General features: G+C 39.8%; 1 protein-coding gene across 1 annotated transcript; it reads right to left on the reverse strand.

The window, feature by feature from the left end:
* Positions 1 to 2982: 2982 nt before the first annotated feature.
* On the reverse strand, positions 2983 to 47615 carry LOC137276726 (opsin-5-like). Its single transcript, XM_067808361.1, has 5 exons — positions 47480 to 47615; positions 7620 to 7802; positions 6565 to 6672; positions 4153 to 4478; positions 2983 to 3276 (listed from the first exon to the last, which is right to left on the reverse strand). Exons 1-5 carry the CDS (start codon positions 47613 to 47615, stop codon positions 2983 to 2985), a joined length of 1047 nt encoding a protein of 348 aa, XP_067664462.1.
* Positions 47616 to 72089: the final 24474 nt, after the last annotated feature.

Raw genomic sequence — 72089 nt, forward strand, 5'->3', positions numbered from 1 at the left:
TAATTTTATCTGTTGATACTATTCTGCTCTTTCTCCAACGTGCCAGTGGTTTACTGCTATTTATAAGCCTTTTACTCGTATTGAATACCCACTGTCTTTCCAGTGTGTGTTAATTTTGACCACACATTATTCAAATACTTCTCAGTGACTTCAATACATATGTGTTGGCCTGTTTATTTTTATATGTACTTGACTACTTTATTTCATTGTACCGTTGTCCTTCCACCTTGCTAATTTACACGTTGTCCATCGACTCAGCCATCCGGCAGTAGTGGATCTCTTTGTATAAGACATTTATTTTTTCATCAACCGCGGGAAAACTGATGAGTTTTTCATTTTTCATATTTTGGCAACACTAATACTTTGGTCACACTGTATTCATTTTCTGACATTACAAAGTAAAGTAAACCGTCCATGGATATTTGGATAAAAAGGGATATGAAAACACAAACTGGATTCATTGTCATAACTCATTTGATAATTCACTGAAGGTATACCGGTTTTGTAAAAAAGTAAAAACAATACACAGTAGGACAAAAAAGTTCGTATCTACAAAACTATAGATCAAGTCAAAAACTCACAAACAACAGATTATGAAGATTTGGGGAGATAAGATATGATGTACGTTTCTTCATGTCAGGATGTAAACTTGTCAAGCAATAAATTGACGATCCCAAGCGATGTTTATGTATATAATTAGCAAAAGTTACAATTTTTTTTAAAAATCACAAAAGAAGATCAGTACGATAGTGCAAGTTGTGAAAACGTGTATACATCAGTCAGTCTGCATATTTACTGATCAAGTTCTTTTCATTTTAAGTCATTTTAATCATATTATTGTAATCAACCTTTTCATCGATCTCATTTTTTGTCAAGGTTTTTATCTGTTTTTTTGAAAAGGCAACATCATACATCAAAAGAAACTTCTTTTCTTTGTTGCTATGATTCCAGATGTTTATAATAACCTTTGAAATTTAACAAACACCATATTTCACTGTATTTGTTGTATTTAATTTCTTACAACATGCGGTGCTTGTGATCTGGTCCTATTTTCATAGCTCAGAGCTGCGATCATAGAGTCTCAACTCAGAAATAGTAATAACGTTCGCCTTAGCCCTCAGATTGCTTTGGAAAAGTGGACCCTGATCATTAGATGTGTAAGGACACGTGTATCGGCGAATACACACACCTTTCGTCTTAAGTAAGTGTTAATATTAAAATAAATAATGTCCTAAACAGGACAATTACGTTTTTCAAGCAAGTGACCCCGAACGTTTTCCACCATTAACAAGTCGTGAATAACAAATTAATACACACTCGAGTTCCCAAAGAAAGTAGCTGAAGGATTTTTTCAATACCTCAGTATATTTGGATTCCTGAAATGGATTCCTAAAAATGCGTACTAAAAGATTTTTACAAGACATTGTTACATTCCTGTTTAGCATCTTGTCAGAACCAGTGTTCGTGGGGGGGTTTTTTCACTAGAAACACTCAAATCATCCATATCTTTATTACTAAATATCCGCTGAAAGCAGAATAGATTGCAGGACTCTGACTATATCATGAGCAACTTTCAACCACATGCAAATTCCATGTAGAACGTATCCCAAGTCACCAACGTTTATCGTTCGAACCGGTGTTACCTACTGTGTCTCTTTTTTAACCATCTGTGTGTCTTTTTTTTATCTTGTCACGAATTAACCAATTATTCAATAGGGTACATAACCAACTATACCCCTATTGATTTTTTCCACCGGGGAATATATATACCTGAACGGCCTTAACGTTGCATGTTAAGAACTCATCCGGAACGGTCAGGGTAAGAGTTGGTCTACAGCAACCGATGCTTGGCGTAAGATTCGACAAGGTGACTGACTTCAAACATCGCATGACGTATAGGATCTGGATATTGACTTTACCTTCAGAAAATTATGTGATAATGTAACGACTCGCTTTTGTTTTGTTTCTGTTTTGTCTGGTGTAAAATTTGCAAGAATATACTTGACATATGCCTGATTTAAACATTCCACTTATGACCTTATATACTCTGGTAAATTATCTAAAGTGCGACATAATTTAATTCGATGAATAGTTAAACAGTAGTCATATATTTAACTGTATATATCACAATAGTTAAATATTCTGAGAAATGTTTGAAGGACACGTGATTCTCTAAAGAAATAATTGTCATAAAGTGAAGGGCAAACATCATCTGCATATCGGCACCGTCCTTTCTTTATGCCATTAAAAGATCGGTATGCATATATGTGATGTATAATTCATCTCGAAGAAATCCTTCCATTATCAAATGGGATTAATAAACAGATTACAACTCCATTCGGCGATAAAGATCCATGATTCAATGAAAGTCCCATGCATTTCAGCGAAGGATCCCATGAAGAATGTTATAAAGAATTAACGAAGGTTCCTTAAAAGATTAAACGAAGAATCAAATGTTGGATTCCATGAAGGATTCCCATGAACATCTCATTAAGCAGACACTGAGGAGTGTAATAATTGAACACACGATCTGAATATAATGCTCATGTCAGCAGCACGATTGTTAGAATAAAAATTAACCACACCCATTGAAGCAGTAAACAAATAGTTTACAACAACGATAAATACATTGCGTTTAAACACATATTCCGAAATCGCTTTACTCCACGTTTCCCTGAATTATATTTCCACATAAAACACTCAAGGTTATTCACATCCAGCTGAGATTTCGATAGTTTCACGTAAAGGTATGAACAATGGATCGCACGGTTGATTACAGAAGCATTAGTAGGTGTTCATGGTACTAGTTATCATCACATAATGGTAATGCTGCATGCATCCCTGCACATGGATGTCTATATATGAGAAAATTCACAACTTCAACTTCTTCTGTTCACGTTATCACACATAGAACATGCTCTCCTGAAAGGCATTCGTTGTACTGCATAACCACTGAGCACGAGTGATGAGCACACACAGACATTACATTGAAAACAACATCTTCCTTGGCGTTGCTGATTGCCCACCGCTGCTGGGAGTGCGCTCACCGTCTTGGAGCGTGGAAAGGTTGAACAGCGATGGCATCAAACGCTTGAACTTTTTATTCATTCCGAAATATATAAGTGGATCGAGGATGTGAGATGCTTTGGCACAGAGGGCTGGCACGAGTGAAACATACATGGGAATTGTGACGTTGGAAGCAAAGGCTTCAACCATACTGACGACAGCGTAGGGCGTCCAGGCGAGAACGAACACAGACAGCATTAGAATCGTTACCTGGAAAGAAAGCATTTTGCTACATTACCTAAAATGTACATGATTATCGCATAATGTTTAAAATGAAAAAAAAACATATTGCTTTCTTGGTGTAAAAATCAAGATGAATAATATCAACATCAAGCGAATTGTTATTACACATTTTGATTTTCCTTTGACTTCATTGTTCCACGAACAGATACACAATAATCACTGATACACATTTTAAGGACGAATAGACAGGATTGCAATGTGCGATGTAGTTTGCTGATGGGGCAAAGCTTTAGTTAGATATTCGGAATGACCATTGTCTTTGTAATCCTGTTTATGTTTAGGAGCAGAGAGACAACATCCTCTTCATATGATTAACAATCAAAGTGTCATATGTGATTTTTGAAATAAAACGTTTCAATGACATTTTACAAAATAATCTTCAGCAAAGACAGGATGACGGGAATATTGCATAGCGCATGTATAATATTGAGCTGGAGCTTGAATGGCATTGATACGTATTATCCTTAACAGAGAATTTGTGGATGGCATTTTCTTTAGTTATGTAATTTATGTTAGCATACTCATCAATCTACCCAACTGGGATAGGATGGCATGTGTCAGCCAGGTCAGCGAACCTGGGAGCCAGTTAGTCACCCCTCACAATAAGCATGGGTTTCTGAAGACCACTTCCAACCCCGAACTTCACGGGTCCCTATATACATACAATCTAGGAGTAATACAACGTTTCGGGGTATATACCTACTCCTTCATAAGGTTTAGCCACGAAGGGGTAAGAACTCCGAAAAGTTGAGTTCCTTATAACGAGGAAGTAGGCATCCAGAATTTCTCACTTATCACGTAGGGCTAGCAGTCAAGAAAGAAGACAATGCAAGAAGACCGTACTTTCAGTAGACGAAGCTCCTGCAATGACCAGTGTTTCCAACGTGTGTTTTGCTTCCATCGTAGCATTTTCTGGCGGGTTGCCGTGCTTATGTTTGTTATGGAGATGTAACTGAATGCCATGGCCGAAATGGGCAGCGCCAGGCAAAACACGAAACTGCTTAAAAGGTACGACTTGTTTGGGTGACTCCACAGAAGAGTACAAGAGAGGCCATATCTTTCTACATCGTACATGCCCCAACCGGCCAGCGGAGTGATTGCCCAAAACAACGCATAGGAATGAATTACTAGGAGGCTGGTGAGGACTTTCCATCGGTTGTGCACTTGAACTGGAAAAAAAAGAAAATAAATAATTACTTAGATACTAACTAAAATGAATTTCGTTCAAAATCAATATTCGTAGTCCGGGTAGATTATTATGCATTACCAATGACCGTTTCAAGAAAATTATTCGACATCATTTTTGTTGGTACGAGTTTAGAAACTATGCTGGTCAGTTGTTCCGCACAAGCATCATGAAGGAGAAATACGTGACATATGCCATTGTGACGATAAGTATTCAATTCACTGTTCTGTAAATTATTGTTATTATTATTTTTATTATGCATTGAAAAGATTATATCAGCCATCATCATCATGTGTCAATGTCATGCTATGCTTTTCCTGGGTCTGTAAATGATTATTATGTATTGGAAAGATTTATTTGTCAATGTGATGTTAAACGTTTCCTGGTTCTGTAAATGATTATTATTATTGAAAAGATTCATGTGTCAATGTCATGTTACACTTTTCCTGGTTCTTTAAATGATTATTGTTATGCATTGAAAAGATTCATGTGTCAATGTCATGTTACACTTTTCCTGGTTCTGTAAATGATTATTGTTATGCATTGAAAAGATTCATGTGTCAATGTCATGGTAAACCTTTCCTTGTTCTGGAATTCTTCACAGTAATGTTATTCTGTTGGTTACGTTTCCCGAAGACTGAAATAACTCTCTGTAAACACCCATTGAACCATTGAGTGTTACGTTTCCCGTTGCCCTGATGCAGATCATGTGTCCTTTGAAAGCGTTAAATAAGCGTAAGAAACAGTTGAATGTAAACACAATATACCATCTTAACTGAGGTCAGTCTATTGTCTGCGTGCCCATATCGATTTACAACGTAGACATGAAGACGATAGGCAGTCCTCTGTAGACATGAATCGTAGGAGAACACAATTAATCACACGAAAATAATTCCATTAATTCCCTTGTAAGTGAGTGAGTGTGGTTTTACACAGATTTTAGCAATAGTCCATCAGGGGCCACCAGACCTGGGCTTCACTTTACACCCATGTTGAGCATTGAATCCCGGTCTTTGGCGTGACGTTATTGCCGTGGTTTGGCTTTAACCATTAGGCTACACTGCGCCAAGCATACATTGAGTACACACTGTTTGTTTGTGATGGTCATTCCCGAGGTCGGTCGTAGAATGAGCTAAACATGGAACTAATTCGAGTTAGATATGTACGTTTGGAATTTTGTTTGTTGTTTAAGGCCACACTAAGCAATACACCAACGTTACGACGGCGTGCTGTAAACAGTCAAGTCTGGACCAGACAATCCTGTGAACAACAGCATGACATCGTCGGTATACAGTTGGGAAACATGTGTCAATCAGGCCACTGACCACCTGATCCCATTAAGAGCTTCTGACGACAAGCATGGGTTGCTGAAGAAATCTGACCCGGGTCCTCACGGGTACAAATATCAAGCGACAAGAAGCGTTCACACAATCATACGATTTCCCAACTTTAATAACAACAGTGTCCATTGTATTTAAATATTACAATTTTGTACGAATCAGTGAGTGAGTTTAGTTTTTCGCCGCATTCAGCAATATTCCAGCTCTTTTGCGGAGGTATGTGACTAATCGAGTCTGGACCAGACAATCCGGTGATCAAGAACATAAGCATTGATCTGCGCAGTTGGGAACCGATGACATGTGTCAAGCAAGTCAGCGAGCCTGACCACCCGATCACATTAGTCACCTCTTACGACAAGCACAGTCGCCTTTTATGGAAAGCATGGGTTGCTGAAGGTCATTTCTACCCGGTACCTTCAAGGGTTCAATTCTGTACGAACTGACGATGTCAAGCACATGGTATCCCACCCAGAGGTGGTTGTTATCACAAATGTACGCAAGTCAAATCAAATTCCGAACCTTTACACAAGTTTACAGTACCACAGTGGTCTGTTCACATGCATGTGGGACAGGCAAGCAAATATTTCATTACAACAGTTGTACGAAGACGCCCTTAACAAGACACCAGGCCAGACACATCGATCTAATTATCTAGCCAATAACAGCAAGCATCGGGGCGATAGGACTAAACCTAGTTGTCTACATCCCACAGGGACATGGCCTACTGACCTAATGCTGGCCTCTTCACTGAGATGTAACGGACGATGCTCATCACCCCGAGGGTTGTCATGCTGTTCACCCCGAAGTAGAAGCCAAGAAACCCATTAATATCACATCCTGCAGCAGAATTATACATACTAAAACATATGCCACACATAAAGTCTTTAAGAGAAATATTGCTGAAAAGTTCAAGGTCAGTGCCATTATAGTATGTATATTATGATAATACAAAAGATTAGGCAAGTTTTTTCTGTAATGATTTTGAAAATGTAGAATGTACAACGATGTGGAAAATTCTGTTTGCTGTATAACATTGCATTTAGCAATATTCCACTATTTGGCGGCTGTCGATAAATAATCGAGTCTGAACCAGATTATCCGGTGATCAACAGCAACTAGGGAAGAGTTTACTGTCATGATTTTGAAAATGTAGAATGTACAACGATGTGGACAATTCTGTTTGTTTGCTGTTTAACAACATTGCATTTAGCATTATTCCAGCTATTTGGCGGCTGTAGCTAAATAATCGAGTCTGGACCAGATTATCCAACGATGTGGACAATTCTGTTTGTTTGCTGTTTAACAACATTGCATTTAGCATTATTCCAGCTATTTGGCGACTGTAGCTAAATAATCGAGTCTGGACCAGATTATCCAGTGATCAACAGCATTCTGATCATCGATCTGCGCAAATGGGATACGATCCATGCCTGTTGTAAGAGGATAGCTACCGGATAGTAGCTCAGACTCACCGATTTGGATCACCCGTGTCATTGTATTCCAGTTGAGTAGATCGATAGTCATGTCGTTGATCACTGGACTGTCTGACCCAGACTTCATTATTTACACACCGCCGCCATGTAGCTGGAATATTGCCGTGCGCTACGTTAAATATCAAAACCCTGATTCGAAACTGAACCCGGTTCCTAGTCCTCTAGAGAACACCTTGTCCTTCATACCTACACATTGCCTCTGTTACAGTGTGAACGCGTTCAGGTTGTCCATTCTATGACGTGAGGTCCAATTCACCATGGACTGAAATATTTTTGTGGGTGCGGTCTTACCTATTTTCCCAAATGTCCACCTATGTGAAAAGGTGGCAGCGATGGTCATCGGGTAGCCCATGAGCGGATGTCCGAGGTCCGAGATGGCTAGATTGACTATATAATAATCACAGGCAGTAAAAGACCTCCGCAGACGGTATGCAAGGCATATGACGAGTGTGTTGAGAGGAATAGCAATGAGGTCTGAAACAAAGGAAGAAGTAAATATAAATGTAAATTATAAATGGTATAAATCGTATATAATTTCAACCTTGGATCGTCATTTTTTCAAACTTTATTTAAAATTCGCATTGTTTCCATTTGGCGAAATCTTACATTGGTTCAAACGCCTTGGGGACATTCATGTTTGTTTTGCAGTGCTTGTCAGTGAATCTGGGTCCGTATTCCCGAAGCGTTCGTAGTACTAAGAAGTATTAACTTTAATCGTAACCAGTACTAGTGTGTTAAAAATGGGGCTCCGTAGGGCTACGAGCGTTTCGAGAATAGCAAGTCTGGACCTAGATTTTCGAAACTCGGTTAGCGCTAAGATATTCGTAAATACCATGCATTACCATTACCTTACGACTTTCTAAAGGCACTTCTAAAATCTAGGACCTGGTTCTTAACTTCATTATTCGTAATATTTTCATTAAATCATTACATAGATTGATGCGGGATTGAAACCAGTCATGAGGCGCTGATGACAAACCTAGAAACATAATCAACCGGGATTGGAACCCACGGTCCTAGGATCCCGGTTTGCCACAGGGACGCAACTCTGTAACGACTGGACCAACCCAGATTCAGCACTGGGAAAGAGGTGAAACTCCTCCATACTGAAAGAAAGCGACAGAATCAATAACCTCAGTCGACAACACAGTCATCTGATGATGACATCGGGTGTTCCCGAGAGAGATTCTGATATCGCCAAACCATTTTTGACTTCCGGGTATAAGTAGGCATACGAAAAGTAACAGTTGTTCTGTGAGGTCACTGGACCACATGGTGTGGTCAGCCCCAGTGCTATTTGGGTATCACACTACTCTCATGCTATTAACCACTCGCCGAACTCACTAAGCAGGACACATAGCTCAACTATTATGGCGTCAAACAACAATTCACATATCCGGAAGCAGTGACAAACTGCGCCATGAAGAGGCTCTCGTGGATCTTTGTATTCTTTATTTTGAAAAAAAATCACGTAATCAGCGATACAGTTAATAGGCCCTGATACCATCCACAATTTATTTTTTTTAAAATGCAAGCATTTTTTTTAAAAAAATACTGAATGTACACCATTTCTTGTACTGACATTTTGTTGTACAATGGACACCTGGCCTCAAACAACCCATACCTGGCACGAGAGGCAGGTGTACTGGCCGTAAGAAGACCCAAGCTGATGAATTGGTCGATTCATGTCATCGTATCAAAAATTAAGAAGAACTGTTTGGATTCAATCACTGGATTGTCTGGAACAGACTAGATTGTTGGCAACACCTCGTCAGCTGGATTACCCTTCTGTGCAGCGTCAAGAAAACGTCAAAGTGTTATCGTGTCGCTATTCATACCAGATATGTGCCCAGAATAGACACACAATATGAACTCACAGGTTCTGTATTCATGTATTCTGGAAAATATTTGTTGTCATTCTACTGACAATGAAAAATAATCATTAACCTATTGGAATGCATTGATCATGACAGTGACACGGAAGACCTCTGTGACTGATACAGCAATGGACACATGTAGCAAATTGCCGAGCAATGTGGCGTTCGTCACATTAACCGCGTTCCGATAGGACCAATGTCAAGGTCGATAATAACTGGCCGTTAGCGGAACCATGGAAATGATAGTATCGCTTCCTTTCCGGGATGAAGGTTGATGAAGTAGAAACCACCTCCGGTGGTATTTGTGTTGCAGATTAAGTTCATCCAATTATTCGATAGGCTTCTGGGACCTGTCGTTCATTGAGACATTTCCTGCAACATGTATTCAGCTGACTTTTTTTCAACCTACAGATGACACGACAACCTGTAAATAATTTAGTATCTCAAAACCAGTGGCTGATATTGTGAGCACCTCTTTAGAGTAGCATAACACGCAATCCCTTGAAAAATGTAACTTTACTTTGTTCGCAGGAATGTTTTACTTTGAACCGCGTTTACTTCAGCATGGTGAACCGAGATTCGAACTCACAATCATATTAGTCTAGTGTATCTACTTTAAACGACAGGGGCGTCCATGTCTCATAATAGTGAGTGAGTAAGTTGGGTTTTACGCCATTTTTAGCAATATTCTAGCAATATCACGGCGGTTGACATCAGAAATACCCTTCACACTATCTACCCATGAGGACAATAGAACCCGGGCTTTCGGGGTGACGAGCGAATGCTTTAACCACTGGGCTACCCCGTCGCATGAAAACAATGAACAACTGATATTCGTAGAATGGTATTATGGAAAGGGTTGCTTGACATATACAGCCCAGCGGGATTTGTGCTGGAAAGTGAAAGTAGTTCGATATAATACAATACATTTCAATTTGGAAAACAATGATTCATTTCCGTAAAATAATATTTTCGTTCTTCACTGACAGCAAATCGATGGGCACTCCAGTAATAAAGTACCAGTTTTGTCTAAGGCTAGGCAACATATCATTTCACTGACAACATATAAGGAGAAAAAAATATATATGTGTTTTTTCTTCGAGAGGTTATTGGAATATATGACCAAGGATACATTTAAATACTTTTTCGGTTCGCTGTTCCTGACAGTTCCTGCTGTAGTGTGTTGATGAATATGATCAATGTTCAGTATTGACATTCATAGATCACAGGTATAAGTGACACATTTGATGGGACTAAATTTCACAACTGGTTGATTATGACGGTAAATGTCTTTATCGCTATGTTTAAATTGAAGATAATGTTTTGATAAAATAACCTTCAATGTTTGCACTATTGAAATATATAGTTTCTGATTGCGTTGTCAGAAGAAGAGATGAAGACATGTTGTTCGGCATTAATTTTATAGTTGTACGTTAAACAGGAGAGGGGTAAGGTAACCTAGTGTTTAAAGCGTTCTCTCGTCAAGCGGAAAATCCGGGTTCGATTCTCTATATGATGAAATTACACGTGTAAATCTTTTCCAGTTCCTCGTTTAGCTCATCGAAGGGTCCAAGTCAGAAATGACCAACACAAACAATGTGTACTCAGTGTATGTCTGGCACAGGGGAATCAGGACGCCGGGTGGCCGAGTGATAAAGCGTTCGCTCGTCCGACCGAAGACCCGGATTCGATGCTCCACGTGGGCATAATACAATCACCTTAGGAAACGTAAACAAATATCGAGGTTACATCAACCCATTTCCGTGCATATTCGAGCTAAAGAAGTACTACCACCAAGTACCAGATGACCTGCCATTGGCACCGGGGTACATTTCAATGTACCTCGCTTGTAAGTGAGTACACTGAAAATAATAAAAGAGCGCTTAGCCAATCAGAAAACGACATTTTTGTGTGAGGTAAGATAATGTGCAAAGGCCATGTTGGGTGTCCCTGCCTGGTTTTGCTGGAATCTTGCTAAAATAGCTGCAAACCCATTACCTCTTGTTAACTACAATGACATGGCGTTATAGGGTGGTCAGTAAATAGAGTCATGATATGAAAAGGTTCTTGATGGAATTTACATATCAACTGAACCAAACATTTTTATGTCATAATTATTACATACGTGCATTACCTCTGAACTTAGAAAACATGGTTCCATCTTCTGTCTCCTGTCGGTAAATATTATTCCTCGTCTTTAAATAACGGCAAAATGTTACAAAGGATAAGACACATTTACAGAGACTTCAAGAGGTTAATTAATTCTATTTCCAACATATTGTTATTCCTTATAACCACATTTATATTCTTTCAATCTGAAATATCAAAGATCAATGTTTGTACAAAATGGTCTTTATGGTCAAATGTTAATGAAACCTTTGGGCAGAAATTACTGTTCAATCCAGCTCGATGTAGAATATGTCTGACAAATATTAACCTCTTCAGATACACAATTGGTCATTGTAAGAAAATTCAACAAAATATTATAAAGCAAAAGTTAAAATGATGTCTAGAATGAATGACTGCAACCTTAAACAGTGTCAACTGACATTGCTAAGACAAATTAATAGATCTATATTTTGATACTTTGAAATGTCTTGCTTTTTCCGAGGCATATTTCTCGTTCTCACTTATTTACACTTCTCCAGAAATGTTTTCTTATCAACAAGGAAAGTTGGTTTATATGTTTTCATTGCTCCCAAGGTTTCATTTCAATTTCTGTATGGCTGTACAGAGTTACATGTAACAGAATTTTCTTAATCCCGTTGGAAATTCTTACAGTGCATTTCTACACTGCTATCGGGAACCGGCTGTTTGAGATGAAGTCATAGTTTGATTAATGTTTTCAAGTATACAATTATACCTGGTTGATTTTCAACTTCATTCCTCTTCTAATAGTACTAAAATGTTTTGGGTTTTTTTTCGTATTTGGCGTTCTTCACTCGCTCTTTTACCTCTTGTTCATTTGCACCCAATTTAGTTTTTCCGTATGCTAAATGACAAATGCGAGAAATCCGAAAATCATGAGAAATGTCAGAAATGTGGGAACTGATATGAGAAATAAGAAATTCAAACACATGGAGGGTCTTAATACATACAACTGTAGTTTATATTTCCCTTTCCTTTATACAACCGGTATCAAATATTCCTTTGGATTTAGTGACAAATGTCTGATTCAGTTTGTCCACAATATGATTTTCATGCGTGTGTGGGTTGTGAAATATCATAACACAACTGATGTCAGATAAACACAGGGTAAGTTGGTTCCCACAGTGAGCACATGAGAAATGTGCAAAACATGTAAAATTTGAAAATTGAATTTGAATTTGATAATATGAGAATGTGAGAAATATGAAATTATGAGACATGTGAGAATATACAAATGTGACAAATATGACAAATCTGCGAAATTAGAGAACCATGAAACATCTGAAATAATGTGATAAAAATGAGACATGAAGAGCAGGGGATGTATGGGGCTTGCTGATAATCCGTCCCATCAGCTCCCGTGATCTATAACTTTATCCTGCCAAATTCTTCCATTTTCCATGAAGCATTATTTTGGGGATCCCCGTTCTAACGGAGATTTATCCTTTCAAACGGTTTAAAATCATCGTTCAAATCCCGCTAAAACATGGTCTTATGGTCTGCTCGAACTGTTATATAGTCAAATCCCGCAATGCCGAACTTACAATTGTTTCATTCATTTATGTTCATCACGATTGACTTGGCGCTCACTTCTGCACCAGTACTATACATCCTTATGGTCAATAATAGCAAAGCTTGTAAAGACATCTTGTGTGAAGTAGGGCCGGCTTTGAGACGAATTAGGGCGACTTTTTATCTGCGGAGTGATTCTGATTCACATCTGACATCGATTTTGCAGCAGTAGTCGCACATTGTGATATCCCCTAAGAGACCCTAGGAACTTCGACCTTTCAGGAATACCTGAATAGGCTTTGAACACGTCCCTGCATGAGGGGCACTCGTTACAACGTTTACAACGTTTAGCCTAACGAGACGTGACCTTGACCTTGTCGAAATCTGTGTTAAATTTGCTGATCGTGCAGTCCAGGGCTTCCTTTCACAGGGCACGAAGGTGATCGTAAGTCACTAAGGTAACCTTATTGCAAGGTTGATGAATGACATTTAAGGTTAACCTTCGTAAAGGCAGCTTCTTGGGAGCCCCAGCTACTTTTGTAAGGGCTCTATGCCAAAACCAAGTTGGGGGCCATTGGGGAGCAATGCACCGAGGACCCAACTTCGGGTGTACCTCAGGGTACCATGTACGAAGTCCAAAAGATCTTTTACGGGTCATTTCTGTAGTATGCATCGCCATGACTTTATGCAAAACTGACAGTCTGCCAAACCACAAGGACGATCTTGATCTAGTGGTGTTTTTGGTATATTGGAAGTGATGAGAAACCACACTCACTCACTCATTGTACGCCTCCTGCTTTGTCTTGTACTCATGAACAGCTTTTCAGACGCTGACCGGGAACATCGACCCGCTCGACATTGAGTATGCGTTGATGCAATGGCCTTCACTCTTCTCTCACACACACTGCCATGGTGTCTCAAATGGTGATTTTCATGTATGGCTCCAACTGATATCTCCAAGGCATTTTGGAGGCGGTGAGAAAGTCCCGTGGTCAACGCGTTTGCTCGTCACCCCAAAGACCAAAGACGCTGGTTCGATTTACCACATGTGAACTATGTGTGAAGTCCATTTCTGATGTTCTCCGCGGATTATTGCTAAAAACGGCGAAAAACCAAACAGACAAGTAATTATGGTCCAAATACGTTCAAAAAGTGTGCTTTCGAAATTCATTCTCAGCTCCATGGGGAGTATGCAGCATAAACTGTGCCTGTGTGGAAGGTTGATAGGACCATTACCATCTCATACCCACTCACTGTTTGGTAATATTCTGGCGGCATAAGGCATATTCTGGAGAATGTCACTTGACACCATATCGTTCTGCATAAATGTACAAAAGGACCGTAGCCTAGGAAACTATCAGGAATAAAACTACAGAACATGGTCACCCATCCGCTCACTCTCCGCCACCAGCGCTGCTTATGGCCAGAGTGTGAAAATGTTAACATTTGATTCCCTAAACTCCTATTACCAAAATTAAACACATAGACTTTTTCATACACTTTAACATTCTGTTTAGATTTCCATCGCTTATCATCACACTTTTACCTCTGATCCGAATGTTATTTGTTCAAAATAGATTATTAACTATTGTAAGAATTATTTCCCCCTTTCCTTCTACTTTACTATACCATTCATATAAGTAGTCAGCTGATTGGCAGTGTAACATGAACATCTTTAGCTAGATAAATATGCCCTAATGACAAGACTTGCCCGTGGCTATTTATAGATATCTTTGACGTCACGCATCTCATTCGCTACAATTTGTATGTTATTTCAATCCATTCAAGCACAAATGTTAAAAATGGTATCGTTAGAACCCCCAAAAGAATTGTCACGAGCAAAGGAATCAAAAACATCTTGCCCGAAGCAAATGTGATTCAGAACAAGCCGAGTTATAAATGTCTGTGTGTTTAAAAATATGTTCTGTGACGTCACAGAGGTCAATGTTGTCTCAGAATAACACTTATACAACTTATTTATTTTTAAACGCCTACAAATCCTAGAGTGAGTCGTTAATAAGGCAATCTTCCATTATTGAGGTCCAATGAGAAATCGTACTGTCTACATCGTGCTGTACTTCAATTCCACTGTGTAATACGACTGAGAACAAACCAAATGAGTATTGAATAAACAATAAACTGTTACTGCTAACCTGATATAGCGACTTATCTGATAACCTAAAGACCATTATCGACAATCTATTGCAATAGCACTTCCCATATCACAAGATCCGGTTAGAATTCATCCTCATTAACGAATGCTTGTTGTTAAAGGGATTGTATGTTAAGGCACCCCCCTGGCACATGGCACATGTCATCTTATCCTAATTGTATAGATCCGTGTCCACGCTGTTTACAAGCCGCCGCCATATATATTTGGCTGGAATATTGCTTAGTGCGACTTGGAACAACTAACCAACGAACAAATAATCCAATATCACATATTTTTAACAATCAAACTTTCCAAACGAATAATACCATTTACACGCAAACAGATCATATCATCATATCAACGTGAAGTCCGAGGAGTTTAAAGTGTCAGCTGATCCGATGTATCATTTTTCTTTTCTGGTTTAAACAGGATATGGCTGACAAAGTTTGATTTAAGAGCAAGTGAGTATGGTTATACAGCGTTGTTGGCAATATTCTAGCAACACAGTGGGGGGTGCATATTGTTAATATCATTTTGGGAATCGAGCCCGGATCGTCCCCTTGGCGTGCAAACGCTTTAACCACAAAGCTAACCAACGGCACTTTGGTTACACAAACACACTTCGAGGTGAGATATGTTATCAGGTTGACGTTACTTTGTAGCTTTAGTCAATGTGTGTGTGAGTGAGTTTAGTTTTACGCCGCACTCAGCAATATTTCAGCTATAAGGCGACGGTCTGTAAATAATCGAGTCTGGACCAGACAGTCCAGTGACCAACAGCATGAGCATCGATCTGCGCAACTGGGAAAACGATGACATGTGTTAATCAAGTCAGCGAGCCTGACCACCCGATCCCTTTAGTCACCTCTTACGACAAGCACAGTCGCTTTTTATGGCAAGCATGGGTTGCTGAAGGTGGACCTTCTCGGGTCCAGTCAATGTATCGAGACAGAATGTGACCCAAGAGGAAGTGAGCTTGACCTCATACTACATATATTCCTCTTTGTTAATACAAACATTCCTCTTCGTCAATGATGGTATTTATCTTTGTAAACAACATATTCGTCTTTGCTGATAAAAATTTTCTCTTTGCAATTGTGAATACACATGTCCGTCTTTGTGAAAAAGGCTTATTTCCTCTTCTTCTACTTTGTGAATACAGATATTCCTCTTTGCCAATGAGTGTATTATTCCTTGTGAGAAGAGCTGTTATTCCTCTTTGTGAATAAAAATAATCCTCTTGGTAAAAGAAATATTCCTCTGAACACCGATATGCCTTCTTGTCAGTAAAACATTTCTCCTAGATAATACAACTTTTCTCTTTGTGACCAAAGATATTTCTATTCGTGAATATGGATATTCCTTTTTGTTGACAAATATATTCCTTTCGTTGATGTAGATATTCCTTTTAATAATTTCACCTTTTTGTTAATATGGATTTATTTTAGGTCAGCAAACATACTACACTTTCGAAAATACCGATTCTCTCTGCACGATATAAGTCGCTGATAATCCGAAGCATCTCGGAGCATCAATCAGTGAATATACCTTCAGTAGAAATCGATTAGCAAGCTCAGTAATGTCAAGCAAGTTAATTTTTAGACTTTACGATCTGATCATTTAGCGACGTATCGATTTTGTAGGCTCAAACAAGGCATTATTCCTGACCAAACCTCGGCAGTAGAAATTATGTGTGATGATAAACAATGAGAGAAAACTATAAGTCTGTAGCAGACGCACCTGCTCATCTGAGACCGTGCCCATCAAGAACGTGATGCATTCTGTACACCATACATTAATGGCGAGGTGATATGAAATCGCTTGTTTGTAAAGGGCAAAATGTAAGATCTGTCCACAGAAAAATACTGCTGAATGACGATTATAGACACGATTAGTTTTATTGATAAACAAAAGGAAAACAGTTGAACAACCATGTCCGGCTCAATACGGCAACGTCAAAGGACATTGCTGACCTTGATGCTGACGGTGTTTTTCGACAGGGGTGATGTGACGTTTACATTCTGTATGCTCCTGTATATTGTGGTTATCTGTAATGTGTATTTTATAACTGCAGGGACATGAGTGGCACAGTGTAGTTGTGTCCCTTGGTCACGTCAAAAGTAAGGTGGCGTGAAATGGGATTGAACGTCATACTTAAAAAATCTCGCTCATATGACATGCATGTATGTGTATCGGTGGCTGCTTGTACTAACCCAAGCTTAAGTTAGTTTTAGAGTGCCAGCTCACCGAGATATTATGCCGCAATTAAACACCAACACCCCACTCAGACACATTATACTGACTCCGAGCCGACCAGTTCTTGTACCTATTTATGTCGAGCGGCAGGCAGGGACTATCATATGTTAACGTCTTTTGGTATGAAATGGCTGGGGGTCGAACCGCGACATTCCGCTCTCCGAGTGCACACTCTAACCAAAACACCACAGAGGCGGTTTCCTGAACCTAAGATCGTGGATTTTGTTACAGGGTTTGTCACTACCATTACCGTGGATGTGAGTCTCACCAAACTGTTAAGCGTCTTCTTTGAGTTGGATAATTTAAACGTCGCATCACCTTATGTCCTTTTCTGGTAAGCGCCATCGGCGTCACTTGAGGTTGTCATCCAACATTAAGCCGAAATACCGTAATATATATTTCAAGACAGCGTACAGATATATAACTGGTTCATTCCTGTTACACAAGAGCGTATTGGTGAATTCCTTTGCAGAGTTATAGGGTTCTCTAAACGCCTTCCTTTTGTTCATCAGACACTGGCCAATTACCAGTATGACAAACAGCAGGATAATAGTCTGAGAACAAATCGTATGGATTTACAACTTCTTTAATACATAAATATTTAAAAAGTTGTAAATCCATACCATTCGTTGTCATATTACCTACAAACTTCTAAATGCCAATCAATCATCTCAGCATAATAATCATGATCATTATTTGCTATTTCCATTTGACAGTACAGGTCCTTAGGTGACAACATAATACAGTATTAAGAAGCCACGGTATGTTCAGTAAATGTGTTAATTCACCAGTAAGAACTTTAAGGAAACAGGAAACCTACAAATGTCCAAACAATAAGAAACGGTCTCGTTGGACTTTGGTCAAATGTAGAAATTAATCCCTGTAGCCCTACTGGTTTGGGGACATTTCAATTTCAGATCCGCACGAGGTAATGAGATCTTCTCAGATGTATTAACGAAAGACGCATTCATGGCTTGCATTTCAGGGCCTCATGAAAAAAACTGGTTACATGTATATATAGGCCTTTGACGCCGAATTGTCTTCCCTGATGACATTTGATGTAAAAAGTATAAGCAGGTAATTTCTAATATTGTTTATAAAGGAAAGAGGGGAAAAAGACAAATGAGAAACGACAAATACCTGTTTCGTATGTTTTCAGTGTTTCAGTCCATGCCTGATCAGAAGAGTGAGTGAGTTTGGTTTTACGCCGCTTTTAGCAAGATTCCAGCAATATTACGACAGGGGACACCAGAAATGGCCGTCACACATTGTACCCCAATGGGAAGTCGAACCGGGGTCTTCAGCTACCGGGTCTAAGCTCAGCAGCCTGCTTAGAAGGTGTATTTGCAATTACATTTTCTCAGCAAAGCACAGGATTTATTACTTTATGGTTGAGTTTCATCCGAGATTCGAAGCCACATCAACTCTCTTAACCACTAAAACAAGAGACTAGTGAAGTTCCCGGGGCAGAACAGGCCTTCAGCAACCCATGCTTGCCCTAAAAGGCGACAATGCTTGTCGTAAGAGGCGACTAACGGGATCGGGTGGTCAGGCTCGCAGATTTCGTTGACACACGTCATCGGTTCCCAATTGCGCAGATCGGTGCTCATGTTGTTGGTCACTGGATTGTCTGGTTCAGACTCGATCATTTACAGACCGCCGCATATGGCTGAAATATTGCTGAATGAGGCGTAAAACTAAACTCACTCACTCACTCACTAAAACAAGGATGTCGCCTTTCATCCTGCATAATTTCATCTTGCGCGTATATGTTAAGTAATCACCATCTCATGATCAAGGAGACATTTGTTAATGTCAAATAACTAATTCAGATGTTAAAGACACATTTGTACCATGAAAGCTAGACTAACAACTAGTCTCTGAAATGAACATATTTTACTGAAAACAATTCATAGTAAAAAAAAAATATAATATAATGAAATGGAGCCCTGAGACTTTCTTCATTTCCTGAAGCTAGGGGAATCTAGACTTTCCACATTTCTAGACTTGCATGGGCTCTCTTGGATATATTTCCCTATATTTAAGGTCTGTACGACAGACTAAATGGCAGCAAATATCATCTTAAGTTTACTGTGAAGGTATATGAAACGCTTCCTCATTTATCACATTTATTATCTGTCAGTTTGGGGGATGTGATATTTATGCTTGAAGAAGTCCTCCCCATGGGTATAGTACGTCTTCCCTTCTTGGAACAAATGAGTGAAATATTGGCTGGGATTGGCTAGCTAAATCAAGGCCATTTGTCTCTCAAGAATAACTGTATATAAAGTTATATCTGTGATCGAATTTCGTTCAAAAACAATTTACTTATACACGAACAAGAAATACAAGATAAATCGCCGTATCTGCTTCATATCAGAAATCAGCATTACGATCCTCTCTCAGAAATATGACAAAACGAAAGTCTATTGACACGTTCCAGAAGTGTCGAGCTATATTCCATCAAGTAAAATCTGTGATATATTCGATTCCAAATAACACTTGTGTGGCAGAGGTGCAGTCGGACTTTCTAAGTTTTTTCTAAGAAGAGCGTTGTTGGAGTCATGTGATCAGGGTTGCAGCGATCAAGTCTCAGGAAAGATTTCAGAACGTTGACTTGTGAAGGCATCACCGCTCACAGTTTCTTATTCTGACTCATGCCATTTCACCTGCCTTTTCGTGTGTTTGTAACAAGTGAGATCCGGTGAGAACATTTGATGTACAATGCATTAACTATCTGACCAAGATTCAGATACTTGAATGATATAGGCCGTTTAATTTGTTCCGAACAAAAGTTGAACTTCACAATACATGCAGAAGATTCAATAACTCAATGCCAACAAGCGAGTTGGTAAAAACACATAAAAACATATCTTTAAGGTTCGTTCACGCTTATTTCGAATTGACAGGAAGCAAGGAGAATCAAAGAGAACTAAATATTTCCAAAATTCGAACTACATTCGAGAGAGAATGTCAAATGAAACAATTTCAAGCTTTGTAAGAATGCAACTCCCAGATTCTATCTGGCGTTTTAGTGACAGGTAGCCATGCGATTCTTGTGTTCTGAGGTTTCATTCGAAGAGCGTTCGGGACGTTCTGACTGTATTCGGGATGTATTTGAGTTACATTCGAGCTGTATTCCAACTGCACTCGAAATATTCTGATACACTTGAAGAATACATCACCGGAAATCCAGCAGCAACCGAAATACATTCTGACTCATTCGAGCAACATTCGAGACATAATGATAGGATTTAAAGTCGCTTGTCTTTTCTATTCTCCCCCGAATACTTTTAGAATACTTAGAATGCAGTAAAAAATAGAATGCAGTAATAATACTTAGAATGCAGTAATAATACTTAGAATGCACCTCAAATGCCGTTCGATATTTTCCACTTCGAATGTACCTCTAACGTTTTGAACATGTTCTTAATACGTGTATTGGAATGCATTCGGAATGCAGTAAGTTCAAAATTCAGTTCGAACTTCCAGGAATCTCCAGAAATTTTCATTCCGACCGCATTCCGGCTCCGTCCACCTCTAGTGTGAACTGGGTTCAAGAGCTATAAGTGTCTAGGATATGTAGATCTATCAAAGTCCACCGCTTTTTCAGCAATGCAAAAGGTTTCTGTGAGGTTCGTATTTCTGTGTCTTGTATTGGTACATATAGGCTGACTGAGAATATCACTGAAAGGTCAGTTCTGTGATTATAGATGTTACGTAGCCTGGACCTCGAGCAATTGGCATCAAGGACAATATTACATTAATGCGACCTTTACTTAGGTTCTTTCGCAAGGATTGAAACTGATGGAATGATAGACCCATATAGGTCATGGCTTTTCGGTCGTATTTGATAGCTAATGATGAGTTTTGCGTGACGACCATCAATACGACTCTCGTAGGGACTCATCAATTGATGAGTGACTGAGAGGAGACCGGTGAGTGAGTAAGCGGTGAGTGAATGGGTATGGTTTTATGGGGAGTTTTATTGCAGCATTATCACGATGGGGGACACCAAGATGGGCTTCACACTATGTACCTATGTGGGGAATCGAACCGTGACGACCGAACGCTTTAACCACTTGGCTACCCCACCGCCCCAGCATCAAAAGGACACCCTGACCGTGCTCATTTGTATTGTGGTTAAAATTCAAAATTTACCGTGTATAACTGAGAGGTGTATAACAACTTTCAACAATATTCCAGCTATATGACGTCGGTCTCTACATGACTGAGATACAAAAGGGACACAGTGACGTGTGTCTACCATGTCACCGAGCTGGACTGGTCAATCCCACTAGCCGCCCCTTAATACAAGCATGGCTCTCGGAAGATATGTTCATCCTTAAGTCTTGAAGGAGATTCCTCATTATTATTCGTACCTTGTCTGTATCTCTCCCATGGTCGTGGGGAATTTAAACACATATATATGACTAATATCTTCATTATTATGGCTTAGTTTCCACGTGATCTTTCACTGGTTCACTCCAAGGTTAACGGACGTTATCGCCCATTGAGGTTAAGGGTTTTCTACGTGGCATACGTACAACGGACAATGAACGCCACAATGGCCACTCTCTTCTAGAAATGTCGTCTCCGTTTAATCCACCAGCCCAGGTAAAACTTACTTTGTATACCCACGTCCCTCGGGATCCGTTGGGTGAGGGAGTGTGGTTTTATGGCGCTTTTACCAACATTCTGCCAATATCAGTGCAGAGGGCACAAGAATGAACTTGACACATTGTACTCACGTAGGGAATCGAAACTGGGTGATCACTTTAAACCCCTTGTCTACCCCGCTGTCCCTGAACAATAAAGATCCGTTTGTTGTTCCCAAGTAGCGTTATTTCAGCAATGTTAAAAACGAATCTGGATCAGACAATCCAGTGTTTGATAGAACGAAGGCTGATCAAACAGTTGGAGTGAATGAGTGAGTGAGTTTAGTTTTATGAACCATGTATCAATTTTCCGGCAGTATCACGACAGGGGACACCAGAAATGGGTTTCACACATTGTACCCATGTGGGAAAAGAACCCGTGTCTTTGGTATGATTAGCAAACGTGTTGACCACAAGACCACCCCATCGTCCCCAAACGATTATGGTACAATGGCATGTACTCACTTTGTCGATCCGCTTGGCAGCCTTAATGAACAGCTGGGGGGCCTGTGCGAACCAGGAATACAATCGACATACGACCAGCACAGCGTGTTGGGGAGCGGTGTAAACCCAGAATCTACTGGACATACGACCAACACAACTTGCTGGGGGACCTGTGCGAACCCAGAATCTATTGGGCATACGACCATCACAACTTGCTGGGGTCTTGTGTGAACCCAGGATCTCTTGGACATACGACCAACACAACTTGCTAGGGACTTGTGTGAACCAGGAATCTACTAGATGTTCGACCAACACAACTTCGCGGGAAGTGGGAATCTCTTATTTCCATCAGCTGTTTGTGGCCTTACATTGCATCCCCGTCTCCCATATCATTCACACGCTCACATTTCCCTTCATATAACTACCGTTTAGTAACGTCAACAAGTGTCTACCTGTCCTACATCTTTGTATCATACAAAATATCAACGTATTGTTTTGTTTTTAAGAAAGTAGTCTTCGTGAACTAGAGAAATTTTCAGAATATGTAACCATTGAATTGACCGTGTTCTAGTGACATATCTATAAGGGACATAGAAAGAAACTTATTATTAAACTTAGAAACATAGATATATCTATATATATCTATGTTTCTCAGTGCAAAATGTACCAAAGTTTTTGTTTGTTTTATTTTTCATTTTTAAACTTAGGAACGATTCTATTTGACTTTCCATGTTCGTTGTGTAATAACTAATAACTTAGCTAATTTACAACTTGAAAGGTGTTATTTACACTGATGTGAAATCCGTACACACCATCGGTTGATTTTTCTGTTTCTGCAATCAGAGGTGACAGGGTAAATGTCCAATAGCAATGAATGGTCAGGCGTCGTCATGGCAACCAGACCACGCAGTTCGGAAAGTAATCAAAAGTGAAATGATACTGTCTGTCGACTCCAGTTAAGCATATGATTAACATTATAAACTCATACATGTGAGTCATGAAAAGTCAATATATGGTTATAAAATATTCGTACACAAATTAATCTGAGTAGTTTGGCTGAAATTGTACTTCGTTCTTTACTGTGAAAAAGAACAGTGAATAAAAGTATAATGTAAATAGTGACGAATATATGCCACAACATATCCCATAGAATTTACAGCAAAGTGGTCAAAAGTGAAACGTACAGGCAAATTAGCCATCACACTGGATAGCTTCTTATTCCACACTGATCCCTGTGTATGCACAAAGGTTTTACACAATGCCAAAGGCAAACATCATTTCAGAGTATAGATGCAAAAATCAATGGAACTGCCTCAATCATCATTGGTGAACTATGTCATTGGAAATTCCCCTCCTCCTCCTCCTCCTCCTCCCCCTACTACTACTACTACTACTACTACTACTGCTGCTGCTGCTGCTGCTGCTGCTACTACTACTACTACTACTACTACTGCTACTGCTGCTGCTGCTACTATCTACTACTACAATCTCTACTACTATTACCTCTACTGCTACTACTACAACGACTGCGATATAAAAGATATACGGTAAAACTATATTATCGCCAGCAAAACTTGAAATACCACAGCCGTGTATATGAAAAATAATATGAGTCATGCAAATAGAATTACTAATAATGCTTGGCAAAACTACAGTTCGTTACTTTATTCTACTATTTCCACTACTACCTACTACTACTACTGCTGCTGCTACTGCTGCTGCTACTGCTACTACTTCCACTACTACCGATACAACTGCTGCTACTACTACTTTTACTACTACTACTACTACTACTACTACTGCCACTTCTACTTCCACTACTACTAAACTTAGTACGGTTGCTACTAATACTACTACCGCTACTACTCCTACTTCTACTACTATAGTACTACTACTGCTGCTGCTGCTACTATTATCATTACTAATACTATTACAAGTACTACCAGCACCACTGTGCTGGAATATTGCCGAGTGAGCAGCAGGTTCGGTTTTAGATTATAAATGTGAATACTTTAATGCGGATGTATCAGAAAATATACACCCCTCCCCTCATCTCATACAGGACTACATAAAAGTGAGTGAGTGAGTGAGTGAGTTTAGTTTTACGTCGCACTTAGCAATATTCCAGCTATATGGCGACGGTCTGTAAATAATCGAGTCTGGACCAGACAATCCAGTGATCAACAACATGAGCATCGATCTGTGCAATTGGGAACCGATGACATGTGTCAACCAAGTCAGCTAGTCGGACCACCCGATCCCGTTAGTCGCCTCTTACGACAAGCATAGTCACCTTTTATGGCAAGCATGGGTTGCTGAAGGCCTATTCTACCCCGGGACCTTCACGGGTACTACATAAAAGACTGCTGGAGGTGTCTCTGTGAATGGTTTGAGACAAAGACACCCTGGTCCACCATTCAATACACATAGAGTGTCACCACGTAATAATTAAACAACATAATCCTTTTCAAGATGATACAGACAAGTCTCGTTTCTTCATCCTTTTTCTTAGAAAAGGCATTTCTCTGTAGAAAATTCATGAGGAAATATATGTAAGTACTAGTGTTCATTTTTTCATATTTTAGATTTTTACCCACAGGCCTACAAAATATGCGAAAAAAACTGGAAACGGATATAAGAATACTCGTAGGAAAGTACATGTGTTCATTTATTCCATCCCAGAATTTCACCCACAGTGCAATAAATAAATAGTGAGGAAACCTGAAAAAAATAATGGAACACTTGCACTCTCGTGTGTTCCCTTATTTGCTTCCATGAGTATATGTAAGGACAACCTTCAGGACAATGAAATCCTCATCTCAAAATAGTTCCTTCACAGACTGTATCCAAAAATGATGGGCATTTCTCTCAACCTGAAGTAAAGCATAAACTCAAACATTGCTACAAAACCCTTCTTCACAAGAAACAACATTTCACAATATGATCATCTTAATGAGATATACTGTACCAATCTCAAATAGCACTGATTCCAGTTTCAATGAAACGACCCTGACCCTTGCGAACCGACCATGTTGTATAACTGAAGGTCACAAACGCCGCTGGCATATGACCTTGATAACGTTATATACACACCGTCTTTTTCCGGATGATCATTTACACTTGCAATGTCTTGACAAATGTCACCTTACGTCGGTATCAATGATGGTCAAGATAAACGTTATTAGCCCTCTGTAGAGTCGTCGGTGTATCCTATTTCCCCGGGCAGTCCTGGTTCCAGATGACCCCTAGTAAATAGATCGAGGCCACGGAATGGATCAGGAAGTCAATTTCGATTACAGTTCGATGCAAAACGACGTTGATGAACGATTTTGATATCAATCATGATTTTTTTTTTTTACTTCAGGTCCAAATTTGTTACTTTTTCAGATTCAATTTCTTTGTTTTTTCAACAGTAATTTTGTAGATTTTCAAATTGTTTCAGCAAACACGGGAGTACCAAATAATGCTCTGAAACAAATTAGTGTCGGCGTCTAATGTAATCTTAGTGATGTTTCGGAAGGAATATTACTCCTCTGCCCTAAATCTCAATATAATGACGGGAAAGACTTGGGCAAGCATTCATTTCTGTGTTATTGGTATTCTTATGTTGATGAAAGATAAGAAACGTATTCATCCAGAGATTTCATTTCGTTAGTTGTTCTATATTCTCAGAATATATTTTCCTGCAGGGTGTATGGTCCACTCTGTGGAAAGTCAGTTGAAGGTTTGGCGTTAAGACAGTGTTCGTGGTACTGTGGATTCATATTCTTGATTTTGACATATTTCTTATTTAACTCGTGACTCGGCAATATTCCATCTAAATGACAGAGGGCTGTAAACAATCGAATCTGGGCCAGACAATCCAATGACTGACATCATCAGCATCAATCTAAGCAACTAGGATACGATGACACGTACCAAACGAGTCAGGGAGCCTGACCACTCGGAACCATTGACCGCGTCTTACGGCAAGCATAGGCTGCCGACGACCTGTTAAAACTCGCATTCTCGGCGATTGGTGAACATCATGGATAAGGACTTTTCTCAAGCATTAATGAATGTGCAGTGTTTTCATATAATCAGGCATAAACTGCTGGATCCTGGCACAAAATGATGGCTTGTGTTACGGCTTCTGATCCTTAAGAAATCCTGTAAGGTGTGTGTCACAGCCGTTGTATCTGTTTCTCTCTATGAAATTCAGAACCCCTAAACAGAATCTCTAAATATGAATATTCATGTCCATAAATATTATAATCTCTCCTTTGAAGGATTAATCTTTCAAGAGCATGTTAATCCCTACCAAACAGTAATGGTGCGAGATGTCTTTAAAATGTTATCTAATCATGTCCCACCGGCAGCACATCTTAAACACATGCAAAGGTACGTCAATTGTTCACCTGATACACGAACGCACATCTTACAAGTCAAATACATAATGTTATACAACTGTCTATAGTCAGCCGTGTGGAAAGTATTACTGCAGTGTTTGATGTTGCAACACTGCACAAATGTCGACCAAAGCAAGTGTCGTCTGTCGAATTTCGAAACCTCCTCAAAAACAACATTGTCAGAAAAAAGCTAAGTATCTAAACGTCTAGGGTTGCAAAGATACTGAGTGACTTTAAATATGTCAAAGATCTCGTATGCACCGGCATACGACCCGAGCTTCTTCAAACATTAGCCTTCTGAATTAATTTCAGCATAAGGCGTTGATAAGAGTGTGGATGATTTCAAACAGACGACGTAGTGAGTGAGTGAGTTTAGTTTTACGCCGCACTCAGCAACATTTCAGGTATATGGCAGCGGTCTGTAAATAATCTAGTCTGGACCAGACAATTCCTTGATCAACAGCATGAGCATCGATCTGCGCAATTGGGAACTGATGACATATGTCAACCAAGTCTGCGAGCCTGACCACCCGATCCCGTTAGTCGCCTCTTACGACAAGAATAGTCGCCTTTGTCTCATTAAATAAGGGACAACTGAAAACAAATTCGGCTTATTAATACTAGATAGACAAAATAAACATTATTATCCAAAAATATCCTGATAATTTCAAACATATAAACGTTCCTAACAAGTCAAACATAAATAATGATATTTTTCCTTAATTTATCTGTAATACTCGATTGACAGCATATTAGGAACCGAATACATTGTGAATTTTTTTTTTATATTCTTATTACTAATATCTCATAATTATCTGACTTTAGTATCGTATATTATCGGCAAATATCAGCGAGATGACGAATTAGTTTACTCTGAAAAAAATAATCGAAAACGTTCGTCGTAAACAAATCATATTTCGATGTCATCACATGTTTTATTCAAATGGCACTATAACGTTTATTTCAACGTGTCATGTCATGAAAATAGCAGAATAAAATACGAGATCGATAAACGTGATTCTAGAGTCCTAAATTCAAGTGTTAGGGTTCATTAGTTTTTGCACAAAACACGTATGGACAAATGTTCTTTGGGAAAACAGTAAAGGGTTTAGTGTTGCGCCGAATTAAAGCCATATTTCAGATATACCAAATACAAGAAACGGGTCCACACTATGTACCCATGCAGGGAATCAAACCCGGGTCTTCGGTGTGACGATCGAACGCTTTAACAAGTAGGCTACCTCAGCGTGCTCAATTGTGGAAGAAAACACACAGTAACATGCAGAGTAATCGTGAGTAGTAAGCGTACTAAAGTATTCCTTTCCCAGTAAATAAATCACTATCCATCGATTCTCAACTCCCCGTGGAGTATACAGCCACTGGTGCTTAATGACATTGAAAGCTTGATCGGCCAAGAGGCTAATGTGTAAGATGCATATCTACATAAATATTCAGGTTATAAACAGGATACGTTTGGTTTTGGTTGTTTGGTATGGCAACAGTCTGTAATTAACCACACAATCTATCGATCAACAGGAATGCAATGTGCATTGATAAATGCGCAATATAAATGTACTGCTATTTTTTGCTGATTGAGATAGAAGATAAAAATGCAACAGGATGACTTGATGTGATCCTGGCACAGTCAGGTTGTAAGCTCATCATCAGGTCAGGGCCCTTGGTCCTCTAAACGCAACCCAGACAGCAAATGGGACTTCTCTCAGGAAACGCTGCCTAGAACTAAGACTCCCCAAACACTGTTGCCTTCTGCATAACATAAATTCTTTGACTTTATCAAAAAGGACAAAATCAGGTTCGTTGGTAGGAATTCTTCTAAGACTGCAAATGGGCCTATTCCAAAGAAGTTGAAATCTGTCATTTTCCATGACGTTCTGGACACGTTCAGAGTCGTACCATGGATGTACTCGGAGTCAAAGCCAAAATTCAGTGATATAAATAATTTCATTGGCTTTATCAAAAAGGACAAGATCAGACTTGTTGGCTGGAATTCGTCTCAGGCTGTATATTGGCCTATTCCAGAGAAGTTTAAAGGCATCATTTTCCAGGACGCCCTGGACATGTTCAGGGTCGTACCATGGATGGACCTCGGAGTCAAAGCCACAGGCATGGCGATGACGATAATAAAAGCAGCGAGCCATGTCATCATATCTTTTAAGATATGTTGTTTGTGCCAAGGAACGGCATCCACTGACAAGGTGTTGGATAGTCTCTGTAAATTCGAATCACATTCTGGCGATTGCGAGTGGGAAAGGACTCGTCTTGGGCAGCAAAAAGAAAGGACTCATTTTCACATTTGAGATCAGCTGATTTCATCCAGGCAAAGGATTAGGTTGTATTGTTATTCTGTTCCACACAGTACATGTACACACGATACAATGGCTGCGCCACAAATGACTGACTCTGGGTTGACATGGGGAATAGCATCTCCTGGTTTACTCCCATCCATCATCAGCAAAATCAACCACAAATTTCAGATTCTGTCCAACAAACTTGACGCGCTTTAAATAGTTGTGGAATTATTATTATTGTTGATATTACTTAAACGGAAGAGTGATCATGTTTAGGAACTTGATTCCTGGGATTTTCTTGACCTCTCCTAACGCAGTTTTTAGCTGCTCACAGAGTAGTAATGTTGATGGCTGGCTGTCAATATATACTGAGTCAAAAATGAAACTTCACTTTCTGTCTTCAAGGCACTATCAAAGAACCAGAGATGGTAAGATGGTTAAATTGTTATTATTTCATTGCTGAGATCTGTGTGATGTAATCGATACACTGACAGTGCCACAATCAGTTCCATCAGGCTACACCGCCGTTCCCAAACATATGTATACAGAATGTCAAGCCACAAGACAAAAATTCGAAATTTCTCAGTTCAATATAGTGTATGGCCGCCCCGTGCATTCACCACTGCCAAACACCGGCTCTACATCGACTGCCTGATACTTGTGAACACGTGGTTGGGGATTATGCGTGAGTGCTCTTGCAAGGCAGCGCCAAGTTCCATGACGTTGATTCCAGCGTTTTGAAAGGAATTTCGAGTCAACATTGCGGTATGCGGCAGAGCATTATCATGCTGGAACTGTAGACCTGGTCCATGAGCCGCCGTGAAAGGAATGAGTGCAGGGGTGAGCACCTGGTCGCGGTAAAAAGCAGCTGTGAGGTTTCCACGGATGAGGAGAAGTCGGGAAAGGTTGTTAACACAGAAAGCACCCCACACCATGCAACTTCGGCCCACGAATCTGTCGACTTCCTGTACACTACATTGGGCATACCGTTCACGACGTCGTCTCCAGACTCTACGCCTGCCGTCCGCGAATCTTAGGGTAAACCTGCACTCATCGCTAAAGACGACTCGATTTCAGTCTCTCTGGGTCCATCGGAGGTGACGTTGGGCCCACAGCAGACGTTGACGTTGATGAAACGGCATCAATATTGGCCCACGATATCGATGTCGAGAATGGAGTTTGGCAGCCCGCAACCGATTTCCAATGGTCTATGAGGACAGTCGACCTCTAAACATCTCTGGTTCGTGTAACCGGCAGAAATCTGTCAAGTAGGTGGCGTAGGACGATTTGAGTCGAAAGATAGGGATCCCATTCGGATGCATAGATGTATCATCAGCGAAAAATTATTCATCATTTTTAAATTTACATTTTGTAAAGTTTCTTTTTTGACTCAGTATCAATAATCTATCCATTTTGGAGACGTAACTTTGAGCAAAGAAGCCAAAATGTCTTAAAGAAATTGATATATTTCACATCACCGGTGAGTGTTAACATGTTTGGGTTGTTATTCTTCCTGGATATTTACTCGTAGAAACAGACCATGAAAAAAGTCATAAATTTGTATAATCGGTGAGAAATGTTTCCCAATAATACACTACCAAAAGGTTAATGAATGATGCTATCGAGTTACAATTCTTAAATCCGTAATCATTTATAACTGTTCTGATATCGTTGTTGGTGCTTTGAACAAACCCTTTGTGTATGGGACTTGTGTAATTGGTGATATGATGTTATTTAACCTAATTGCGCCTCTGCAGCGTTCATCAGACAAACCTTCACTTGCGGCCCCTGATTTTTTTCCAGGAGTAAAGTCAGATCATGTCAGCCTCAATGTCTGTCCAAACAAAGATGAAAATGTTGTATGAATGCTGAATGATGTCTCTGAGTACACCAGGAAAGGGGTAGGGTTGAACTGCCCTACTGCAGTATCAATGACTGACGCAACTTACAGCTGACATGTGTTTGTGCTTTGCCATGCTTGGCACATGTTACATTCAAATCAAATTCAAATAACGACACCCTGACCTTTCAGTGACAGCATGACACCAGCCAGAATGACGACCATGCTGTCTATCAAATTACGTACCGGTGACTACAGAGGTGTGAAAATCCAACAGGACGTTACAGAAATAGTGATTCTCGATGTATATAGAGAAGCAGATACAAGAAGTATTTGTGGACCGAGGACTTCCGTGCTGATCAGTGGTGAAGGGTGTGCAGTCCTATTCTATCCTGTTCTTGCGATTGTACAAAAACAAGCAATAGGTGTCTAAATTAACCACTGTGTAACAATGTGACAATGACGACATGTGTCGCTTTGTCGAGGTTTAGTTGATGTTTTTATATTCCACAAAAGGTGAACAATGAGGAAAGGGAACATTCTCAAGGTTAAAATATACGGTGCTGTCGCGTTCACGCACCGTCTAAAATGTGTCAAAAACATAACAAAGGCGCAAAGATGTGCCCATACAGGCTTGATGTTAGAGTGAATACTTTATTCGATCATTTTCATCGGGAGAGTCATAAATGATATGAGTTATTGATAAACAGCGTGATGTGAATTGATCTCTTTCACTCTTTTCATCAATCGACATGCTAAACGCTTGGAGTTCTAAATACACATTGCCTTTCAGAAAGACACGACTACACGCTACATCCCGGATTTCTGTGACTCAGAAAGGTGTACAGACTCTAGGACTTTTGTTGACTTGAATACAGTGTGAGCCAATGCTCTCAGAATCAGGGCACCTAATCACCAGCATTGTTGTGGCCAGTGACTAAGATGGCTGAATTTCTGCTGCTGATTTTGAGTGGTCTCGTTTGATAAGCTATTGTCTTTAATGAATTATAAAGTCTTGACTATTTCACTTTTATATGGCACTGACTTACATGTCATTAAGGGCACCTAGACTATTTGTCATACAGGAGTCGACTACCAGCACGAGCGTCGTTTGTGTCATTCCTGATTACAGCAGTCCCTATCATGACATACACAGACACAATTTATTATCCACCGAGCCGTGTGTATCATATCATCAGGGCTATTGTTTCTTCGTCTGTCAACAGTAGTGTCGTCAACAGTATTCGTGGCTGTCCACTGATGTCTCTTAGTCTGCCCATTGTTGTCTCTTCGTCTGATAATTGTTGTCTTTTCGTTTGTCTTCCAGTCGTCACTTCGTCTGTAATGTTTTTTGTCTTTTTGTCTGTCTATTGTTGCATCGTTGTCTGTCCACTGTTGTCTCTTGGTCTGTTCACTGATCATTGTCTCCTAGCCTGTCCATTGTTGTGTCTGAGATATGTCCATTGTTGTCTCTTAGTCAGTCCATTGTTGTATCTTAGTATGTCCATTGTTGTATCTTAGTATGTCCATTGTTGTCTTCTCTGCACTGTTGTTGATTACATTGACGTTTACATCAGTACTGTAAGTCTGGTATTCCGACAGCACCTGTTTTTACAGGCGCTAATATACACTTGATTCCTGTACCATACGTGATGTACAACAGGACTCAATCCTTCCCCGGCTTATTTCTGGTTTTGCATAACCAGACCGGTGAAGATACAGATTAAAATTGGTCTGGAGGAGGGAGTTGGCCGACATACCATCTTATTCCACTTCAACTCTCACTGGGTTGCCTGAGCTATGCATGTTTATGGGTCATATAGTTGGGATATCGCCGAGTGCGACTTTAAACAATCAGCCAGCAAGCAAACATTCCATAACCAATGGTCATCTGGATCGACATACCCGTTGACAAAATGGTACGTAACACATAGCTGAAGAGAAATCCATAAACTAAATTGTACACAAATGTACGTAGAACAACACTTCACCAGGCAACAGTCAGGATACTGTCGTGTTAAATCTCATTATACCGATGATAATAATCTGAATCCACAGAAAGGTTCTTATGCATAAATGTATTCAATCAAAGGACAAAGGCGCATCTATAGAAATGTCAATTGGCCAAGAGTAACATTTCACTATTTATTTCAACTGCCTGAACAATCCCTGCGTTCAAAATATGCTCTCAATCAGATATATGAAAGCCACTCTCGAAACCGTAGAGTTTAGACATCTGAACATAACCTTTCCCTTAACGTTGGGTTTTATTGAAAGTCGAAACCATTTTCTAATAAATTCATCTGATCTCTAAGTTAAGGATTCAGCGTCAGTGTCTGAAAACAACAAAGAACGAGAGTGGCCTGTGATATATGACGCCACTAAAGGCGGAGTAAATATTCGTCGAGTTTCATTGTTCTCGTATCTTGTGATTATAGACAGTCGTATTGCCTGGATGTTAGCTGGCGATCTGCAGGCTTCCTGGTGGCAAATACTTCCTTAACGCGATACATAGAAACGACCTTATCTGACTGTACTTGCACATAATGAAAGTAAAACAGCGTTGTTGCCGAAAAAGCCATTCGGCAATGAATGATCACGTTCAGTGACTTGGTTAACAGGTTTAAGTTCAGATTTACGACACACTCACGAATATACCAGCTTTATGGCAGCAGTCTATGAATGATCGAGTCTGGACCGGACAATCCAGTGATCAGCAGCTTTAGCTTCGTTGTACGCGATTGGTATACAATGACATGTGTCAGTCAAGTCAGCGAGCTTGACCAAGCTTCCCGGTTATTCGCTTCTTACGACAAGCATGGGTTCCTGAAGACCAATTCTAGCCCAGATTGCCAAGAGTTTGACGATTTTGTAAATGTGTAATATGTACACTAAACGACAAAGGTGAGTGAGTGAGTGAGTGAGTGAGTGAGTGAGTATGATGTGGTTTGGCTTATAATAAGCATGGGTTTACCTGTTGTAAACTCGATGATGTCAATTCCACCTCATTAAACTTGAATAGGGACCGTGGGTTAAGATAGTTATTAAAGCGACCCGGCTTCGATTCCTCACATGGGTAAATGAGTGAAGCCTATTACTGTCCCCGTGATATTGCTGCATTATTGCTAAATGCGGCGTAAAACCATACTCACTTAACTTGAATATATCTGAATGCTTCGTTAAAGCACATTTCCACAAAGACATTCATCGAAGCATAATACAAGCATTATGACATCTTCATTTTGTGAATGTGATTAAAAACACCAGTATTATTAACTAAACTCATGTGCAAAAGAAAGTGAACACTTTCTGTTTTGAAATTTTGGCGAGGTTGGTCAAGTTAGTAAAAATCCGTTTAGGCCGAAACGGTTCACCGACACACCGACTAATCATGTGCCCAAACGCAGAATGTTGGCTGTGCAGAAGCACGTGAAAATGGCAAACGTGCATCTCGGAGATTTGGGGAAATGCTCGTTTAAAAAGGCAGCAAATCTGTGGCCATACATCTCAGACAGAAACAGACAGAAACCCACCGAAAATATGTCACAGCGCACGAGAGACAGAGGGTCATAGGTGCAAGGCAGATGGGCGCCAACAACAGCCTTATTGCAAGGGCCCCGAACTGTAAACGTAGTACCATCATCAGGGTGTTCCAGCGTTACAGGCAGACTGGCAGCATCCAAGACAGGCCACGATCAGGCAGACCACATGTAACGACCCCCGCAGGAAGACTGCCATCTGCGTATTCTTCATGTGCTCAAACGGGTCATCACGGCAACGGAAACGGCGACAACGGTTCTAGGACACGTCGGTCGACGTACCGTGCTACGACGTCTACGTGCAGCAGGTATCAGAGCCCGACGTCCTGTGCATAAAATGCCATCGACCCAGGAACATCGTCTTCGTTGGTTGTAATGGGCAAGGACTGTACGTCACTTGGTGGTACGGACGTGTCACGCTCACCAGACTTAAATCCCATGGCGCACTTGTGGAATCAGCTGAATCAAGACGACGATCAGGACCCCCAAACAAACCGACAAAAACTTGCAGACGCACCCAGGAACCATTCTCTTGCCACATAGGCTACTTGTCACATCTTCCTACGAACCTCTGTTCTAATACGGCCATATTTCGCGGTTCTCATAAAATGCCCTAGCGGCAAAAAACGGCAGCAGAATTATTTCCCTTTTTTCTGTCCAATCAGAATACATGCTACATCGGCCTAGATTCAACTTGACAAATGCAAGGAATGTGGAGAAACAAATATGGCATGACTGAGTTCTGTCTAGAAGAAACATTTGAGAATCGCGCTCGGGAAGAGGTTCTAGTTTTCACGATGCATCCGGAAATTACCGAGATCTTGCGAACGATCACTTTTGAAACAAGGTCGCTGATTGCACTACTAAATCTGATTGCCTCCAATCACGAGTCTTGAACACTCGCACCATGAAAGGGTCGTATTAGAACAGAGGTTACGTTGGAAGATATGACAAGTAACCACTGTGGGAAGAGAATGCCAGGATCGAGTTCAATGGGATTCCGAAAGACATCAGTCGTCAGCTGAGGACATCGATGAGACGGCCAGTCTGGGCGTGTATTGCTGTTAAAGATGGTGAATAACTCGACATTTCGATGCGTATGCTTGCTCCTTCATCAGGCCTTTCGTCACGAGGGTATTCATAGTCACATTTACGTCCACGTGTTATTCTTTAATTTTCTTTTTTGAAATTGAAAATAGTTTGACATCATATAACACCTACAACATTCTGACAGTCTTTTATTTACCGTATTGCTATATTTAGATGGCTCACGGCATCTCCGTACAACCGTAAACATGTAACGTTTATTATATTGTAAAATATGAAAGTGTTTTCATTAGGATTAAAAAAATCTCTAATCAGATTACAAATTTCACAGCAGTTGAAAACTTTTCAGCGAAGAATGTGTCCTCACTATTTTATAGTGATTCAAGTACGTGCTTATGCCAAAGGGGTCGATGGTGCAGCCTGAAGTAGAGACGGCCGGTCGACATGCTGAAGACCCGGGTTCGATTTCAGACTTGTGTATGTTATTTGAAGCCCATTTACGGTGTCCCTCGCCTTGATATTACTGGAATATTGTTAAAAGAGGCGTAAAACCCAACACACTCACTTATGACACAGTCTGAGTCGTACAGTGAATACGACTTAGCAGACAGATATATCTGATGATTATGGAATTGTATTATCAGAAGAAATCAGTCTCTATTTAAAACTAAAGACCACAGGTCCATAGTAAGTTTATACAATGTTCAAGAGCAGCGCCGATTTCTCTTCATAATGCCATTATAAACAAAAAGCAAATGTATTCAATTCATATACGGTCATCAGTTAACAATATCTGGATAAATATGTGTCTTGGTGGTTTTTCGTTTGGAAAGTAACTGAGTATATATTTGCTTCTAATGTTACTCCACTGATCACAAATTATCAGAACATTATATTCATCTTCCGGGACATTTAATTTACAGTACCGGACACGGTAGGTTTGGTAGGAAACGTTCCCTTTAAATCTCGGTAAACTAAAAGAAACTGGAACAAGGATATTCTTTAGTTACTTTATTATCGCTATTTGATGCAAATGTTTCCTTCTTTATATATGTCTTGGAATGTCCATTCATCGTTATGGAATACATCATTATCGGAGTGTCAAGACCTGTCTGTTTTTGTAACAGTAAGTATTAAAAAGAAAACCTGTATAGCATTGCAATCCAGACAGTCATGATAATTATGACATTAAATATATTTCGCAAGATAGGAGTAATATTTCCTGTAAAATGTCACTGGTCACTTAAAGGTCTCTCAATATTCTCAGGTCATCATCACCTTGTGTCCACGACCTGGTCATCTACATTGCAACTGTGTCAAGGATGCGGAAAATGGACTTATGTAAGTGTGTCATTTCGGAAAGGTCGGGCTTCTGCACGAATGTAGCCCAGGGTCTTTCACTTAGTGATATTGACTGAATGCCGTGTTTGCTATCTGTGCCGTCAATGTATGGGCATCAAATGAAATACTGCAAACTACGGCCATGTCGAACACTCTTATACCGAAATGACGGATGTAGCAAAGAGAGTGATACCAGACACTTACTGTATAGGTTAGTCGAAATGCGAACTACGTTCATTGAGAAATACGATCAGTAGTTGTGTATTCATTATTTATTTGCATTCGATATAACCGGAGTTATGAAATACAAGTCGCTCTACCTCCGTGTATAGTGTAATAAAACACACCTTCGCCCTGAACTGATATAGTCAAAGCACGAGGACGCTTTCATGTTTTAGTTGCACCGCTTACAACGAACATTGATCTAAGCATGCATCATTCGATATAACCATAGTATACTGTTCATACATATAGCAAAATACATTTATGACGAACAATTTCTCAGTCTTTTTCATTTTTTTCATCAATAGAGTAACATTAGAAGCAAATATATACCCAGTTACTTTACGAACAAAAACCCACCAAGACACATATTTATCCAAATATTGTTAACTGATGACCTTATATGAATTGAATGCATTTGCTTTTATGGAAACTGGCTATAACGAACTTCGACCAAACCTTAATGATTCGTTAGAACCAAAGTTTACTGTTTCTTGAAACTATGTCCTGATATAAAATGATGGACATTCTGTTATTACCTTTTGTAACTTGTTTTCGAATATAAATCAAGTAAACAAAGCATTCATCCATGCGAGGCTTACGAAACATACAATATTATACAACGGGTGATGCAAGAAAGACAATATACACCATCATTAACGATGTCTTAACAATGTTAAGGAAATGTCGAGCTAGGCTTTAAGCTATATTGAGGCTTCGAGTTATTGGTAACCTCATGAGGTCATGAGTTGTTTTAAAGCCATTTAGCACTCATGAAGAAATAAAATTGATCTTTATTAACCACTGCTGTGTCGTAAGAGGCGAATAAATGATGGGTTGGACACGATTGTTGACTTAGCTGTTATCGTATCCTAATTGTGTGTTAATCACTTGATCGTCTGGTCCAGACGCAATTATTCACAGTGTGGCGCCATACAGTTAGAATACTGCTGAGTGCGACGTGATATGGTGATGCACGGCAACCATGTCAGCAAGCCTCTCCACTCTTTCAGGTCAGTCGCCTCTACCGACATGTATATCTTCATGATATCTATTCTGAGGAACTGGTGAAACACATAGCCACACACTGTTAGTTCCCTAGCAGACGGGGACATAAACCGCGGGGGCGCTGTGGGCGAGCTAAGGCGCCAGGCTACTAATCCAGCGAGCTTGGAGGTGACGGGATCGAGCCCACCTGTGACCGGGTGTTAAAAAACTCTTGGAGTCAGCTTTGTGTGCAGACTCTTTCAGTGTTGTCACAACCCCTAGTGTGCGGTACACAACTCCGTATACTTAAAAGAACTCACGAATCCGCTGGTTGATCACCAGATGGTGGTCACACGAATACGTGCAAACACCTAGTTGCAGGTACAGCAACGTGCAGTAAACATAGACCAAGTACTGTGACTATGTGTCCCAGTCCATCCAGCTGTGAATGGATACCTCGTAAGGATGGGAAAGCTACATTAACTCGGTGCACCTGGTAGGCTGCATGAGGTGTATGATTCCCGGGAAGTTGAGATTGAAAATACTATGTGCTGTTGTGATGGACATCCAATGATCAGGGGAAAAACAAAGCGCCCTTGAGCAGTTGAACTAACTGGATATCGGTGTATACAAATATCTAGTCATATCGTATATAATCACTTATATAAGACCATCATTGAAGGCGCCGCAAAGACCACAGTACCTTGTAACTTTTTCGTGAAAGTCAATTTCATGTTTAAAATCGATACGAACGCTGCTAAATTTCATCGATTAAGAAGAAGAAACAGATGATGGTGACAACGCTGAATCTATTTTAGACACTGGATATCGGTGAGGTCTTGTGAAATAATGACAGCCGAAAATGACGCTGGTTGTGTCATGATCCTGACTCATAAAATGGAGTAATAAAATAGATACAGCAGTGCGTCTCATGATTCCGTCTTTTAGAACATGAGAGGTGTAATAGGTGGAGCAATGTGTATATCAGAGCGGCGAAGTTGTTTTTATTTTCTCAGTAATAGAAAATAGGTTTCAAGATCATGTATCAAAAATAGGGGAAAGTTAAATAAATGCCTCAGAGCTTTTATGTGAGAGCGAAGAAAGTTGGGTTTTTTGTAGCTTTTTCTATTTCCATAATAAAATGCCAAAACAATGTCATAGTGTGGAACTACCTAATAGGCTTTGGAGCTTGTAGGGGCGGGGTGGTAGCAAGTGGTTAAAGCATTCGCTATTCACGCTGAAGACCCGGGTTCGATTCCCACATGGGTTACATGTGTGAAGCCCATTTCTGGTGTCACCCGTTGTGATGTTGATGGAATATTGCTAAAAGCGGCGTAAAACCTAAACTCACTCTAGTTTTGCTTCTGATACATCGCCGCCATATTGGGGGAATATTGCTGAGTGCGGCGTGAAACTAAACTCACTCACTCAGATACATCATTGAAGGTGAAGTATGGACAGAAAAGTAGCGGAAAACTAAATTCAGTGACTTTACAAGTCTTAGGAACGCGTGGAATAAATCGTTCCTTATCACGCTTTGACGTAGCTTACCAGAATGGCGAGATTTACTGATAACAAGTCTGCCATTGTATTTTGTGCAATATTGACGACTTAGATATTAAACTAACATATATCAGCCCAGTAAAAATGTATTTTTTTAAAAACAAAACAAAACATTTTGCCTCGACACCGCAAAAGGATCACTTCTTGCAGGACTTGATCGGACTTCGGAACATTAATCTTATAAGTGCGTTGATTTCTAAGATCTGGGCACATCAATCTTCTTGTAATATTAATCTATAGCGGAATAAGGATAAGGCCGGGCGGGGCAACTTAGGAATTGCCAGCGGGTCCTAACTCGACACACAGAAGGGAGCAAGCTACAAAGACATATTTTATATCTTTGGAAAGATCTCGAGGAGATGAACACGAAAGGTTCATGTGCCAGTGTGTTCACGTTTTAATAAGCTCACAGATTGGCTCTGAAAATGCATTTCTACAGACGTTTCTGGCGATTTTTTTCTGCAGAAATTTCTGGCAGAATTAATCTATAGTTCCGTCCGACCCATTCATCCGGGAAAAATGGAGGTAGTTTGTTTGCAGCCCTAAGACGTAATAAAAAAATGTCACGTGTACGGGAATCGCACCTGCCTGTCTGTGTAATTACATAATGTGACAGAGACAGACCCCAGGTGTACGAGCCATAAATCAATGTAGTTTGTTTATGGTGTATAGCCCGACAGGTGTTAAGTTGGTCAGTGATTGAAGCTGAGTATTGCATATTGTCATTAGCAGACAAGCAGAGTGACAGGTGACAATAAACAGACATTGCGTTTTGTCTGTGACAGAGACTGCTTGTCATAATCAATATATTTTTCTTTGTTTCCATACACATGATTTACAACATTTCAGTTTTCAGGCTGAACAATGAAATTAGCATTTCTAATACTACACATTTTTTTAAAAACATGGGTTGCAAATATGCAGTGTATTGTTATTACTGCCGATCCAAGACGTTTGTAACCACAAGAAACATCTCTTGTTCTCCCACTTCGCCCGCAACGATAATCTTGCACACATCACTTGTGTTTATACGAGTTGGCTTTCCGGTTCAAGCTAATCACTGCACATGTGCTGTGGGTGGTGAAACCGCTTTTCCCCCAGCCCTAGGGAAGCGTTTGAACTCGGATTACGTGGTTTCTTTAATCGCGTTATTTTTCAACGTTTATTTGCATTTTTGATAATATGTTACCGAACCGAATCAGAATCTGCAAAGAACTGTTTTCTGTTGCATGTGACCTTGAACCGACAAAACGTACTGGATATACTCTACAAAACGTCTCTTGTCCATTCAGCACCAACTGGCATTGTTTCGGTGTATTCCCCGAATGACCGCCCTCTGGATTGCGCAATTCTCAACCGCGGTGTCCACCCAAGGGCAACCGAACCGGAACGATCACCACTTATAGAGACAACCTGATAAGCCACCAATTAACCTCGAGGTCACCAATTAAAATGCACCCCAATACTGTTAAATAAATCGTGAATCCACTAAGAAGTTACAACTGTGTTATAATGAAACGGATGGGAATAATGCATAAGCCTTTTACATAGTAAAAGCTATAATGAAATACGGTCAAATTCACACTGTAAAATACTCTGTTGTCTGGTACTAATAGGCTTTAAACAGGGGAAAACGACATCATTTAAAGAAAGTCTATATTAAATTATATAACGATGGTGTATTCAACTAAGATAATTCTGGTAGCAAAAGAAAAACTTCAGATCAGATGATCATGCTAAGTGCTTATTACTTGGAATAAACATGAAACTACCACTCACGCAGGTGTATCATTAATTATAGTCTTTAATTTTGTTAAATTAAGATAATTCTGGTAGTGAAATAAAAACTTCTGCCAGAAATTTCTGCAGGAAAAAAAGAATTCTGCCAGAAATTTCTGCAGAAAAAAATTCGCCAGAACTTTCTGCAGAAAAAAAGTCTGCCAGAAATGTCTGCAGAAATGCATTTTCAGAGCCAATTTGTGAGCTTATTAAAACGTGAACATACTGGCACATGAACCTTTCGTGTTCATCTCCTCGAGATCTTTCCAGTGATATAAAATACGTCTTTGTAGCTTGCTCCCTTCTGTGTGTCAAGTTAGGGCTCCTAAGTTGTCCCGTAATCTATTCTAGATAATCCACTGATGAACAGCATGCGCATTAATCTGGCATCCGATGACATGTGTCAAACAAATCAGCTCGCCTGGCCATCATCTCCTTGGTCGCCCTCTACGCCAAGCATGGGTTAGTGATGATAAATTCACACCGATATCCTAGCCGGGCTCAGCGCTTTTGACTTATAACTCAAGCCAATTGGTTGTCTCTTACAGTAAACAAGAGGTCACTAGGACAGACTCTGCCCGTGATCTCAAGGGAACCAGAAAGACAAATTCTGTTTCAACGGGTTGTAATTGTATTGATTAATGTCAAACCAAGGGCGCACTTAAAAAAACAATTCTACACGCTGTGGTCACGTCAGTTTTGTTCAGCTGTCCAGTGTCTCATGTATAATTCAAAATAATTAACAAACACTGGACTGAAATCCCATTAGCTGATACAGTAACTTAACGCATAAGCCCATTAGTGTCTTATTTGATTGTTCCGAAAATCCATCTGTAGTACGTATATGTCCATGTATTATAGGCTGAAGCAAAAGCGTGTGTCTTCAAGAATGAAATATTGGGATACTATGTGAGTTTTTTTCAGATTGCGTTTCCAATTAAATGCCAATTGACTGATAAAATATATGAGAATACGGCATTGCTTTGGATAAAATATATGAGAATACGGCATTGCTTTGTAGGGGAAGCAGAGGTTATTCTTTAAAGACGAAAGATCATGAAATAACAGATTGGTGTCGTGTCATTGCTGTGTGTCACTTTCTTGTACCTCCAGTCGACTGAGTTCATAGTTTATGTCTAATTGGCTTTATTTCAGCCATATAACAATTGAAGCATCTTATGTTTATTAAGAATCACACCCATGAAGATCTGGGTTAGAACTGATCTTCAGTAACCCATGCTTGTTGTAAAAGGCGACTCACGGGATTTGGTGGTCAGGCTCGCTGACTTGGTTGGCACATGTCATCGCATCCAAGTTATGTAGATCGATGTTTATAAGATTGATCACTAAACTGGCTGGCCCACACTCGATTATTTCCAAACCGTCGACATACAGCTGGACTAGTACTGAGTTTGGTGTTAAACAACAACCGAATGAAACCTTTGTACAAGGGTATCCTGAATAGGGGGTAGTGCTTCTGAGAGGACTAAAACCTGCATTTTGCTTAGTTTTGGGTCCTTCTTTATGCCGAATCCGATGATTCTAACTTTATCTCAGATAAGGAGCCTTTGTTTTGCAACAACAAATCCATACTTATGTTCTTCATCAAAAAGCTATACGTCCGTCTGGGATCCAATGACATGCAATCCAACACTTGAAGTAGTTCCTGACGCTGCATGACGTGAGGTGAAATGGATGTAACGTCGCACTTGAGAATATTTCGCTCATACATGCAATCGTTCCTGGTTGTACTAGCCCAGACTTATGCTGGTTTTATAGTGCTAGTTGTTTTATAGTGCTAGTGGTTTTATAGTGCTAGCTCATCGAGATACCATGTCTCAGTTAAGCATGAATAGCCCCCTCAGACACATTATACTGACTTCAAGCCGACCTGTTCGTGTTGTACCCATTCATGCCGAGCGCCAGGCATATGTAGCAGTAAGTACCACATATAACGTCTTTTGGTATGACACGGCCGGGGATAGAACCCGCGACTTTCGGGTCTCTCTGGGCAGGGGTTCTACCCACTACACCACGGAGGGTGCGCAAGCTGCAAAACACTATAGGTAATGTCTTCCTGTAAATTGTTCGCAATGCCAGATACCGAATGGACAACAAAACAGATAGGTTCAAACCCTGTGAACAAAGGTGTACTTCATGATCCATCAATGGCAGAAATTGTAGTTAACTGGAAAATCCATATGACACCGAACAGTGTTCCTTATTTAGCTCGAAGACTTCCCGGGGCAACAATTAATTCCCCATGACAATATCTGTGTCACCTGAAGGTCACCCTAAAACAAACTATCAAGGTCGTCCATCGAAACAGAATTATTTGAACATTAAGCAGCTGTGAAAAAGACTTTTGATGACAACTTTGAAACGGACTCGATATTCCACACTACTATTTTTCCAAACCGGAACTTCTTGTGGATGGATGAACCAAGAATGTGGTGATATGAATTCCTTCATTCTTTATTCAAACGAAGGCGCAGGGGCATTGAATTGTAAAGGCTTTCAGTGCAATATAACAACATTTTCTTTCTCACATGTGGTTTCATCTTATAAATTGATGCTTGTGTCTATGAAACATTTGTTTCCTTACAGTCACCCTATAAACTAAGAAGCTTCCGAGGTAGAATGTGCCTTCAGCAACCCATGCTTGTCATAAAAGGCGAGTATGCTTGTCGTAAGAGGCGACTAAAGGGAACGGGTGGTCTCTCGCTGACTTGGTTGACACAGGTCATCTGTTCCCAATTGTGCAAAACGATGCTCATGCTGTTGATCACTGGATTGTCTGGTCAAGACGCGAATATTTACAGACCGCCGCCATATAGCTGGAATACTGCTGAGTCACCTCACTCGCTTGCTCAATCCAAAATCAGACAACAATATGCTGCTTGTAACATTGGCTTACACTCATGGGAGGGCTACTCACCACTCACTGTCATTATGAAGCGTTGTCATTTCTTTCATCAACACTTCAAATTAGAATTAGAGGGGGACAACCAGCAGATAGTGGTTATGAGAATAAAACGTATGACGGGACAACGCAGGTTCAATGCTTCTTCATAAAATGTTGTGCTTGTTGTTACCTGGCTCAGCATTAAGAGAATGGTTTTAGTTTTACGCCGCGCTCAGTAATATTCCAGCTATGAGGCGTCGGTCTGTAAATACCCAATCAACATCATGAGCATCGATCTATATATAGCTAGGCAAATGAGATACGATGACGTGTGACAACACATCCCACCTAATCCCGTTAGTGGCTCTTACGACAAGCATGGATTACTGAAGATCAATTCTGATATGGATCTTCAAGGGTTCCCCGGCAATAAGGGATGAATGCACTCACTGTTAGATTTGAGTCGGCATACTGTGCCTATTTGGGGTAACTGGCTAACAAGTATTACAACACATAAACTGGAATTTGCCTATCCACAAAGGCCAGGTGCATGTATCAACAATGATCTTGAACCTGACGTTATTCCTAGCTTGAACATGGCGTTATACCCAATGTACACGGAAAAAACCCGCCAGAAACCATTACCTTAAGACACACATAAATGGCATCAGTTAAAAGTGTGGTACCAACACGCAAACGCACCAAAGGACTATTTCATTATGTACAAGGTGTGGCGATGCACAGTGTAAATGCAATGAGACAAGAATCTGTCCATTATACTCATTGATTGAAAATAAGCGTTCATGTCTGAAACAAAAATAGAGTGAGTGCGTTTAGCTTTAGTTTTTAGAAATATTCCAGTAAATATCAAGCCAGGTGACACCAGAAATTTGCTTCAAACATTGTTTCCACGCGGGGAAATGAACACAGGTCCTCAGTGTGACGAGCAAACGCTTTAACCATCAGGCTACCCCACCATTCCAGCAAAATCAGAATTAAAAATTAGTTTAGAAGTTAAAATACGTGCACGAATAAAAACATAAAACAAGGACAAGAATACAAAATATGAACAAACAGGCACAAAAATAAACACGGTGATAAAAACATACCTACCTGCCAGTATAAGATATGTCCCAACAATTTGGTCCTCCCAAGGTTCCAAACCAGAGCAATATTTATGACGAGTCCAGTTGACAGGTAAAGAATTGTTTTCCAGGAGTGGTTTACCGCAGATTGGTTCTTCCATTTCAGTAGACCCCCAACACTAATTTCCTGAGACTGGCGCTGCACTCTTTAATATGCAAAGAGAGGAGGTCAATTGGTACCACGTGACTTCCGGTATCCTCGAAAGTGCTCTCTATCGGCGGTTAATCTGGAAATACAGATCGACGATGAAATCATTTGTTTTGATTTGCCTGTTTGATCGTGCCAAGGAGTCATGCCAGATGCAATTATATCATGTTCCTTTGTATTCAAATGATTATAGTATTTTATGATACATTACGAGATGCGTGGAATATTGGTATTTGTATTAATTACGCTTATCTTCAGAGATTTCTAAGATTTCAAATTTGATCAAATGTATGTATGTAAACAGAATGGATTGTTTCTCTGCGTTCATGAATTACTAAATGAATAGACCGTCAGCCTTGGATCAGTGGACGGCAATAGGAAAGGCGGAAGCAGATAATGGTAATGATTATCGATGCCACTCTGGCACCCTCATGGTTTATCCTGGTTAGGATAATTAGTTTATATGATCTGTGGCGACATGTTTAATCATCTGAAAAAGATCAATCTTTTGTTGTCAGTGTGTTTAAGCGTGTGTGTCTCTCTACAAACGAATGATTTTTTTAGCAATCAGTCAACATTGTTTTAGCATTCATCAGATAATTAAATAAGATAATAAAAGCAATACCTCAACATTGCTTTAGGGCATCAAGTACATAACATGACAGTGAGTGTTTAATTATTCATTTATCTCGTATTAATGTTTATGTGAACGGGAAATATCTTAATCACGTGTGATGCCTTTTAAAGAAATACCCAGATTTAACGTGTTAGTTTAACTGATATGAGTGAGTGAGTGAGTTTAGTTTTACGCCGCGCTATATGGCGGCGTTTAACTGATGTAGTTACGGATACTGACATGTTCCATGTGTTCGCTTAAAGGGACTGTAGGGTAGCCCAGTGGTTAAAGCGTTGAAGCCGATGACACGGGTTCGATTGCCTACATGGGTACAACTAATGTATGAAGACATTTCTGGTGTCCCACGCCGTGATTATTTTTGTATACTGAATAAAGAGTCGTAAAACCACACTCACTCAAACACTCAAAACGCAACCACAGTGGCCATTGTAGTTTGTGAAGTTGTAACTGGATGACAGCAGCTATGGTAGAGTGAGTGAGTGTTACGACGCATGTAGAAATATTCCAGCAATATCACGGCAGGGCATACCATGGTACAACGAACAAAGGGTCTCAGTGTATAAAATTGTCTGCGTACATGTACGGCGGTGGTGTGAATAACGTAGGACGTGTCACTGGCACAAGCTGCAGCAAACGTTTGCTGAACCACGCCAGTGGCAGTCCGGCAATGACACAGCATGTTATGGGGGTTATGTAAGTAAGAAAGTAATAAAGTTAGTGATAATTGATCCACTCAGCAACATCGCCGGTCAAGCTTCCCACATATTTCTTATACACCTGGGAATGAAGTAACTAACGTTTAAATTGCTCATTAAAGACGTGGTTTAGAACAACTGTCCGTTTTCAAATCCATTGCATGAATCGCTGAAACACACATTCCGTCCGTGATCGTGAAAATGGAAATGCACGTGCATTGCTCGAGGTCTAATGCATTTACGACAAGGGCTTCAATGGCACCGAAGCGATTGGAAACAATACCACTACCGATCTGACAGGAACGGGAACGTGCTCCGGGACTGCTCTATACGGGGACTTCACAGACAGTCGTTGCCAGGAGTTTAAATGTCAGTAAAAAATACATAAGCCGTCTAATCAGTAGACATCAACAAACAGGAAGTGCTGCAGACCGACCTCAACCAGAGATCGCTTTAGGACGGTAACAGCAACAGCAGTGAACACAATTGGCAGACAAGGGAGACGAAGTCATGCCATTACAATCAGACGGCGTCTGAGACGCCCCTGCTGTTGTCCCACATTGCAGCGACGACAAAGTCAGGCCCGCCGTCGGTTTCCGCAGCAGCATGGACGTCGACCAAAGCTTTTCATCAGTAGATTTCTGTTCGGACGTGTGGAGGTACTGTGTTTCAGAGAACGAATTTATAGGCGACATCGTGAACACATGTGTCATATAGAGAGATAGATTCGGCGGTTACAGTGTGGTGGCTTGGGGATCAATGTTTTAGAAACCATCTTCACAATCTCACAACACAGATCTATATGGATAAACTTCTAAGGCCTGAAAAGTCTTCCTTTGCTGCACCGGCACCAACAACGTCAACGTTAAGTTGATCAGCATGACTGCAGCATGACAACACACGCCCTATGCCGCACGAGTGACAGAAGCCCTCCTTCAGCAAATGGAGTGTGATGCCCGCTTATTCACCAGACCTAACCCATCGAACACAAGCAGGACGAAGTTGGGAGGCGAGTCTACAAACGTCAGCCACCGCCAGCCAACGTTGCAGATTTGACATTGACCTTGAAATGAGAATATTCCTGTGACCTTAATTACTCCTGTTAGTCGCTTCGGTGACTCTATGCCCCAACATGCACATGTCTGTGCCACAGCTGTTCCGAGGCCACACGAGATACTAACTGATAACGGTAAAGGGGGTGCCTCAGTTTGGAAGACGCTGTGCAAGTCTTGTCGACAACATTCCATTTTTTCTTCAACAGATTGAGTATATATTCCATGTGCTTTTCGATAATAATAACTGATTTCATGTCTTGTATTATTTTTTTTTCTCATATCAAACTCGGCTATGAGTTTTCAAAGTTTCATATCCCCTTTCATTACAAGTAATGTTCCTCTTAAGTAGCTTACGATATTGATTATTTGCAAAGATCCTTTCCATCGTTTGGCAACGCAATGAAGATTGTAAAAAAATCATTTGAAAATATATCAGATTGTAATGAGGGTGTATTAAGGATTATACGCACTCATACCCAGGTTCCAAGGACCACACGATGGAACGTACAATGAATGACATTTGATTTTAATTCGAATGGAATTAAACCAAGCTTTAGTACCCATAGCCACAGACGATAAATTAAAGAAAATAGGTACCGACAATAAAAACAATAAGAATGATGATGACAAAACTAATGCTGGAATTCATGAAATGGACCTGATAGGGGATCTTATATGGATAAATTGAAGATTGTATTCTCAGGAACAAGATCCCATCATTTAGTCGTCAGGGGAGATTGCCTTACATCAGATATGTTGGGTGGCCCTTGGCGATATTGCAGCTATATGGGTTTAGTATGTAAATAATAGAGCCTGAACCAGACAATCAAGTGATCAACAGCATGAGCATCCATCTATGCATACGGCGACATGCGCCTAGCAAGTGAGCGAACCTCACGACATGAACATCGATCTGTGCACTTAAGAGACGGTAACATGTATTAACAAACACGCCTCTTACAGGCTGAAGATGTCTGACATACACCAGGAGAGATTAAACGACCTCTTGAAGTTTGAAACCAATCTCATGATTTAACTCTAAAGTAAGCATATATCAGTACCTGTATACGCTGGTCTTGTTTTGTTTGTTGACGCCACAGTAAGCAATATCCCAGCTATACGTTCTTTAAGTAATCCAGTGACTGATATCATAAGCATCACAATTGTATACACATTATTGCAACGATCTGTAACTACATTCAAAACGAAACCAGATGTAGTCGTAGATCTCTTCAAGAGGTTTATGTCCGATATACACACAGTATATTGTACCAGAGGGCAGGATATACCAGTTAATAATAGTAGAATCTGAGACTAGAGTGAGTGACTGACTTTAGCTTGCGCCAAAATATTCCAGGGGTTTGTCAATGATCGAGTTAAAACCAGACAATCCAATGATCAACTCAGAGACAAGAACTTCTCAAATGTATTAGTATGGTCGCGCCGTAGTGCATACTAGTAATCTTTGCGTGTTATTGGTTAAATTAATGCTATTTCATAAATAATTTTTATGGATTATGCTATCGGCTGATAATCATCATTGTCATTAATTCTATCCTGCATATTAGATATCAATAATACATAAACATCTACATTTGGTTCACAGACATGCCCAGGGTTTTTAATTTATCTTGATGCAATCTGGGGTAGTCTGGTGGTTAAAGCGTTGGCTTGTCACGCCGAAAACCAGGGTTCAATTCCCTATATGCTTAGTGTTTCAAGCTCAATTCTGGCCCCGGGTTGAGAAAACGCGGGAAAATGCATTTACCAGAATGAGGTTTGGGCTATTGTATTTTAAATATGCAGTTAGAAATTCAGCTGTTTAAAATTTTAAAGTCAGTATAGTTTGAAATTTGCTTCGAGGTATTGGGGCCCTGGGGTGTCCGCCGTGAAATTGCTGGAATTCTGCTAAAAAAACGGTGTAAAACGTTAACTCACTCAATCACTCGATATAACCAGCTCCAGGGTTACAGTTCACATAAATATCAAGACCGAATAGTCTTGAGTATCCGGCTTTAGAGGCACATTATCATAATTATAACAATAGATAACTGATAGCATCAGGTGTTTGCGAAAAGATTACACATGCCTCAGTTAAAGTCGCAGTTTTCTTTCTGACGCCACACAGCAGGAGACTGGTTTTAACATTGAATGCAAAATACCTGATTGACAACCAAATTTGATCTGATTAGGGAACTGACGCTTAATATCCATTAAATTATGTAATTGCATCCATAGAATTTGATACTAACTACATTTGAAAGTTAAATTAAGGGAATCGTTGTTTTCTTGCAGAATACCGTTTAAACATGATTGACATAAAACGGATGTGACAGTGTCCTCAACGCCGCAAGCGCCATGTGCTTGTCCGTGCGTTCACTATGAAAAACTACCATATGCGACACAGCTGCTGTCGTGAATGTTGCCGAGGGTGGCACGACTCCGACGGATTGGGATTTGGTGTCAACACCAATTTTCAGTTATCCATTAATACTATTTGATATTTTAAAGTTTACGCCCAAGGGAATGTGTTTTGGGGATATTCGAGACTGGGTGTCATTGATGTTAAAATAGACTTTCAGCAACCCACACTTGTAAGCGGCGACTTACAGGGCCGGATGGTCAGGCTCGTTGACTTGGTTGATACATGTCATCGGCTCCCAAGTGCGTAGTTCAGTACTGATGATTTTGATCACTGGATTGTCTGGTATAACGACGGAACGGTACGACCCGTAAAACTCTACGATACAACCGTGCAAAGGCCTGAACGCGCCGTGAACGAATTATTACGGGTTTGTAACGGAATGTATTGTTGATGGGCATATATTGTCTCCATGAAGACGTGATGAACTGTGAAAGTGACGAGTAGCGTTTTCATTGGGATGGTTTTTGGTTGGTTTGGGTTTTTTGTCTTAATTTAATAAAACCTGGCATGTCTAAAACTGAAGAAATAAAATCATCAAATCAGGAACAAGTCCTTGTGGCTGAATGTCTGCTGAAACGTAGACAGTTGTTGTGATATGTAAGATCTATACACGATACAATCATATGTATTCTAAACAAGCCCCCAAATCACTCACACACACACAGAGGCACGCACGCACGAATACACGCACGCACACACACCACAGCCATCACCCGCCCACACCCATAAGTATATCTCCCCCACACAAATTACGTCACACACTCGACAGAATAATTTCATCAACATATTTGTATTGAAACTGATGTTCAAATGAGTTTTCCGATTGATAAATACATTAACATACACAGGCAATACAAGGTTTTGCTCAATATCATGTACCAACTGACACTAGAGTGTCACTTACATATTAGTGTTGCATAAAATTACATATCAGAGAAATACCCTGAAACTTGCCATTTCGTGTTATTAGTCATAGTTCAAGGGGGCGGTATGTAAGCCTTGAGGGTAAAGCGTCCGCTCGTGTCACCGAAGACACAAGTTCGATTCCCCACAAGAATACAACGCGTGAAGCCCATTTCTGGATTTCCCACCATGATATTACTGGAATATTGCTAAAAGCGGCGTAAAACCAAACTAACTCACTTCATAGTTCAATGCCTTCAGTTAAATATGTATTTCCATAAGTAATATTTTAGCGTCAAATCTATTATTACTTATCATGTCTATGAACTCATACAGTGGACAAGTCAATATTAATGTGAAACATTTTCATTATTGGATGTACGTTAACAAAATGCTGAGACATCTAAAGATGTGTCATACCTATAGCCTTTAAAGCCTCTGCATCCGAACATGTTGCCGGTGACAATTTGTCCCATGAGTGCTGGTATGTCACTGGTGACAACATATGCCAGGTGACAGTCCTTGCCCTAATACGCATTTGCCACTTCACAGCCTTTTACAGAATAACGACTATTGCCTTGGCGCCTTTAATCAACTGAATTTCACAATATCTGCACTATTTTAGCTGTTGTTCCTCGTCGGTAAGACAATCTCAGTGTTATTGTAACTGATCTTCTGACCACATTCTGTATATAAGATGTTTACGCCGACAATGCCGGTGTTAATTTAAAGTGAGTATTCCGTTGTGATTAGAAAAAGCTCCTTTTGAAATAAATGTAGCTGTAATTGCTTTTCCCGACTGAATCTCAAGGCAGTAGGCAATATAGGAACATACTTCCTTGTGATTTATTTCATTATGCCTACTCATATTGATTTTCATTACCTGGCCACACACGGGACAACGTTATTACCTCTCAGTGCAATGTCGACATCAAGAACCTATGATTGGCGGATCCTGTCACGTCTAAGAGGAGCTATCAAGGAAACACTCGATCATCCCGGCCCGTCACCTTGTATTTTCTAGCAAACCAGGGTGATCAAGAGATATCTTGCTTCGTCATAAAACATACAGGTGTTTTACACTCTTCCTCGAACTAGTTCTTCAATCATCACACAGTTCTAGACACAGACGTTCTACATTCTCCATGAAATACACATAAAATGCAAAGGTTCTACATTCTTCATCCAACACACATTCATCTGCACACAAATGCTCTGAATTCTTCCTCAGAGTAGTTTACTTATAGTTCTTCAGATACAGTTATCCGGATAAACGGAGGTCGTATTAACGCGACGTGGCTGTGTACCTGTTCTATCTGACTTTCAACTTTTTAAAAATGTTACTCAAAGAAGTCATAAAAAATTTGATTGGGTTACAATGTTTCGTGATAAGAAACAGCCTGCCACTTTATTGACAACGGTTTCTTTGTGAACGTGCTAATTTACTTTTGTGTGAGATGGATTTCTCAAGAATAACACCCCTTTCTGAGCAATCTTTGAAAGAGTTGTTAAAGAACCACTTCCCGGTTCACCACCGGTTCATCAGCTGGTTTGTGTATCCTATAGCAACTTGTACAAGCTATGGCTATGTACAGATATATTTTTCTGTGCCAGTACAGTTACATATTCAATGTTACATATTTTAGATGATCACAGTGCTTCTGGTGGACATCAGAGGTACCGTGAGATTGGTTGAAAAAATTTAATCTGCTACTTTCTCAAACTTTATCATCGACATAAAATGACACACCTGGGAACAGTATTCAAAAGTAATTTCGCAAAGACTCATTGTCTTACCTGGGCGCCATGTGACAACCTCTCTCGTACTATCCTTAGCACGGTCTGGGAATCTCAGGGGTTGTCACTTTACTATATCATTTCCCATCTCGTAGTGATCACGTCTTCCACGCCCACGACGACAGTTTTTACTCTGCGACGTCGATGTCAGTTGTGAACGCAGTCTCACTACTCCACGACGACAAACGTATGGCCGTAGTATTGGCTAGCAGTCGAGGTAAAAATCGATCGTTTCATTCACACGGACTTGGTCTCATCCGCTTCTCTTGTCTTCCCACCGCTCTGTCATCTGCACATGTATAGGATAAATGTCCTGAGACGTCTGGTGTTGCATTGTCTGGATAGACCTATGACAAATGACCTTTGATCTAAGGCCCACAAACTGTTCCATTTTGTTTTATCACTTAGACGTTAGCTACTAAAGCGAAACATATATACACCACAGGGCTGAAGTATATCATGACCTAATCTGGGTGAATATTCCGCCTTAGTGATCCTTTGCTACGGTTACGGAGTGGTTATTTTCTTCTTCGTTACAAAGCATAATAATACATTAATAGCAATGATGAATTAATAGCTGTATGATTTGTTATTATCATGTAAGACAACATACTTCAAACATAACCAAAGGCGATACCGTTCATACATCAATTGGATTTTATCGTGGCGTCCTACAGGATACTAATTGCAGGTTGGCTGTAAGATTATCAACACGACAACTATGCAGGTTCGGTATTGTTGCTAATCGTTGAATAATGTGGACATGGATTTCTGAAAAATATCGGTACGATTTGTGAATGAGAGTTAAGTATCATGTCACGTTCACTGTGAAAAGCAATGCTGATATTTAGATGATACTAAACGACCTTCCGTGTAATAACATCTTATTAAGGCTAATGGTTTGGTATCAAATGTGCGAACGCTAAATCATTCACGAGTTTAATGAAAATGGTATTTCAAGGAAGTGAGTTAAGTATTCTGTTTATCACTCTCGGGCATAATCTGATAGGACTGCCTACAGTGTGAGTGAGTGCCTACTCAGCTTTCTGTTCGAGTCCAGCACGGTCTAGTACCATTGTACTAACTGTAACCTATTATGACGTCATGCGCCTAACGGTATTACACTAGCGTAATCTTGCAGTAGAAATACTACATTGCAGTATTTCCCACTGATTAGAAATTTCATATCCTAAAATTCTGAATCGCAACAGATATCGAAACATTCTTCACGGTAATGAGGGTTATATTAGTCAAACCTATGGCTTTAAAGACGATCTCACAAACACGTGCGTGATGACGGACAAGGTTTTACATATAGTACTTCGAACAAGGGGTCGTACTGGGGACCTCGTCTATGTACAGCGGCTTAAGATGTGTTAATGGCACTTGCGACAACAACTATGGGTGTGAATGCAAACTAGTGTTTAATAATTACAATGGCAGACTGGCAGTGCCACCTTGATTGACAGTACAACATAATAGGGCGTTGGCGAAAGTAATAAGGTCATTGATAATTGAAATCACTTAGCAACATCGCCGGCCAAACTTCCACAAAAGGCCAGGTTTTGATGTAATGAATTGTCTGGTGAGTGATTGAGTGAGTGATTGAGTGAGTGAGTGAGTGAGTGAGTGAGTTGGGACTGACGCCACTTTTAGCAATATTCCACCAATATCATAGAGGGCACCAGAAATGGGCTTCACATTTTGTACCAATGAAGCTATTTGAACCAGGGTCTTCGGCGTGATGAGCAAACGTTTTAATTATGTCTTTATGTCATTATATATATATATATTCTCAAGTTAATTATATATATATATATATATATATATATATATATATATATATATATATATATATATATATATATATATATATATATATATATATATATATATATATATAATTAACTTGAGAATGCACATGCCCATTTTTAAAGTAAAGATGGGTGATATGGCATGGACGTGCATTGTTCTGCGAGTGTTATCCGATTTCTCAAAGATAACACCCCTTTCTGATGTAATCTTTGAAAGAGTTGTTAAAGAACCACTTCCCGGTTCACTACCTTTGTTGTCTTCACAGGTATATTGAGTTCCAGACATAACATGCTTTTACCTCAGGCGTGGCAGGATCCAAGGTTTTTCAGATTGACTCCAAGAACCGTGCCCGTAGGAAATACCAAAGTGGCCATGGACTGAATCACCTTTGTCTTTCTTCCAGAATGAGTTGACATATAACAGCATGCTCGGAGGCGGGGTGGAGGGGGATTGGAAGTGGGGTAGGAGGGGTCAAGAGGGTTTGTAGGGCTTAGGATAGCAGCAGAGCTCTGTGTCCAAGCTGCATTTCCTAAATGTCAACTATTTGCGCTGAACATTGTATCATGTTGGTTATGGACATACGCGGGGGCGGGGGGGGGGGCGCTGGGGGGGGGAATGGGATGGGAAGTGGGGTACGATTTTTTTGTAGGGCTTAGGATTTGGGGGAAAGTCTCTGTCCAGGCTAAGTTTGTAAAAGTCATCTATTTGCGCTAAAATGGTTTGGGGTTGGTCACAGCAAACCGCCTTTCACGTGCCGTGTGGGTGCGGAATTTGTATAGGCTAGGACTAGCAAACAATCCTGACATATTGGTAAATGGTGCCACATTGGACATCTGGTTAAACTATTGGCATATTAGTCTCGTGCGGGGGTGTTCATGTCATGTAATTTCATCGTCCATCGGTATGATGTTCCTGAAGAACTGCTGAAAAAAACGTAGGAAGACAAATTCCAAACTGACTCACTCTCTACAACCGGGCACAAAAGAACTGAACAGGAATACAGTTCGTAACACACACAACCGTGTTTACAAAAGGCGCCTCATGCAAAGGTAGAATATTGGAGAATGTGGCGTTAACCAATAAATAAAGAAACACGACATGTCATCTTTGTTACGTGTGGCCATAATCAATAGGGTGCACTTTGATGTATTTAATGCAGAGTGATAGATATTGTGAGAAATATTGAAAAATCTAATACACAATTGTTTGCACAGTGAGTGTTGTGTATAGTGTTATAGTAGACCGGGTGTGACTGTGTAATTTGTATGCATGCATGTCGCAACAGAAATACAATACTTCCTGTTTTCTTTTGATACAGTCGATGTTTGTTAGTGTTCGACTAGCACTCCACAAAGAAAGTCTCCAACTTTATGACGCTGGCCTGTAATTATTGGAATCTTGGCACAAATCTGGGCACTAAAGTAGTTGATATAATGGGTAGGAAACAAGCATGACATCCAACTGTATGAAGTCGAGTCTAGACAGCCTCTTCAAATTCACTATGGGGATGATTTGAAAGTTAACTATAGATTTTAAGCCAGGTGCAACACTTAAACCCTTAAACAAGCGCTGTTCTCGTACGTTCCATCCCCGTTTAATCCCAATGCAGTACGTATACTTAAGTGCAAGAGACATGCGATTAACCACGATAAAGTATTTATACGCCAATCAGATCAATCTAGACGGGTTCCGTATCAATGAGGATGGTGTCCGGTAACAGAGTTCACACACTGGTCGGACATCACAGATAAATACGTTTCGTACTTTTCACTGCTGAATGGACATACTGTCTCGTAACACGGATCATACACAGGCTGCTGACAGTTACTTGTGAACAATACATGTATTTACCTTCATTCAATTTCATTTTGGGATCGAACCATTTTTACGGAAGATCTGAATGTATTGGAATGACAAGCCTTATGAGACAATAGAGACGTGTCAGGATATATACTTACACCGTTTTCAAGCCTGGAGTGGTGAATGGGTAAAGTGGGATATATATGGTGTAGATGAGGAACAACAAAGACAAGATGATAAAGAACGAAAATAAGGACACATGTAAATGAGAAAAGATGAGGCAAGATAACAGCAATGAAGAATGAATGAATGAATGAATGAATGAATGAATGAATGAATGAATGAATGAATGGGATACTACCAGCGGGGCGAGGGGATTAGTTTTGAGCGCTGTCTTTTTTGTATGTAGTGCTGCAGGCGGTCGTCCTGTAGTGTAAACATGAAAAGTGATCTCATGTATATTTATGCTTATTTTCATTGTTAATCGTCATTCTCTATCATTCGTTATCTTTGCTAGCCCTCATGTACCCTACGTATATTTATCTTTAGTATATATATATATATATATATATATATATATATATATATATATATATATATATATAACCAATCAGATTGCATATATATATATATATATATATATATATATATATATATATATATATATATATATATATATATATATATATATATATATATATATATATATATAACCAATCAGATTGCCTGAAGTTAATGAACACAATAAAAAATTAATTTTATATATATATATATATAAAATTAATTTTTTATTGTGTTCATTAACTTCAGGCAATCTGATTGGTTAACAGGGAACATTTCTTTTGCTTTCATTTCCCAATGAATCTAAAAAGCTAAGCCACGCCCACCGAACCGGACTACTTTCAGACCCGAGGAATGCCGGGGAAAACCTTTGCACTCAGGTACCCTAATGAACTTTGGATAAACATTGAAGCGATACATTGTGGTTAACATAAACAAACAACTCAGAATTATCCGTGAACGCTAATAACGTTGTAGCGCCTCAACAAGAACATGTGCACGATGGAACATCAGTTCATGGGATCGCAATTCCAGTCACATCACAGCCTCTTTCCACTTGCGCAAATACTGCTGCCACTAACAATCTCGCTTCCACTGACTTCATGTCATCGGGCTTCATATCCAATTCTCATTTTCCAAACTGAGTCTTTCAGTTCGCCGGTTACAATTCAAATGTTTGAACTTGAAACTTTGCTGTTACCGGAACGCGTCACGTTGTGTTGTTCCGTTCTGATTCGCCACCTGATGTTAGCTTGGTTGACTGACAGCAGTTTGGGGGTGCTCTATGCTGATTGGCTAATAGTTTGATAGGGGTGTCATTTTATGTAAATGAGTCGCCTGAGTCATGTCACGCCATTACCGAATTCTCACACCGAAACTGTTAATCGGGGATAACAAAGATACCTGTTTCGATGAATTTGATTACGTTTCAAGAAATATTGTTTAAAGCCTATAGTATTTGTTGTTGAATTTAATTATAAGAATTGACTGTGTATTTCTTTCGTTGCATCGAGGTATGAAACTGAAAACCAATGTGAAAACCTTTGTAAGAATCCACTACAGTTAATTAATTTCCGAAAATGCTATGAAGTGTAAAATCGGAATTTTTCTTTGTTTACACTTCAGACAAGCGCTGTCTTTCGCTCACAGCGTTAGTTTTCACACCCAATGTCTTTCGTTTCGTTTTGTCTAGACATTTGGTATTGGTGACAAAGACCATTTGAAATCTGATTCTAAAGTGTATGGGGAATGCACTGATGCATTTGTGGCAGCTGGCTATGAAAAATACGTGCTGTAATTGGCGTCTCAATACCGGCCTTCGTAAAACATGATTTTGTAAGAACTATCCAATATGGCGGAAAGCGCACTTCTGCTTTCGTGTAGGTGTTTTTTCGAAAACATCCCAACTGATTCAGGATTCACCGCCAACGTTTCAGAATTATCATGAGCGGTTACATGAAAACTTGATATTAATGATTATTAATACGCTATTTTTGAAATCCAATACTCTCAGTAATTACCACATATTTACAAAAATATACATGAAAAAAAAGCACTGAATCGCGTTTTCGTCGTGTCCAAAATGGCGACATTTACGATGAAGCATATTTTGAAACGGAATTTTTAAGAAGCTTGTCTGACACAATAGTGGATGGTGTCAAGAAACATTTCCGTAGGATTCAAACCTATTACGTATGTTTGTGTACGTTATACATTTAGAATTTAATAAAACTTCAAAGGGAGGGTTAAAGAGGAAGAACATATATCTCCATGTGTTCGGTAAAATAAATACGTTGTTCACTGGTCCCTCGGGGCCAATGGGTCGATGTACTATCGATGTTTGTTTTTGTTCTCTCTCTCTCCCTTAGGCAACCAGTGAACAGCTTATATTATATTACAGAATATGGAATCAATATCTATACCGAGACGTCGCTATTGTACAATATAGAAGCTGGTCATTATAATTGATCACATATCTACTGTTTGCTAGCATGCCGCGGCACAAGACAACGTGCTATTTTTCATTAAGATTTAAGAATGATCATATCGCTCCTATTTTACACTTTTCTACACTGGTAGCCTATGGATTTAAGAAATTCATTTTAAACTTCTCTGCCTTGTCTTCCGCTGTCTGCCTGGAACTTCCTCAATACGGCAGCAGTGGCCTGGAACAAACTTCCACTGAATCTCAGTGACTGTTCAAACACATTTGTTCAGGACAGCCCTTCCAAATGTCACTGTGTAATCTACTAGGCTCTATCTGCGCTTTGAGCATGGACTGCATGAATAACAGTACATCTGAAATCCTGCGTACGACAGAACTGCCATCTATGATTCAACTTGATAAGATTAATTCACGTAGCGAATGAAGAGTCGACCCATTGTCTACAGACGACGACGACGACGACGACAACAACAACAACAACAACGATGGTGATGATGATGATGATGATGATGATGATGGTTAACCGTGTCCAAGACATATAGTTTGCGTAATGTAAAAATAGCCTGACATTCTTCATGCTTAAAATTGTGAACCTATTCAAACTTTGCGTAGTGCATGGGGTCACTACAGTAGTTCAGAGAGCAAACGACGAATTTTAGTCCACTCAACATGAGCTGAAACATTGAGTAGTATATGGATTTTTGTTATTTTGCAAAGTTCAAAGTAAAACGCATTGGTAAACATGAGATAGTACAACCCCAAGTGCAAAGAAATAATGAAGTTGTCAATCACGTTATGCAAAAACGGGTTTGCTTTAGGCACATAACAGCATGGTGCTTTTGAGATTCCATACACTGCATCATTGGCTTGGACAAACGGATAGGAAAACACCACTGGATCATGGGGAGGAAAGGGGAGCCTAATGCGTTCGTTCATGACGTTGAAGACCTGGGTTCGACTCCCCACATGGGTACAACGTGTGAATTCCACAGATGGGAATAGTGGAAAAGACTTAATCGCTCACGTACATACTTTTGGGATTTGACCAATATATTAGAGGTTTGAGAGCATTTGTTTCTTGTCACTACAGTTTTATGAATAGTTTGATAGCTTTTTTTTTCTTCTTAATGAAGTTATATGAATACAATAATGACTGCCATTTAAAACTATGTAGGAAAGAATGTTATCGATAAATAATGAGGGGCGTGGTGGGCGAGGTGGTTAAACCGCCAGGCTACTGATACAGCGATATTGAGGTGACGGGTTCGAGCCCACCTGTGACCGGGTGTAAAAAACCTTGGAGTCAACTTTGTGTGCAGACTCTTTAGGTGTTGTCACAACCCCTAGTGTGCGGTACATAACCCCGTGCACTTAAAAGAATCCACGAATCCTTTGGTAGATGACCAGATAGTCGCCACACGAATACGTGCAAACACCTAGTTGCAGGTACAGCAACGTGCAGTACCCTTAGACAAAGTACTGTGACTATGTGTCCCAATCCACCCAGCTGTGAATGGGTACATCGTAAGGATGGGAAAGGGTAAAGCCACATTAACTGCAAGAGATGTATGGTCCCCAGGGAGTTGAGATTGAAAATACTATGTGCCGCTGTGATGGACATCCAATGATCACGTGAAAAACAAAGTGCCCTTGACCAATTGAACTAACTGGATACAGGCGCTATGCAAATATCTACTGGTATTGTTGTATTGTAACGTCTGGACAGTTTTCTTCAATGGTGCCCTCAGAGATATTTATAGCTGGATCAACGTCATAAATCAACGTGTATTTTTCCTTGACTTATGTCTAGATCTGGATCTTCAATGATCTGTTCTAAAGGTATATTCAGGTATTTCGATGCACAAAAATAGCCGTTTGAATGTAGTTTACAAGACTGAATTGCGTATGATAGAAGTCGTGGAGAAGTCAAACGGAAAGGCTGACTAGTATACGCTGGATGGGGTGAGATAAAGGAGGGCCATACATTACGACACGTGGGGTCAAAATGGAAAAAATGTCACAGTGTACTTCCTCCCAAACAGATAATAAACACACTTTCTCTGTCTGTATGTCTCTCTCTCTCTCTCTCACACACACACACACACACACACACACATACACATACACATACACATACGCAAACTCCCTCGCACGCTCAACCGCCCGCTCGCTCCCTCGCTCACCCACTCACTCAATCACTCAACCGACCACCCATCCACTCACATACTGTGTATTTTTATCAAGTTTTTTCCCTTTTAGATATTTTCCCGATGCTAATAAATTGAATAAAAGAGACAAAACTCTTTTTGAAATAGATAAATAAAGACTTGCAAAAGAGAAGAAAATACACTTATGTTTCGTAACGATAATGCTCTGTTAGTTTTTTTTTCAGTTCCATCTAATTTCGGTTTGTATCCCTGGGCTATCTGTGACACAAAAAGTACCCAGCGTTACAATAGTTCAGTGGACCCCAAAGGTCGTTTACGTGTACCCAACGAACCCTGCATAGTTTTTGTCTCTGCGTAGTTTAAATGTACGCATGGTATCATTCGATAACCTGTTAAAATAGAACTTAGCTTCAGGCAAAAGGAATATATAATTACAAAAGTAAAACAAAAATAGATATGGTATAGAGAATAAATAACAGTCGTCCAAAGTAATATTCATGTGGTCTGTACGCACTAATGCAATCCATATGAACATATAAACATTTATACCAATTAACAAGAACTAAAAATCATAAATTCAATGAAACTGTTTACGTACATACGTGCTCAGGCTACATGGCAAGCAATCAAAGACTACGTGACTAGTCACTATCAAAGAGCGATAAAGGTATATGAATCCTCCAAATCAGTGTTACAAATACACGCAAATGAATGTCAATTATTTACCTGAAATCGCTGAATCATCCAAGAATAAGATGCTGAATGCCCTAAATGTAACACTCCTGTTCAATAGAGCAAAAGTCGAATGGCATATTTTGTAAATCGACAAAGAAATTTACGTTGTGGATAACAGACATGTACGAGTTTCAGGAATAAAGTGAAAGTAAAAAATTGTTGAGAGGTTATCCCTCTCGTCATGCAGTCTCATTGAGAGGACCGTTCGTATTTTAGTTCTTGGGTGATTCTCTTGTTTTGGTATAAATGTGCATCTCGTGCTCGTATTTACACATTTTTCAAATATTTCATCAATATTAGAAAACAAATGCATATTTCCAGCATTATTAATTTGCAAAAAGATATCAGCTGATTTGAGACCAATAACTGTCAAATTCGTGTAGTAGCGCTTTGCCCTTACAACTGTTTCCCTCATTGAATTCTACAGTGCAGAGATGACATCAGGGCGACATCAGCATTGTGATGAGATCAGGCTTCATACGACCCAACTAATGATGTGACGATGTTCTTTTACAACAATACAAACGACCTACAGATATCACAGAAATGCTTAATGTTCTGAACAGTAGGCCAATGCTGCCACGAATACGTAGGAGGTTGATTCAATCTCGGAACCATTGATGTCAGCCTTTGTGTAACCTTCTGGTTAAAGGTATGGTTGAGATAGATCTGGCTGAGTAAAGTAGGTCAAACGCTCAAAGGGCGGTGTTGTAGTTTGTTGTTAAAGCGTCCGCACATGACCTTGAACACATGTGGTCACTTTATTTTTCTCAACAATATTAATATTAGGAATGTTAACTTTAGGTATCACAACAGGAAGTAAGCTCGATGCTTGACTTACAATTTCATGCAAAGTGCTTTGCTTCATGTTTATTTTGAGTTATTTTCATGACTGTGGAATAACGTTTATTTTATGCTTTTTACTTTTTGCATGCATGCCTTTTTCGGCTAGTATATCTCAATCTGACATACTGTTCAAAGCGGCAATATCAAGCCAACCCTTTATGGTAAACTAAGTAATCGATTCGTTTTATACTTAAACTTACACGGTGATATTTTATTCAAACACTGGAAGATTTTCATTTCATATGTGTTTTAAGAGAAAAACAAGAATATATCTGCTAGATGGGTGAAGACCTTCAAGGAGGGTTATCCGCAGTTAAAGGTTCTGTCAAAAGTACCACCTGCTTAATGGAAAGCCATCGCATCTGTACTTACGACAAAGCCTGATTAAAACGAGGCCGATAACCTTCATGTTTGACCTTGGTTATTGAACGTATAAGGTTTCAGTGACATTTTCACAGTTGGGTCAGTGTCGGACATCGTATTTGTGAATTCGCCTAGTAGGACACCTAATATTCAGCAGGAATTAGCACTTTGGGGATCTTATTCCAAAATGTTTTGACAGAGTTACAGCATTACGAGAGACTTACAAGGGAGTTAAATTTTCAACGTGTAAAATAATTTTAGAAAAATCCACAGGGGCTTGTGAGAAGTACGATGGCGAATCAGTGAAGTGTACGTGTTGGTGTCCAACTTTAAGCATCTTTTTTATACATCGTGAGTAAGCATGCGATATATGGCGTATGGATAAATTAAAGACATGAGTGTAATTATTATACAATTCCCTACGCCAATGAAAACACAGACATTCTATGTAATTACCTGACGTTCATGTGGCAGGATCCGGAGACAAACATATGCATTAACCGGCTTCCGAGGGAGTCATTTTATGTTGCTACGACAAGGCCCGTAAAAGACATAAAAGAAATTACCCAACTTGCACCTCATAAAGTCTAAACGTGAACCCAACAGCAATATTTTTGTCAACAGGCGTTTTGAAACCTATAGTTTTGCAATCAAAAATAATTGGTTTCCTTTCCTCATCTAATATTGACTTTAGTCAGACAATGACAGCTCTCACATAAACCAACAGCGTCTAATAGAATTCACAGTCAAGTCCTGCAATAATATCTTCAACACACATTCTCAAGGCCACAGGGATGCTGCGTCGAAAACCTCACATACGAGATACATTAAACGAAATACGAAGAAACTGGCATCGAAGAAATATTAAGACCTTCAACTTCTGCATCATGAAACACTGATGGTCATCCGACAAACCAGACAAAGAAATACATTCCAGTAGTCAGAGCCAGTTTACCGCCTTCATCGATCTGGCCTCAATCCTTACAATGTGGACAATCAGAAAACAACATCGGGAGATTCAAGCCGTATTAACTGACCAAGGTTACTTCATAACGCCACTGTTGTACCATCTCATCAACAGGAACTCCACCTCGTAAGTGTACAATACAACGAGATACTGTAGCAACGCTTCACCCAGGTCATTGTTTCGTGAGACTTCATCAGTGTCATTGTTTCGTGAGACTTCATCAGTGTCATTGTTTCGTGAGACTTCATCAATGACATTGTTTTGTAAGACTTCATCAGTGACGTTGCTTTGTGAGCCTTCACCCATGGCATTACATTGTGAGACTTCATCAATGTCATTGTGTTGTGAGACTTCATCAGTGACATTGTTTTGTAAGACTTCATCAGTGACATTGTGTTGTGAGCCTTCACCCATGGCATTGCATTGTGAGACTTCATCAATGTCATTGTTTCGTGAGACTTCATCAGTGTCATTGTTTCGTGAGACTTCATCAGTGTCATTGTTTCGTGAGACTTCATCAATGACATTGTTTTGTAAGACTTCATCAGTGACATTGTTTTGTGAGCCTTCACCCATGGCATTGCATTGTGAGACTTCATCAATGTCATTGTTTTGTGAGACTTCATCAGTGACATTGTTTTGTAAGACTTCATCAGTGGCATTGTGTTGTGAGCCTTCACCCATGGCATTGCATTGTGAGACTTCATCAATGTCATTGTTTTGTGAGACTTCATCAGTGACATTGTTTTGTAAGACTTCATGAGTGACGTTGGTTTGTGAGCCTTCACCCATGGCATTGCATTGTGAGACTTCATCAGTGACATTGTTTTGTAACACTTCATGAGTGACGTTGTTTTGTGAGCCTTCACCCACGGCATTGCATTGTGAGACTTCATCAGTGTCATTGTCTCGTGAGACTTCATCAGTGTCATTGTTTCGTGACACTTCATCAGTGTCATTGTTTCGTGAGACTTCATCAGTGACGTTGTTTTGTAAGACTTCATCAGTGACATTGTTTTGTGAGCCTTCATCCATGGCATTGCATTGTGAGACTTCATCAGTGTCATTGTTTCGTGAGATTTCATCAGTGACATTGTTTTGTAAGACTTCATGAGTGACATTGTGTTGTGAGCCTTCACCCATGGCATTGCATTGTGAGACTTCATCAATGTCATTGTTTTGTGAGACTTCATCAGTGACATTGTTTTGTAAGACTTCATGAGTGACATTGTGTTGTGAGCCTTCACCCATGGCATTGCATTGTGAGACTTCATCAGTGACATTGTTTTGTAAGACTTCATGAGTGACGTTGTTTTGTGAGCCTTCACCCATGGCATTGCATTGTGAGACTTCATCGGTGTCATTAGTATTTCAGGTGTAATCCTTGCCTTAACCTTCTTCGACCTCATCCCCATTTTCGTCAGTTAGATTTCATTTATGGTATTACTTTCCCAGATGTCAGGGCTATTGACAAATGATCAATGACATTTAGTATGTTGGCCTCATTGCTCAAAGTACGTAATTAAATTAAACTTGTATTAGTACTACCCATGTGGCATTAAATCGCTCAGTCGCATTTGTAGTAATGTGTGCAACACATCAGCATAGCTTCAAAATACGGGTATCTGAGTTGGCAAATATCTGTTTCAATTCGCTCGAAATTGGATATTATTCAACTAAGGGGCATTTTCTCCGTTTGGATTGATACAACGGTCTATTAAGTGAAGACTTGTAAACTCCACCTTGTAAGTGTACAATACAACGAGATACTGCAGCAACGCTTCACCCAGGTCATTGTTTCGTGAGACTTCATCAATGTCATTGTTTCGTGAGACTTCATCAGTGTCATTGTTTCGTGAGACTTCATCAGTGTCATTGTTTTGTAAGATTTCATCAGTGACGTTGTTTTGTAAGACTTCACCCATGGCATTGCATTGTGAGACTTCATCAATGTCATTGTTTTGTGAGACTTCATCAGTGACATTGTTTTGTAAGACTTCATGAGTGACGTTGTTTTGTGAGCCTTCACCCATGGCATTGCATTGTGAGACTTCATCAGTGACATTGTTTTGTAACACTTCATGAGTGACGTTGTTTTGTGAGCCTTCACCCATGGCATTGCATTGTGAGACTTCATCAGTGTCATTAGTATTTCAGGTGTAGTCCTTGCCTTAACCTTCTTCGACCTCATCCCCATTTTCGTCAGTTAGATTTCATTTATGGTATTACTTTCCCAGATGTCAGGGCTATTGACAAATGATCAATAACATTTAGTATGTTGGCCTCATTGCTCAAAGTACGTAATTAAATTAAACTTGTATTAGTACTACCCATGTGGCATTAAATCGCTCAGTCGCATTTGTAGTAATGTGTGCAACACATCAGCATAGCTTCAAAATACGGGTATCTGAGTTGGCAAATATCTGTTTGTATGTATGTATGTATGTATGTATGTATGTATGTATGTATGTATGTATGTATGTATTTATGCATGTATGTATGTATGTATGTATGTATGTATGTATTTATGTATGTATGTATGTATGTATTAACATCCTGGTATATTTCACCATAAGCCACGACTCCTTTTCATGATATAGACTGTTCAATTCACACTTCAAGTGACATAGACTGTTAACGCAAGAGAAGATTCAATTACAGTAACCCACTGAAATACAATCCATTACGAACTGATATCATACATCAAACGTTATCTCTCATCATTCGCCGATATGAGCAGTACCCATTGACCCTACACCAAGAGTACGTAAATAAACACAGAATAGCGCTCAAACCAACACGTGACAAGTCATGCAAGTACACTATAGTCCGACGTAATCATGTTGTCGCCAGATGTTGTCTTTCCACCTATTAAACATGTAAAGGATCGACCGCACGCAGATGACCCATGTCATGCAATCATTGTTATAGTATATTTATATATAGTATATTTATATATAGTATATTTATATATAGTATATTTATATGTAGTATATTTATATATAGTATATTTATATATAGTATATTTCTATGCAGTATATCTATATATAGTATATTTATATCTGGTATATTTATATGTAGTATATTTATATGTAGTATATTTATATATAGTATATTTATATGTAGTGTATTTATATATAGAATTTTATATATAGTATATTTATATATAGTGTATTTATATTAGGTTACATATCCACGAAACCGGTGCATGTTCATAGCGTTGATATGTTCCCCCTCGATCATTGGATGTCAGTCTCAGCGTCACGTCGAACAACCAATTTCAATTCCCTGGGGATCATACAACTCTTGCAGCCACTAGGTGCACCGGGTACCCATTCACAGCTGGGTGGACTGGGACACATAGTCGCAGTACATTATCCAAGGGTACTGCACGTTGCTTACTTGGTGTTTGGACGTATTCGTGTGGCCACCATCGGGTCATTCACCAACAGATTCGTGGGTTCTTTTAAGTGCACAGGGTTGTGTCCTGTAGACTAGGGGTAGTGACAACACTGAAAGAGTCAGCCTTGACCCCAAGGTTTTTGCACCCGGTCACAGGTTGGCTAGGTCCCGACACTTCAAGCTTGATGGTTCACTCGCCTTAGCCGTTCGACCAAAGTGCCATTCCATGTCACCTGTTAACCTGACATCTTTTCAGCTAGACTGGTATGTCATGCAGTGTTTTCTGTTTGTTTGTTTTTTATGTATATGCATCATTTTGGAATAATGTGTGAATACGGACGAAGAGTATATTGAATAACGACAGAATTGCCGGGTGAGAATACTGACCTAGCTCCAAGACGCGATCCTGTATGTACAGAAACTTAACTTCCCGGCATATAATATTTAATCATAATTCTCAGACGACTCATTTGCCACGATTATAAGGTACAGACGCTTCAATACAAATTTCCACGAATATAGACTGTTAACACCAACAAGATATTCAGTTACGATTAACCATCAAAGGTTTCCAGTATACATTAAATATTGTGTATGTCATCACTCGCCGAGATGAGTAACATCCGTGTGTATTTGCTTACCGGTCACTAATAAACACAGCATAACTTGAAATTTGAAAAAGGAACATGCGATCTGAGTTCTTTCAAGTACATTAATCCTTCAGATCAGTAGTCGTCTATAAGTATGATATAATCCTTTCTGCGTTAATCGCTTGTTCCTTCCAAACCACTCGACATGCCTATGGGATCGATCGAATGTCACTGATCCATGCGATGTAGTTATTGGTTAGCATGATATCCTTTCACCTGTATTCACATGTCATGTATTCCTTACTGTTTGTTTGTTTATTTGTTGTTGTTGTTTTTCACGTTTGTTGTTTTTTTTTGTTTAAAAATTATTTTTGTTTGCGAAACGATTTATCTAATAAGCTAGTTTAAGACGGCCTGACAGTACCTGCGTGAGTGCGTGAGTGAGACCAAACAGTGAGTGCGTTTAGTTTTACGCCGCACTCAGCAATATTCCAGCTATATGGCAGCGGTCTGTAAATAATCGAGTCTGGACTAGACAATCCGGTGATCAACAGCATGAGCATCGATCTGTGTAATTGGGAACCGATGACATGTGTCAACCAAGTCAGCGAGACTGATTCTGATTCACCCGATCCCGTTAGTCGCCTCTTAAAACAAGAATAGTCACCTTTCATGGCAAGCATGGGTTGCTGAAGGCCTATTCTACCCCGGGACCTTCACGGGTCACATAGACCAAGTCATCACATTGACAAAGAGATAGTGATATAATATGTTTAGTCTGGATTAGCTTTTGTGCCTGTGTAGGTTTCAAGGTGAACACATATGAACATAGCAACAATGCATTTAGTGCTTTATACACAATGCATTAATTTGACATACTGAGAATACACATTCATATGTTTACAATACAGCTGGATAATATATCATGGAAATGCTTTGTTCCATGAGAGTTATCCGATCTCTCAAGGACAACATCACTTCCTGATTCAGAACTATATTTGAAAATGCTCTGTAGTTTCTAAACAATCACGTCCTGGTTCACCATATCTATTGCCTTCACACAGGGGTGGGAACACAACATTGTTTTACCTTTATCTTTGGCAGGATCCAGTGTTTGGTAGCTTGACACGCAATGACTGTGGTCATTAGTTCTAACAACCGTGCCCGTAGGAAACACCAAAGTGGCTTATCTTCCAAGGCCTGAATCACCTTTGTCTTTCTTCCCACACTCAGATGACACATAACAGCCTGTTTGGAGGCGGGGTGGGGGATTGGAAGTGGGTTAGGAGAGGGTCAAGGGGGTTGGGGGGGAGCTAATGTATTTAAATCTCCTCTAATTTTGGTTTGAGTTTGGACATGGCAAGTTGCATTTCACGCGCGGTGTTGGTGTGGGGATTTGTACGAGCGAGGTCTATCAAATCATCCTGACATTTCGGTAAGTGTCAACATATGGAACATTTGATTAAATCATTATCATGTTAGTCTGGTGCGGGAGTGTGTACTTTATGTACTTTTATCCGACGTAGACACAAGCTGTTGCAGATTAAAAGACACATAGGTGGACAAATTTGGCTTATTACTTACACACAGTCACAAAAGACAATTGAAAAGGACCATAAAATTGTCTTTACCTAAGGCGGCCTCTCATTTGTACCGTTATCAAAAAACTTGAACATTGCAGAATGCAGAACACATTGATAGAAGAACAATACACTTCAACATATTTGCCTGTGGACATACTCAACAGCATACACTTTGATGCATTAAATGCAGAAGGATAAATACTTTATGAAATATTGATATATTTGATGCATAGTTGTTTGCACAGTGTGCGTTTTGAACATATAACAGACTAAATGTGCCTATGATTTGTAGCTGTTATAACAGTAATAACCACACACCACCACCCCACCCCTTCCCACCCAACCCCGGGTAGTACTTTCACTGGCACATGGATCATATACGCGCTACAGAGCGTTATGTTTGAACCATGTCTTGACCATGATTACTTGAAGTCTGGCATGTGTACTCGCATTTTGAAGAGACATCTACGGGACATTACACCGGAATATTTTTATCAAACACATGTCCAAGCTATATGGTCTTTGGAAATGTAAAAATATTCCCGAAAATTCATTCTTAAATTTGTGATCCTAATCAAGCATTGAATAGTATATGTGAAGTTCATTTCAAAGAACCACTTCCGTAAGTCAGAAAACAAAAGATGTACATTCCAATCAAAATCGCCCGGAACCGTTGAACGGCAATGCTTAGTAAACATTAAGAGGAATACAGTGTTCAGTGATAGTTTACAAAATCCTTAGTATAAAGCATTTTTTTAGAAAAAATGTAAGACACTACAGCCTCAAAGTGCAAAGGAGTAATGAAGCTGTCAGTCATGTTATGCAAAAACGGATTTGCTTCAGGCACATAACAGCATGGTGCTTTTGAGATTCCATACTTTTTTCATAGGCTTGAAACAGATGGGTAAATAACTCGGAGTTAAAGAACCGCTCTTGTATTCTTTACAGTATCTTCAGTAGGTAGCCTAGTGGTCAAGGCGTAGACCCGATTTCGCAATGTGGTACATGAAACCCATTACTCATGTCACAATGATATTGATAGAATATTACTAAAGCGGCTTAAATCCTAATCACTCGCTCCCTAGGTGAACGATATATTAGTGGTTACCCGCACCATCTTCCAATATCAGTGCAGGAATAATATTAGCTTTAGAGCTTTCTAAAGTTTCTGTTTCTTGAAATAAAGTTTTAAGAAGTCAGTAATGACTTGGCGATAGAGAATGGCATTTGAAACAATTCAGGGAATAATTTGATCGAAAAACAGTTTTGATCTGTGTGCGATCGGGGATATTTATAGCTGGATGGTGAATTTATACAAAGAATCAAACGCGGTTGTCTCCTTGACTTACTTCTACATCAGGAGCTTGAAGGTTCTTTGCGACACACACTTTCCCGGTGTTGCACTTTTAAGCGCAAGCACAAACACGGCTGCTTGAATGTGGAATACATGAAAACCACGAATGATAGCAGGCTTCGTGGTGTGTGTGGGAACGGTAATCTGTCATACGTATGTTTATGCACTCGTGTGCGTGCGTACGTACGTGCGTGCGTGCGTGAGGTAGCCCATCGCTTAAAGAATTTGCTCGTCACGCCGAAGGCCCGGATCCGATTTCCCACATGGGTACAATGTGTGAAGCCCATCTTTGGTGTTTCCCGATGTGATATTGCTGGAATATTGCTAAAGGCGCCGTAAAACTTAACTAAAAATCAGTTGGTTTCTTTATGTCCTTGTAATTTCTGGTTGTACCCTGGGGATACAACAGCGGTGGAAACCTACACCAATGCTTTTATGGACATGGAAAATGTTATATTGAATGGATTTACAATAGGAACCTTTCCCATTTAGTCACTGCAAAGATTAAGGACATGTGTAGTACAATCCGACAATTTGTTACATGAGAAAGTAGCTTCCAGCCATAGCAATATATTACCAATGTAAAAGATATGTACGTCAATTACTGGTAACTAGAATACTATTAACCTTAAATAAAAGTTACAAAACGTTTTCTACATTCATCAAAATCTCTCCTTAAGTGAATCCGGCCACTGTGTCACAAACACAAGCAAATGCATTCATATCACTTACCTGAAATCGTCCCATCGTCCAACAAAATTAATTACCCTTTGGATCTCGTCGAAGAACACGCATGTTTGAGCATACGTTAAAAGCCGTGGAGGACGGACAATCTAGAATTTCTGGAATAAAGTTCACAT

The sequence above is a fragment of the Haliotis asinina genome, chromosome 1, assembly GCF_037392515.1.
Source record: "Haliotis asinina isolate JCU_RB_2024 chromosome 1, JCU_Hal_asi_v2, whole genome shotgun sequence".
Classification (NCBI taxonomy): domain Eukaryota; kingdom Metazoa; phylum Mollusca; class Gastropoda; order Lepetellida; family Haliotidae; genus Haliotis; species Haliotis asinina.

Excerpts from the sequence above, each read along its gene's own strand:
- LOC137276726 (XM_067808361.1), bottom strand. The coding sequence starts at position 47,615 with ATGTCGCCTATAAATTCGTTCTCTGAAACACAGTACCTCCACACGTCC. Across the intron at positions 7,803-47,479 it reads GACTTTGTCGTCGCTGCAAT|ACCTCATTGCTATTCCTCTC; the intron begins GTGGGACAACAG and ends CCTTTGTTTCAG. Across the intron at positions 4,479-6,564 it reads AGTGAAGAGGCCAGCATTAG|TTCAAGTGCACAACCGATGG; the intron begins GTCAGTAGGCCA and ends TTTTTTTTCCAG.